At 35.7% G+C, this 72,089-nt stretch overlaps 2 protein-coding genes and 1 pseudogene across 2 annotated transcripts; 1 reads left to right on the top strand and 2 right to left on the bottom strand.

Moving 5' to 3' along the window:
• Window positions 1–11,579: 11,579 nt before the first annotated feature.
• Window positions 11,580–12,891, bottom strand: LOC143604338 (protein STRICTOSIDINE SYNTHASE-LIKE 12-like; annotated as a pseudogene).
• Window positions 12,892–46,202: 33,311 nt separating this feature from the next.
• On the top strand, window positions 46,203–47,516 carry LOC143604243 (protein STRICTOSIDINE SYNTHASE-LIKE 12-like). The gene is made up of 3 exons (XM_077080805.1): window positions 46,203–46,450; window positions 46,708–46,962; window positions 47,061–47,516. Exons 1-3 carry the CDS (start codon window positions 46,203–46,205, stop codon window positions 47,512–47,514), a joined length of 957 nt encoding a protein of 318 aa, XP_076936920.1. The 3' UTR covers window positions 47,515–47,516.
• A 1,073-nt stretch (window positions 47,517–48,589) lies between these two features.
• LOC143615259 (urea-proton symporter DUR3-like) lies at window positions 48,590–55,690 on the bottom strand. Its single transcript, XM_077088454.1, has 9 exons — window positions 55,517–55,690; window positions 55,305–55,412; window positions 52,299–52,394; window positions 52,114–52,196; window positions 51,819–52,039; window positions 50,909–51,171; window positions 50,588–50,826; window positions 49,667–50,316; window positions 48,590–49,015 (listed from the first exon to the last, which is right to left on the bottom strand). The coding sequence occupies exons 1-9, from the start codon at window positions 55,688–55,690 to the stop codon at window positions 48,726–48,728; spliced, it is 2,124 nt and encodes a 707-aa protein (XP_076944569.1). The 3' UTR covers window positions 48,590–48,725.
• Window positions 55,691–72,089: the final 16,399 nt, after the last annotated feature.

Here is a 72,089-nt window from a genome sequence, read left to right as displayed (position 1 = left end):
CACCAAGATCTTCTAAGCCTTTAGCAAGCTCAGATGACATGTTGTCTAGCATAATGCAAGCGACTTTAGTGGAGTCGTCATTATGCTTATCAAGAACCCTTCTGGCAGAAGCTGTATTGTTTTCAGGCTCTAATGGAACGGGTCCATCGAGAACATAGAGCTTCTTTGCTATCTTGAGAACAAGTCTCAAGTTACGGTGCCATTCAAGAAAATTAGTGCCATTCAGCTTTTCTTTCTCAAGAATAGTCTTGAGGGTGAATGAGGAGTTATGATCAGTTGACATCTGTTTAAATAAGCAAAAGAAATTTAATAAGTATTTTTGATGTTATAATCATATTATTAATGATCCAATTAACATTAATAAAATAGGGATTTGAGAATATGGCTTCCAGTTAGTAATGGCAGCTGTAGCACACAACATTAGTAAGTGGTTAGGCAGACTGACAATGATTGCCAATTGTGAATAAAGCACAACTCTCGGTTTTGAGGCCTACTAAGACAACAATTGCCTAAGTAGATACGTTTAGCCTCATCTATGCCCACCTTAGTCTTCAGACAGCTGTAGCACGTAACAGAAGAGTAAAGTAATAGTCGCCCTAGTACAGACACGTGTGAAATGGCTGGATGTGTCAACGAAACTGTCACACCACAACCTACGGCGGAAATGCCGGGGCGCGAACTGATTGCCACAGCTCTTAAGGTACTATCATGCAATATTTATATGACAATATCTATTAATTTTATTCAATTTTCAAATAAATCAAATACAAAATACAACTCATTAAACAAACAGTAAACACAAATTTAATTCTTGATTTTATCTTTTCTAACATAATTCTTCACTAAATCTTCACAAAGTCTTGCAACTAATTCAAGCGATAACCTGCATATGCGTATAAAATAGAATTTTGTCAACAACACATGTTAAGTGAGCAACACACCAGTTTAGTTGTACATATAGTATATATAACAAAAATATGTAGCTGCAACAAGTCATATAAGAATAACAAAATAACCAAATGAGCAAGTATAACTGAGATGTCGAGAAGCAAAAAGGCTAACGACTGGCGTATGATCATACTAGACTGAGATTATGTTGGACCTCTCCGAATGCGAAAGCATACAAAGCAAATAAGCATATAAACAAGTAAGATATAAGTTGTTAACACATAAGACAAAGTTGCAGTTTTGAGTATAATTATGTATAAGAAATATTATTTACGCATATGTCCCAAAACGTGGAAAACAAGTAAAATATGGGAATGTGGTACTCACCTCGATAGACGAACAAAACATGATTAAGATGACGAGAAGACGGGAAAAGTCATACGCGAACGTTAAAGCCTAAGAGAAACGAGAGCAAACGGATACGCTATGTAAGGATTTATCACGTCAACTAGACAAAAATTATTAGGTTAATATTAAAATAATATAATATCATGTATAAGATAAAATAATTAGTTTGTTTAATAAAATATATATTTTGAAAAATATTACTTTTAATTTTTATAAATATATTTATATATACAATTTGCTTATATGTATATACACGAAAACGAGAGTTAAACGAGTATTAAAAAGCCGGGTTTTATTAAAATAGTTTTAATCAATTATTATTAGTATTAATATAACCATTAAATGCTTTTAAAAAGAAAAATAATAATAATAACCAAAAAGTCGGGAGCAGGGGGTCGAACTCACGACCTCCGCCCCATAACTCAGGCATCATAACCAGCTGAGCTACAACGACAATTGTTTATAACATAAGAATCAGTTATTTGAAACAGACACACATTGAACCAGGTTATACTATGAACCCTAGAATCTGATTTGATCAAATCAATCATGGGGTTAATGTAAAACAAGAAATCGCGAATATATCCGAGTGTTTAATTACCTTATACGATGACCGGAGATGGGTTAATCGATGGTAGCAGTGGTCGGCGGTTATAATTGACGAACAGGCTACCAAACAGCAAAACAACTACGATTAATGATAGGGTTAAAGTTTTCGATGGTGTAAGGATGAGATCTGCAAGTTTAATTGAATTTATAACAACGATTACATGTTCAATGAGTAATTAGGGTTGTCGGCTAGAAATAAAAGGAAAGACGGATCAAATTGATTTTATTTGCTTGTACAAAACGTCGATGAGGCCGCGTTTAAGGTAAGTAAACGATTGTCAAATCAAAACTGTGATTACAAACAGATTTGCTAGCTTAATTGGGTGATTAGTTGATTCGGGTACAAGAAATTGATATGGATATGGGTTTGGGTAATTGGATATCCAGTTGGGTTAAATGGGTTATAACAAAGAGATTACAATCTGGTCCCTGGAGTTAAGGAATGGACACAAGAAGTTAGAACTACATACTTTGGGCTAAAAATGTATAAACTTTAAAGATATAAATATAAATTATTAAATATAACTCGATAAACGCAATATTTTAAATAAAATAATCCGAATATCGAAACGAGTTGGGTATTTTAATAAAAGTATTAATTCGGAAAACCCGAGTTATTACAGAAACCCTTTCACCTTGAAGGGATAGGCTAGAAAACAAGTGCGGTGCTGTAGCTCCAAACACTTGAAATTTCGCAGTATGCCTCAAGTGTGGCTTATAGTAGGATGACATAAATTATTGATTTTAAAATTGGGATTAATTTTAGAATTTACCGAATAGAGTAATAGTCTAGTTTTACTGTATTAATCGGAACAACTTGATAAACCCTTTCATCTCTCAGGACACTTAGTTTTAAATAACCTATTAAAACTAAGTTTGTCGCGATATGACTAACCAATTTTAAGTTAATAGTTAAACTATTAAGTTATAAGGTTTTGGAAAATCAAATTTAGTTTATTTTTGCAAAAACTTAACTGGTTAATAATATTTATTTTAATATATTTGATATTAGGTTCGTGGTATTATAACCTATTATAATAAAGCAAGCAACCACAATAGCAAACAAAAATATGTAAATCTTAAATGGCCAAAAAGGTGATTGGTCTTGCTAGAGCCTATTAGCAAGACCAATCGGGTCAAGGGGTCACAACACAAAACAACCACAAGGATGGACTCTTGGTGCATCCCGTTATCTTTGCTAACTCCCACCGACTTCAAGAACTCCGTGAGCCTATCCTCGGTTTTCCTTCGGGTCTTCTTCATTACAATATTACAAAATACATATAATGAAAAACAAACCCTATCTATTACAATTTTGAACCATCAAAGTGGCCGAAAATCATAAAATAACACCTAAAAATAAAGTACAACTTTGAACCATACATATGGCCAAAATCAAAACCAAACAACTAATCACACAAGGTCGGGCCAGATTTACATATTCAATAAAAATAAAAATTTAGCAATATTTTGGTCAAATAAAATAAATAAAAGTTGACCAAACCAAGATTGCTCTAATAACTTATCTAGATAAAAAACTTCAACTAGCTTGAAGTTTATGATGTAGATCCGGTGAATAGACCAGATTCGACTCGTATGTTGTAACCAAGGCTCTGATACCACTGTTGGGTTCTAGTGGTGATCAGTCAACGGTTTAACAGTTAAACCCAGTTTTAACTAAATTGGTTTCATATTTATCAATCACATTAATAATAGAACACGTAGCGGAATATAAAAACGAGTAATCACCATTTAAAGGATCCGTACAGGATCCGGTTACAAACAATACGAGTACGAGTCAAAACATCCAGAGTAAATAATAATATTCACGACATTATTTAATTTTACCTTGGTTAATAAATAACCGGTTGAGACACCGAGGGCTAACAGACGATGCTAGGTGACCAAACGAGATTAATAACCGACGGTGGCGGTGCATGAATGGACCGGCAACGAGGGTGACACGAGCAGCGGACGACGGCGACGGCGGAGGCAGCGGCTGGGCTGCGACTGCGGTTGCGGCTGGCTGCTGTCGGCGGTGGGGTGCCGCTGTCGGCGGTGGCTGGCCGGCGTCAGTAGTGAACCGAGAGAGGGAGAGGGAGAGGGAGAGGGAGAGGGTGGCTAGGGTTTATTCAATCTCTTGATTGATTAACCTAATGACATATTAACTAGTTAGTATATATAGTTAATCATGTCGGGCCACTAAGCCCATATCAAGCCCAATCTCATTAAGTGTCCCCATCTCATTTATTAGTCGTTACCGTTTAACTAACGTAAGCGGTCTATATCCGTTAGCCACGGTGTAACTCTTACGGTTCATAAGCCGACCGGCCGTGTTGACTTACCCGAACCGGTCCATAATTCCAACAAAGTATTATGATTTAGTAACCTAAATTTTCCTCTCCCCCCCCCAAACTCCTAAGCACCACCATTTCGCCCACCCTCACGTCATACTGTCACAACCTTCCCCCACAAAATCTCTCCTCGTACCATGGCCACCTGCAGCATGGTTTGGATTTCCAAACATAAAACTCATTCTCAATCTCAATGCCTGTTTATAAATCAAACCCTTACCCCATAATCCCAAAAATGTTCTAACGGTTCTCTTGAGCAATATAAGGCTCGCTTGGTCTTTGATTTCCAACCTCCATAGGTTGGTATTTATTGTGGTGAAACATTTAGCCCAATAGTCAAACCGCCTACTAGGATAGTACACGAACAATGTTAGCATCATACTAGCTTGTTCTTGGCCAATTCATCAATTGGACTTAAAGAACTCCTCTCTATGAAACTTAACTAGAAACCGTTTACGTGCATCAACCAACAGGTTTCATGCCCCAACTCTTCTGAATCATGTATGCCTACACAAGAAATCTATTCATCGTTTAAAAAAGGTTCTACGGGCATGATATCAACGCCTCACGGATTACGGTCCATGGGCTTCCATCATAGGTGGTGGGACCACTCACTCTTAATCATGGCCGGCTCAACTAATGTGAAGGCCTGAATCGAAACAAGATTTTGTGGCATTTTCATGACAATTGGTAAGAAAAATATATACTTATTACAAGTTTTGAACTCATAACCTATTATTTAGTAACAACCAACTATTAGAGAATGAATATTCACCATTATTGTATTTATTTTGTATCCATATTTACGTTTGCTAAACTCCTCAATTATAGGAGTAAATTATGTAATTATTCTTTATATAACAGATTTCGATAACCTCCAATTCTGTGAGGTTGGTTTTACCAGTATACATGGTATACCACCATCCTAATACATTAATTTGAGTATCTTTGAAAGAAAATGATGCTATAATCTATTCAGAAATAAGGAGATTCTTCTATATCGAAATTTCAGTTTCTAAAATCATAGGAAAATCCCTGGATAGCCCGGTAAGAATGTGGAGAAGAACCAAAACGGAATGGTTCCGCTTACTTGAAACTAAGAGGGGATGCCACCTACTACTGAAAGACTCGTTTTTGCAAAGGTAATGTGTTTTTTTTACTTGGGGGCTTTAATTAAGTGTGAGTCTAAAGCTCTAACTTGTTTTCGCTGTCCCACGAGCCACCCCTGCTCTTAATTTACCAACATGGAGCATAAATGGACTCCTTTATGTTACTCTACTAGGTCGCATACTTACCTGAACAAAAATATGATGCCGATATTCTTGCACACTAGAAAACACACACATAAATAATACATAAGACTTCTATATATAGTAAAATCTAAACATTATGGAAGGCTTATCCCTTTGAAGCCAAACGCGCGAACCGAAACTCTCATATCGTATCCGGAATTCCCGTTCAATTTAATTATTAACTTGACCATAATATATTCAAAAGTCACAACTTTTTGACCTTACAATCACCCCCCTTGACTTATGATATCAAAAACTTTGTTGAATCGTGTATCGCATCTTCACGAATAAACTCGATAAAGCCAAAGCCTCTTCAATCACCCCATAAAGGTATGATCCACCTAATTCGATCATGAAGGAGTTATCGCTTCTTTATCCATCTCGGATCTTCATGCAGTATAGGTTCAGAAGAACCATCAGGGACAACGATCAAATGACAAAGCTTATTATTTCCCTTTTAAGCGCCTTTAAAAATATGGAAATAATAATCTTTGAACACGGTTAACAATGAAGAAAACCGAAGAAAATTTGACTTTCTTCAATTGGTCAACTCCAAACAATAACATACTTGCTCGGCCCAAAAATTGTTCCATATAATCAGCCCAAGTAAACTAGTCTAGCGGCCCACAACAATTGCTTATAATCAGGCCCAAATAATACAATATGCAGCCCAAAACAACCTAAAACAACCCAAAATAAAATATTACCTTGTTGGGCCTAGTGAAGATTTCGTTTGGCTACCACTACCAGGAGGTTTCATCTCCTATTGTTTTCTCATGGAAGCAAACCCTTTGGCATTATCCTAAAACAACCACCAAACATGGAGGTGTCACAACAAACCAACGAATACAGGCTGTCCAACTTCATAGCATCGTCACCGAAGACACAGTCATCATCAGCAGTCATCGGCCGTTATCTTCACCACCGAAACATCGCGGCCGAAAAATCATGACTTGCCGCCGCTGTCTTCCACCATTCCGGCCACCACTAACAATCCAAATTAAAACCACTCCAAATCCAACATCCCCTTACTTCCACACACCACACTTCTTATACTCCTCACCAGTTTCAATGTCTTTGTCAAACATCATCATCCTGGTGGCGGTGGTTTCACAGGTGATGTAAACCACACGAAAATCCTAGTCTGGCGGAGGCCAGTCGTCATGTAACCCACCGGAAACCCGGTTTCCGGCCACCAAAGGCCAACTCAACTTCTCTGTCTACTTCCCATAACTATGCCAGGTCTATCACCGCCGCTACAGTTTTTTTTCCAAAGGAATACCGACCTCCCACAGTTTCCACGATAAAAAATAACCGACACGCACATTGGAGTTTGATTTTTACATCTTCAACCTCTGAAACGTCGCCGGAGAAGAAACGTAGGGTCGCCGAATTTTCAGCGTATGGCAGAACGGTTCCCGAAACGCCCGGTTCTAGCACTTGTAGATCCCGAACATCCAAATCTACAAGGAGAAGCTTCAAACGCTCTTATTCCCACTTTATTTACAAATATCAAACTTTATTTCCAAAGCTTCAACGGATCTTTAACGTCTCGGTTCGGGTAATCACGGAAATAGAACCCGAATATCAAGAGCAAAGTTGAATCAATTGATTTGACACGCTCTGATACCAATTGTAGGTCCTATTTACGGATCAAACAACAAAACTAGTCTACTTGGCTCAATCTCAACACTAGCTAGCGGAAATCACTAGTGAGGAACCGAGATCTCGGATCTTGTTTGGTTTGTTATTGGCTGAAGAGGATAAGAGAGAAATGATAGGGAGAGAGTTGGTAGATGTATAAGGTTTAGACTATTTGCAAAAGGGTTGTGTTGGCATGTGCATGCTTCACCTTTTATAGGTGAAGGGATGCCATGCTATGCTTCATTATAAGCGGCCCAATGGGCTTGATTTACATGGCCTCGAGCCCAAACATACAAACAAACAAACTGACGAGCTAACTATGATCTAACGTTTACAACATAAATAAATACAAACGACTAATAACAAAACAGGACCTTACAATCTCCCTGTAGTCTTTAGTATTCAATCCGTCAGCTCTCGTCTTCAATCGGTCACATAGTTGAACACATAGCCATGATTAAATGGTTGATTTTCAACAAGGAGTACAAACTCGTTGAACATCTTAACAATATCATTTGTACAATCGCGACGATAGTCTTCAATAGTGCACAAGGGTGACTCGTAAAGCTTGAATAAAGTTAGCCTTGCAGAGACCTGCTAACTAGTACTCATCGAAAAAGCGGAGGTGATGCATGCTATCACAATGAATGACCACCTCCCCTTTTTCGTTGTCAAATTCCCACGAGACAAAGTCATAAATAAGATTGTCTTCAAAGGGCATACCGTGCATAATGGGTTCTCCTTGATCCTCTGGCATCTTATATCTCCGCCCCGTCTTCTTCTTCTTTCCAGTTACCGGATTGACTTTTTTGTTTTGAACGATCTACCTGAATTCAAAGGAAAGTTTTGTCGAGCAATGTTTATCATCAAGACGTCGGATAATGATGATGTTCTTGTTCATATTCAAGATCTCGAATACCCAAAACAAGCGTGGGATACGCTGGAGACCTTATTCACGAAGAAGAATAATGCTCGATTCATTGCAACTAGTCGAAGGTGATTTGATGATGGTTTCCCAAGGTGATATTCTAATTTCACAATATTTTCATAAAGATAAGAATCTGTGTCGCGAGATTGGAGAACTTGGTTCACAGTCTCAAGTTAGTGATGCTTGTATGAAGCGCATACTCTTCCATGGTTTAAGGCCGGAGTATCGTAGCTTCATTACCTCTATTCAAGGGTGGGCGACCCAACCGAGTATTACAGAGTTCGAGAATATTCTTGCCGGATAAGAAGCCTTGGAAAAACAGTTAGCCGGTGTATAGGTTAAAACCGAGAGTGAAGCCTTGTTTGTCGAAAGAATTGAGAAACATCGGTTCAACAAAAATAATAACCATTATGGCGAGAAAGGCAAGAGTTAATATTGGGAGAACGAGAAACGTGACCGACCCATGAAGAAAGAATGGAACCGAAAGGGTAAGGGTGTCAACTATGAAGAAGCTTCATCGGACTAAGGAAACGGAGACAAGGAATCAAGATACCAACCAAAGCAGTTTCCTTTTAGGTGCCAAAACTGTGGACAAAAAGGGCGTATGGCAAAATACTGTCGAGAACTTAGGAAGATGGTAATGAAGTTGTGGAAGAACCGTGGAATGTGGAGGCTAATATGACCGAGGTTCAGAAAAATTACGCAGCTGTCACCAAATTCAAACCGAGATGAATGGTTTGAAGAAGGTTCCTGTTGGTTGACAAGTTAGAAGCAGTGCCAGAGTCGAATTAGTTGAAGGTAACCTTGGAATCATCTGTTGTTATTTTGAATCTAGATGATGAGAAAATTGTGGTCGAAGAAGAAAGTATGGTTGATCAAACCGTGACAGTAACCGAACAAGACGAGAAAGAAATCGTATTGGATGAAGTGCATGAGGAGATAGTTACGTCTCATGTTACGGGTTTTCATGGTGGAACAGAAGAAGTTGAAGATCAACAAACCAACAAATTTGATGTTGGAGTTCGCATGAGGTTCATGCAAAGTTCGAGTGATCCGAATGAACAAACAAATGAAGGAGTTGAGTTCGTGAGGGAGCATGCATCAAGTGAAGATGGAAGAATTGATTTGAGTACCATGATAGTTGGTTATGAAGTTGAGAAATCAAAATTCGTTTCCTCTCTGAAATCAGGTGATGCTGTTTTAAACAACGGTAATCTCGAAACTAGTTCAGTTGTTAATAGGAAAAAGAATCTTGTAGGTTGTGAGATGAAGTCGAATCCAAGAATTATGATCAAAGAGGTGAGAGCTTTACAAGGTTTAAAGAATCTTGGAGGAACAGTGGAAGTTGGTATTGAGAGGGAGTGTAAAACTTGGAGCAACACCAACTTGAAGGACCCGAATGACTAATACAAACAGTAGAAGGGTGCTATGAAAGATCTCAATGGGCGGTTTGGTGGAGATCCAAAGTTCAGAGATCAAATTGAATAACTTGGTGTCATAGATATCTTTTATTTATTATTGAATAAATTAGAAGTTTAGTATGATTATGTTTCCTAATTTGAGTAGGAGTATCGTATTGTGTGTTATATAAACTCATCATTAGTTTTCTTTTGTTGTAGGAGAAAGTATTTTGTTCTTATTTATTATTAACAAAAAGAGGTGCATAAACGTTTTATGCAATATCCAGGGCCGGCCTAGACCCAATATTGGCTCGGCGACCGTTTAGGGCATGGTTTCGGCAGAGGCACAAATTTTTTTAATTTTTTTAATTTTTTTTAATATATATCAGTTAGTTTAAACATTAACCGGTGCAATTTGGGCCAATAGCTTATGAAATAATGAGAAAAGGAGAAGGAAAAAAGACACAACAAAGAAAACTAAATGCCGGAAAGTTTTCCGGTGGGTATGGTTGCATAGGTAGCCGGTATGATATGAAGAAGATGATAAAAAAAATCAATATTTTATTACTATGTACTTATGTACTTTCACTTTTTCTCGTCTCTTTTGTTTCCATGTTGACTTTTCTTTTTTTCTTTTTTTTTTCTTTCATTTACATAAATATAATACAAACTTAGAGTATGTAACTGAGCATGGTAATTGAAATAGGCTTATGTTTAGATCCAGAAGCAATTTAGTAATCAACTTATTTATAAATGTGTTTTGTTTGCCATCCATGGATATTCACTTACGGAAGGTGTCTTGATTGGTTTAACTCAATTTTGTTTCACTTAACCTTTTTTATTTGTATACATAATTGCTAAGATAACTTTGTTTTGTTTATCTTTATATGATTATTATCAATCTTTTGAAAACATATATATATAGGGTCTATAATTTATACTCTTCTTGGGCACTTGAAATCTCAGAGACGGCCCTGACAATATCGACTTTGGTGTTCTTGATTCATTTGTATAAGGTTTAACAGTTAGTACCAGATATTTATCAAGGAATCTAGTTCAACGCCAACAGATCAAAAGAATCGAGATGGATATCTACTTTGTTCAAGGTTCTACGAGGCCAAGTTTGAGTTCTTCATGGTTCATCTCGGTATCAAATTGCAAATCTTTTCACAAAGGGACCTACCTAAATCTGTTTGATGATTTTTGGTCCAGTTTTGACATTCGTTCACCTTCTGCTTCGACTGTGAGGACATCATATAGGCTCCATCATTATGATACGTGCCTAACCACAACCCACGTAGCCCATGTTTATGTCTTTTCCTTTGTTTTTAATTAACTATTTACTAAGTCCTAAATTAGTGGTTAGTGGTCTAGTATGTGCATGTGTTTGATAACTTCTTGTTGGTTATTTACCTTTGGATGTAAGCCTATAAAAGGCATGGCAAGTTTAGAATTATATAAAATGAAAAGTTATGAAGTAAAATAACTCGTTCTCTCTATTATTTCTTTGGAGTCTAACTCGTTCAAAGGGTCACTATCTTGGGAGATTAGACATCTCGAATCGGCCTCTATCACATTATCTTGCATATTGTTGTGGAGATATACATAATCTCTTATTTAATTGTTGTAATTGTATCCATCAGTAGTTAGATACACGTTTTCAGAAATTCTTTTTGTTATTTTTCCCCATTTCATACTACTAAAACCGCTTCCATCTATTAACTTTACATACTGAGGCATTAAACACATCTATTTACACTTGATCAAGATGAAAGATCTATTGAATCTCCAACAAAAACAGCATATATATCAAAGAAGGAAACTAATTTATAGGGGAAAATGCAAGAAGATGACAAGTACGCGCGCATCGCCTTTATCTTTTTATTTCAAAATCAAACACACAATTTCATTTATTTAAAGTACTTCATACAATCAAAAGTTACAAATTTCAAATAACTGTGGGAGAACAAATACATATCCATCACATCCTCCTAGATAATAATACAAGCTTAAGTTTTTATCATCATTCATATATTGGGTGGTAGCGTACAAGATTCTAGTTCATGTAAACACCAACAAAGTCAGTGTGGCTCGAACCGACGTAGAGTGCATCGTTAGTCTCCTGAACCACAGCAACAGTCGTATCAAAGAACTGAGTTAGGGGTACAGTTTGGAGCACCATTGCAGTCCCATTGACCCTTAGTCCTTGACTCGGCTTCTCTGCCGCCACCCAAAACTCTCCGTCACTTGATGCCCTCTTAATATTCTTTGGGCTACCAAAGTTGGCCATGAAAACCTCATTGGTCTCATGTTTTGGTCTCTGCAGCCAATATCTATGTATTTTCTTGTTCATGTAATCCGGAACCAAAACGTACTTTCAGTCACTACTAACAGACGGACCACCTCCACCTGAAAGCCCGCTCATCAAAACGGTTACCCGTGTAGTTTGTGGATCATACTTCAATAGCCTTCCAGTCGAGTCGGGTGTAAACCCTGGTTGTGCCATGTTTCTGCACAACATATGTAAACTCTCATCAAATCATTTATCGCAAGATACATTGAATCAAACACTAATAAAGTTCTGATAATAAAAGGTTTCTAAATTTACCTTATGTCGTAAACCAAGCTAGCATCAGTCATATAAACATTTTGGGTATATGACTCCACGTCAATACCCGATAAGTACTTGTAACCACCAGAAAGTTGAGTTGCGAGACCACCGTTGAATCCTACAACGAGAAGACCGAAGAAAGCGTCGGTGATATAGAGATCACCACTTTTATAGTTAAAGCTGAGAGCCACTGGTCTTCCACATATAGGTCCTAATTCAAGATCATTTGTACCATCACACAATTTCTTGGCCCTGATAAAATAAAATGAGAAAACAAATTTTTACCAAGTAGTTAGTAATTAACTATTTATATATATGCATGACAAACAAACAACATTAATCTGCATCAAAATGTTGCAGAGATGTATACAGCTAGCTTAATTATATCATTTTCATGTAATGGTATGTAGCATTGTTTCTAGTCACATACAATGATAAAATGTTAATTAGGTTGTGAACAACACAGTGCATAAAATAATGTGCTAGAGATGAAATTTAAGCAACACAACCTGTTAGGTGAAGTGTATGCGAAATCAACGAACCCCGTGGCCGGATCTTTCCATTTTAGGATCCTACCGTCTGCGACAGCCACGTATGGGCCTTCCCCAGCACGGCCGAAAACAGCAGATTGAGGGCCTGTGACACTTGGAGGCAATGCCAGTTTCTTAAAAGTTGTATAATCATTAGAGAACACATGACTTGCGAGAAGCAAGAACCAAACAATGAGATTGACAACTAAAAGGCTGCTTGTTTTCATGATGAATGTGTAAGTAAACGCTTGTGTTTTATGTGTCAGTTGCGGTTATGCATCTTTCGGTTTAGATATCGTCTTCTTATATACACATTAAAACACACGTACAGCTACTACGTGTTGTAGCAACAACTTGTTAAAGTTAACCTATCACTATGCTATTGCTTCTTTGGGATAAAGATAGTTAGTTGCTTAAACTTGTTGGAGAGAAACCATGCATGCCGACTTCTTGTGTGGGATTGCTTAGTCAATTTCTCCTTATCTTTTCTCTTTTCTTTTGTATATTTAATAATTAACATGTCATAAGGAAAATAAAACCAATTCTTTAAAAGAACTTATCGAGATCTATATATGTCAAACCAATAAGATATTATTGGTTAAGCCATTAAACGAGTTAGAAGCTAGGTCTTACACGTACTAAAAGAAAAGCCGTCTTCAATGTTCAGTTATAGATGTCGGTGCTCGTTGACATATCTACGTTTTCGTGTAAATTAAATTAAAATGAAATATACGATAGAGTAGTGTCACACCTCGAAAATCTTAATTTAAACAACGGAAAACTTTGACCAAGTCTTTCGGGTGTTGACAGACACCGTTTCAGCCAATCACATTTAAGTATACATTTCAAACAAATGTTGAACTTTATTTAACCATCAGAGTTATTACACGTGTCATATTACACGATTTTTATTCAAATTACAAGTTTAACATAAAGTCAACATTTTTCATTCAAACACACGCCACTATTTTCTCGCGCTCTTCGCGAAGCTTCCATACTTCATTTAATTACCTGAAAAACATATTAAAATATCGATCAACACAATGTGTTGGTGAGTTTCCCTTTATATTAAAATAGTCCGTATATATATATATATATATATATATATATATATATATATATATATATATATATATATATATATATATATATATATATATATATATATATATATATATATGAATCGAAAACAACATCCATATAATGATCTTCTGTTATTATATCCGATATCAATTCGTGTGTAATCGTCACTACACCCCGAATTATATCAAAAACATCCCGTGTATAATGGTCTACCGCCATTATAACACCAATCCGTGTGTAATGATCTACCGTCATTACATCACAAAACAATAGGCATTTCATTTCTTAAACAAATTGTGTTGTTGTAGACGAGCAAAGAATACAACATTACGTATGACTATCATAGTTGATAACTCGATACATACCATACTCAAAATATACCCACTTTTAACCCAACGCGATTGGAAGTGGGGGCGTCACCCCGATAGATCTACCCATATTTCTGTGCCCTTACTAATTCGGTTAACAGTTATTTAGCCAACCAGACTCATCCCGCATTAGACATGGTTTGTAAAATAAATGCCTTTGTAATATCAAATGAATTCCATATGAAATGAAGAATATGTTTTTCCCCCCAAAACACAATTTAATATCGATTTCAAACAATTCCAGTTAAAAAGAAGGAGGGTTCATAGAGAAACTCACGGCTTGTAGCTTTTCGTTCCAGAATTTGCATGTCCTATATTAGTACACGTTTCGTTAATAAAAACTTGGTTTTAGTTTTTATAACATCCTTTGAGTTTATTAACCTTAATCTAGTGTCCACACAAGCACATAAGCAATTAAGTTCTTATAATGTTAAAGAGTACACGTAGTTCGGTTTCCCGTTAACTATTTAAATAACTAAGTCAATTAATAAACAACTAAAATATATAATATATTTTAAGTTTCAGTTGCTGGAAAGTTTTAAGAAAATATTAATATTTTATTTTTCATAATTCTTGTCGGTTTCGTCGGTTTTGTCGACTTTATCGGTTTTATGCTTAAAATGAATTGTTTCGGTTTTTCGTTTAAAATGTGACTTATAATTCATATAAAATACTTGTTTCGATCATATATATCAATTAATTTTTACAAGTTAACTTGTGAAATTGTTTTATTTTCATTTTTGTTAATATTTTCATAAAATAACAACTTTTAACGTTTTCGTGTCGGTTTTCGTGACACGAACCATTTAGGACTAAGTTTTATCATCTTGTCCTTTTCTCATGTATTAACTTATGTTATACATGAGTATTTTACCACTTTAGGGGCTGTTCTAAAACAGTCCCTAATAGTTGTGTCGGTTTCGTTCAAAAAGCCGATTTTTTGACCGTTAACGTTACCGACAAGTCAAATAAATTTCACAAGTCTATACTATTCATCTTATATACTAAACACACATATAATGACACATAATTTACCATAAATTGCAGTTTTGACCAAATCATTTCACAAGACACATTTAACCCAATTTTCAAGTTTCTAGTTCATATTCTAAGTTTATTAGTAATGTTACTAATCAAGTTTTGTTATTTTTATATGAACAAATATCATATTAATACCTAAATGTCCAGGTTCAAATCATCATATCATGTATGCATAAGTTCAAGTAGTTCATTAACCAATCAAATTATGAATTTCCTAAGTGTTTAACTAGCAAAGTTTCCTATTGTAGTAAATTTTAATTTTTGATAATTATACCTAATTCAATCTTCCCACTTTGATTAAGTACAATTCTAAGTTTAATTCATTCAATTAGTTTGATAGGGTTTTATGCATCCTAAGTGTTCTATCCAATTTTGTTCTTTCAATTGATTAAGTAACAAAGTTTCCATTTTTAGTAAGTGATAATTTGATCAATATGCTAAACCAATCTATATTTCAAAAATACATCCTATCTTAATTCAAGTATGTAATTCATTATGTATCAAACATTTTAAGCCAAATATGCATATCAAAATCAAAATTTTAACTTTTCATTAAATAAAGTTTCCTTAATTAGCAACTTTATCAATCTTTCAAGTTCCAACTATTGATTATAGCATATATCATATCTTACTTTTAATTAAATCATTCCATAATACTTATTGATTCAACAATCTGTCTAGAATCCATACTTAATCCAAAATCCAAAATTCCCCAATTTTTCACTTATGAACAAACTCTTGTTTTGTTTATCTCTAACAACAATTTCTCAATAATTCAAGTCCTTACTAATAAGCTAATGATCAATAATTAATCCAAATATAATTTTAAAAACAAACCCTAATCAAGTTCATTCAAGTTTATAACAATCAATCAAGAGATTCAACAACACTTACAATCAAACTTAATAATAAAAATATGATATTCAAGATGAAGGTATGTATATGTAAGTGGGTTTAATCCTTCCTCTTATACATACACACATACCCACGGCTCATATACACACATACAAACATCCATAATTTTCAATCTTTAAGATCAATCTTAACCCAAGAACACATAATCTTATCTATTCAATCATAGAAATCAACTTATAATTACAACTTACTTGGGTTTTGGAGATCTTAAGATGATGAAATGGATGATATTTATGTGTGTGATGCTCCTTTCCACTTGGGTCTTCCTTATAATTGTCTAATTCACCTTGGATCTTGATCTTACTTATGTGTAATTAGTGAATTTGAATTTTGAATGGTGAGTGTGTGTGTGATGTGTTTGCCGTGTATATATAAAGAGAAAGAATGAGATTGTGTGGTGAGGTGTTGGACAATTGGGTGATGATGATTGATCCAACACATCAACATCATGATTAGGAGTAATCATTGGGGATGTGAGTTGGTGATTTGTGATTGGGAGAAAGAGAGGTGGAGGGGTGAGGTGTCACGGGGGTGGGAAAAAATGTGGGTTTAAACAATTATTTTAAGTTCCAGTTTAACGTCTAACGAACTTTAGCTAATCAAACGAATCCCGTTTCTAATAATTTTTGTCAGACTTTGAACGAAATTGGATTCTTGATAATACAAGCCTAAGAAACTAATCTTTGGAAATTGTTGACGTTGGGTCCTTACCGGGTCGTTCACCGACACTTGGTTACTTATTTTGCTTTTGCGATTCGAGCCTTCTAAAATTAAGTTTACATATTGTCTCGACTACTTTAATAAGTATTTTAATTTTTCGAGATTATTTAGCCCCTTTAAGGATTTATTTACTTTTTGACTCGTTACCCGAGGTTATTCCACGTCAGGCTCGTTACGTGGCGATTTTTGCACTTTTTGTTGACTTTGAAATGTCTAGATCACTAATAAAGAAGATTTTTCTCATATTAAACGAAATTTTATTGCTAATCGAGATTATATTAACCGCGGTTTAGGCTAATTTTTAGCCGGGTGTCACAGGTAGGGTACTAAAAAGACCCAAATACCCATAAGTAACACCCGCTGGTTAGAGGGGACTCCCTCATAAGCTACCCGCGAGTCATATAAATCACCCGCATAACTCAAGACAATAGGAAGAATATTTATATATCCTAGAGACTATGCGCGGGAGGATTTATACGCCCTCAGAAGACACCCGCGAGATAACATTCACTCCAGCAGTGATGATCAGAAGGCAACGTCTTAGGACAACTGTACTTAACCAACCCTCTTCTAGAAGAGTTACCAAGATCCTTTCTTGGTAAAGACGTAACTCTTCAGCCAATAAAAGAAGGACAGTTGGCCAGGTTGTTATAACCGTGCACATGGCCAGGTTCATCTCGTCTTATCATATACAGACACGTGTCTGATCGATGTCGAAAGGTCAATCAAAAATATTTATAACATACCTTTACTAGTATGGGCAAGTAAGGTGTCGAATCCACAGGGAATCAGTGGAAAGTGCTAATCAAATTCATAATTTATAAAATATTAAACTAAGTGGACAGACGATGTCAAGCGGTTTGAAAGATTTGTTAAGCAAAAACAATGTTACTTTTATTTGTAAACAATTATAAGGAAATAACCAATCTCAAGGTTTCAGATTGTGAAGCAAGTTTGACAAGTTATTAAACCTATTTGGAAATCTCTTTTTTGAATTAATAAGAAAAAGATTAAATAATATTTGGCTCTGCTGATTATCAAAAGTTAATTCAAACAATTGGCACAGCTGAATAATAATTTAAATGATTACCAGTTTTAGGTATTGATGAATGAAATCAATGCTATGGTTAATGATAAACGGGTCAATGACGATAAGAACTCAATTCTAAATGTTGATGACCTCAAACCAATTAACTGATACAATCTTAAGCATTCAATTATGAAAAACTGTTTAAGCACACAAACAAACGTAAAGATTCAACTAACCGAATGATTAACCAAATCCAAATCCAATAATAAGGTTCAAAATACCAAAAAGTCTAACCAAAAACACAACCCTACACCCGGAGATGGTCACAGAAGCTTTAGCCTAGCATAAGCATATTGGAAATCTTGATTCTTGGTTGAGATGATGATAACATGGATGGTTATGATGATTGGAATGTGTTATGATGGTGGAGAATGGCCCCAAAATCGCCCAAGGATGTCAAGGGATGAAGCATAATCGATTTAGGGTTTAATTGGGCTTAAATATGGAAGAAAAACAATAAAAAATGATTTTCCATGGCCACCGTAGCTTACGGCCTGGGCGTAAGCTACGGCCTCTAGTCACTGCCTTACGGCTGCTACAGCACCAAAACACCATTTTCTTCATAAAATCTTCATTTCAACTCCGTTTTCCTCCCCTGCGGCCACGTCTTCGTATTTCAATTCTCTATCATATCATATATCACTACTTTCATTTCCACTCCATCATGAATGCTCCAAATTCACTCCTTTGAGCTTTTCTAAGCTTCGATCACCTGTAAGCATAAATACAATCAAAGTACTTGTGTTCGATACGTATAAACAAGTAAAATACACAATATAAAACACTTAAAGCACGTTATTTCATTCTTACATCACATCCCCAAACTTACCATTTGCTTGCCCTCAAGAAAACTATCATGAAACACATACACCTCGATCTATGGTTTATCAATTATCAATATTAATACTAGTGAGGTATAAGGTCATACCCAATTCCCAAGAACTGACACTGTCAAGGTTGGTAACCCACCAAACAATTTAATGATACGTTTTTTAAAACTATGAAGCCGCCCAAATGAGTGTACTTTGTTTTTGGTTAAGGCACACATGTTCATACCCCTCATAATGTAATATCTCTCCGCTCAGTTTAATATCTAGACCAACAAAAAATTTGCTAGTATCTCTTTGCCCTCAATACCAAGTATGAACACAATGTAATAAGCTCGGGAGCAAGTCATATCTCCACCCATATTAATGCTTTGACACAAATGCAAATCAAGAGGGCTTAAAACGGGTTATAACGGGGATAAGTGTAAGGGTATGGAAGGGAATTTTTAAAGTAGCTCAAACGATCTGATCCGTCTTATTACAAAACAACTAAATAAACAAGTCTTATTACAAAACAACTAAATAAACAATGAACAATTTATTCCAACGACTAAACAACTAAACTAACTCACTGACTTTCATTTACAACCAATATTGACTAGAACATTGACTATTTTTGAGCTTTTCTTGGACTTTTCATTTTTTTCAAACTCTTAATACTTGAACATTGCAACTTTAACACAATTATTTTTTATTTTTTTAAGCATAATAAACATAATGCTTAATACATCCTATTGATACATACTAAAACAATTATAAAGAAACCAATTAAGTCGGATCGTCTCACAATATAGCACCGGGGTTGATTAAATGAAAGAATAGGTCCAACAATGTTTTCTAAGGGAACCAACCCCCCGCCCCTCTCATTATCCACGCTCATATATATAACGTATGAGGCCCAACCCCCAATACCCACGCTCGCACTCATCTAGACAAGGCTTAACCTAATTGCCTCTATCACCTTTGCATTCATGCCAAGCTAAGAACTCGAAATGCATGAGACAACCAAGTTCTAGATATTATAGGCATACTGGTTACTCTTTATAATGGCACTCATATGACATGTGTATATACTATATATTATATGTGTATTATATATAAAGCAAATCTCACACACGTACCGAAGGAATTAGGCTGCCGACATGAAACATGTGTACCTATCCCCATGACTCGTTATCCCATCTAAACGGTTCATTTTAATTTTCTATTTTTGAAATACATTTGCATGGGAAGACTTTCGAGAAGCTTAAAAATTGACCATTACCAAAGATCTCTAATTGGCATTAATACTAACAATTAACAAGTTACAATTTGGGATTTTGCGCACAATCAAGCTACTCTAAGGCCAAAAAATTTTTAATTTCTCCATATTTTTCCATCCCCACACTTGAGATTTACATTTCCCTCAATGTAACTCAGATTTTCAAAAACAGATGCAAACACGGGATATTCATACCAATTGCAATTCAAGAGACAACCAACTACTCATCTCCGAATTCAAGTAAAGTACACACCATAAAATAAAACACATAAAGTTTTAAACAAAAACATAAACATAACATCACCCACACGACCCAAAAGTTCATCACGCCACCCAACCACCCATAAACAAAAATATTAAACAGTCAACAGCAAATAAAAGATAGGGAGAGACACATGGACCTGATTCAAATCTCTTATGTCAAACGGGTCCTGCTGATTAGTACTTTTGCAACGTTGACCCACACTTCTTGAATATGATATGACAATATCTACTTCACCGAATCTTGACAAAACCACCATGAGCTTCCCCACACTTAGGGTTCACTATGACCACAAAACACAAACAAAAGTAACACGCAAAAAGAAAACCAAAAGTAAAGAAAACAAAACAAAATAAAAAGGTCGGGTTGCCTCCCAGTCAGCGCTAAGTTTTTGTTAAGATTTTCAGCCAGACCGTTACCTGATTGGGCGGTTATGGTGGTCTCATGGAACATTTACCTACTGAGTTTCCAATAAAATCTCGGTAGTTGACACGCCTCAGTTCTACTTCCTTCTTCATGATCAGCATGTCCGATAAACCAAAGCGGACCGATGTGAATGCATATTTACCTTCAGAATTTCCAGCATATGCTCGGTAGTGAACACGTCGAGCCCACACACTATTTCTTATCTTTGAAATATCAATAACTGATCGGGGCCGAATCGAGCATTTTCCAATCGAGTTTCCCATGTATGCTCGGTAGTTGAGGTGTTGTGTCTATAATTGTTTTCTTGTGGTGGACACATCAGAAGAACCAGAACCAATATGGGCCCATTTCTTAATACTTTGCCCACTATCCTTCACCTCAACATTCCTCTTCTTAAAAGGTACTTTGTCTTCAACTCGGTCCACACATTCAACTATATACCCCAAAAGGTCTAGACCCTCTCCCTCAACATCCTCATCAGCAACCGCAACTGATGCATTCATTGGCTTTTCAGTAACTAGAGGAATTGGTGTGGTATTATTCTCCACAACCACCTCCTTATATTCATTCTCTGAAAGATCAATAGCCTTATTAATTACTTCACATTCACCACAACATAACTAGCCAACTGCTCCTGATCTCGTTTAATTTGGGCCACATCTTCATATAGTTGACTTATCAATTCATCTTGGGCAACGTTAGAAGCTTCTTGAAGCTCCAGCCTATGAATCAAAGCCTTATTTTGAGCCTATTGATTTCTATTCTGAGTCTCTTGTTCTGTCTTCATTTGCTATAAGAATTCCATCACATCCTTAATCGGCTCCTCTTTGTTACCCGAGGAATCATTTTGATCTTGCTGATAATTACCTTGACACATACCACCATGAGTATAATATTGAGGGAATTCCTCGTATAACGGTTGGGATTGTTCATGGTAGTAATAGTTTTTCCTCTTTTAGTGAGGGAAATCGCTCCACTAAAAGATACTTATCGACAATCTTTAGAATCTTAAATGAGATCTAGGGAGAAAATTGAAGCATTGTCGACAAGTAATCATGATCTCAAAGTTGAGTTATCCTTCAAAATGACAATGAACGATCAAAAGTTTCAAGAAATTTTGAAACATCGTTCGAAGATAACCGAGCTTGAGAATAAGGTTCTTGAGTTGAAAAACAAGTTGGGCAAGTTTAGAAACTCTTCCTTTTTGCTAAATGAAATAATCGAAGTAATCTGGTAAGCAAAAAGATTCGAAAAAGGTTATAGGTTTTGTTGAAATACCACCACCATTTCAAAATAATTATAGAGCAAATCCTTTTTCTAGGAACGAAGAAGAGGTGATTGTGAAAGAATATATTGTTTTTCACAAACCTAAACCTGTAAAATCTGAAAATGTTAAAGCGCAACCACCAACTCAAAACATCATGTCGAAAGCAATAAATTATTTGTAGAAAATGTTGAGAAGGTGATCATTAAGGATGTGTTTGAACCTGAGGTTATACACAAAAACCAGAACATTCCAAGTTCTAATCACATTTTAAGTGAACCTCATGAATTTGAGGAAGTTGTGTATGGTTCACAAATAACTCAAGTGAAAAAGGAAGAACAAGTTAAGGTTAAACCGATGAAGGCTAAGAAATCAGAAAAACCCAAAGTTTCTGATGAGGATTTGATGCGTTTTATCAATCCTACTGTTTCCAAGTCATCAACTGGTCATGTGTTTAAGTTGAAAGGAATAGACACGATGTTCACTGAGAAAGACATTCTGATTAGTATTATCAAACCAGAATTGATCGAAAGTGTCTTTCACAATGAAACTTCCAAGATACAAGATCTTGAACGTCAATATGCTTGTGCCAAAACATTAAACATATCATACCCATTGATTAAAGCTAAGCAACTGTTAAAAACTGCTAAAAAGGTTCATTTTGTGAAATCAACTGGAATTGACACATTGCAAAGTTTTTCCAACTGTTCTAATCTCGATTTCTATATGAAAAAGAAATCTGTGTCGTCTGATGGGTTGGCCAGAGTTTTACTAAGAATGTGAGTCATCAACCTTCTGTGGCATCTGTTTTTGCCAAATCTCAACATGATCGTGTGGACATGAGAAGTTGTTTTCTATGTGGACAACAAGGTCATGTGGTGAGAAACTGTGGACAGAAAAATCTCAGAACCTTCATCCATTTGTCAAGGACCAATCGAAACTGGTTCCTGTGATAAAGGATTCTGAAACGTCCTTTGTTGTGTAATGATGTCACTCACATTATGTTTTCAAACATGAACCCACGTAAGGTAATTCATGTGAATGAAACATATGGTCAAGTAAAACCAAAATTTGTTCCAACCGAGCCAATCTGCAAGAACGTGAACTCAAATTTCGTTCAAGCTGCTTATCTAAGACGAAAGTCTAAGAAGCCTGTAACTTATTCTCAAGTTGCTGAACAACAATTGAATTTGGCTAAATTTGTTTATGCTCATGAAACTCAAAAGGTGCCCAAGACTGAGGCCTAGGCTGCCTTTTTGAACTAATCACTTTTACTCTGTGTGTAGGGTACATCCAAGACCGTGTCTGGTGAAAACTGGATAATGGATAGTGGATGTTCTCATCATATTACTGGAAATCTCGACCTCTTAGCAAATGTGAGAAATATTCAAGGGGGTTATGTGGCTTTTGCTGGGAATTCTGGGGTATGATAACACAAGAAGGTGAAGTTTCAAATGGTCACATTATGTTTGAGAAAGTCAACTACTGTGATAAAGTTGATCATAATTTATTGAGTGTGTCACAAATCTGTGACAAGAAGTACACAACCATATTTACTGATAAAGAATGTCTGATTTTAAAACCGGGATATGTCATTCCCGAAGACATGGTTGTCATGCTATCCCCTCGATCGAATGATATTTATGTCTTGAATATGTCTTCTAAGGCGTCAACTTCCGTAGAAACGTGTTTCGTTTCTAAAGCAACTGAAAATGTCTCTATTCTATGGCATCGTAGGATAGGTCATTTCATGTGAGGAAGATGAATTATTTAATAGCGAATGACTTGGTCGAGGGTGTTTCTTTGAAGATTTTTAAATTATCTGACCACTGTGTTGCGTGTAAGAAAGGCAAACAGAAGAAAAATTCACATCCGTCTAAGTTAATGAATTCCAATGATACTCCTCTTGAAAGACTTCATATGGATCTTTTCGGTCCAGTGAATTGTGCTAGTATCTCTGGAGATTGGTATTTTTCTTGTGGTTACCGATGATTATTCAAGATATTCATGGGTCTTATTTATGAGTTCAAAAGATCAAACACATGTTCTGGTATAAAACTTAATCACTAAGATCGAATCACTATACAAGCAAAAAGTAAGGAGAATTCGAAGTGATAATGGCACTGAATTTAAGAACACTGTATTGGATTTCTTTTGCATTCAAAAAGGAATTCACTAAGAATATAGTTCACCTTATGTACCACAACAGAACGGTGTTGCCGAAAGGAAAAAACAGAACTTTGATTGAAGCTGCTAGAACTATGCTTGCCGATTCTAAGCTTCATGTCCAATTTTGGAATTAGGCGGTGAATACTGCTTGTTATACGCTTAATCGAGTTCTAACTGTTAAGAGACTCAAGAAGACAAGTTATGAGCTTTTGAACAACCGAAAGCCTATAAGTACTTGGAACCATTCGGGTGCCCTTGTACGATGTTGAAAAAGGATGTGGGTAAGTTTGACGAAAAAGCCTCCGAGGGGTATTTCTTGGGATATGCTTCTCCAAAGAAAAGGGTATTTAATTTTACTTCTGGTTGTGTTGAGGAATGGTATCATGTGGACTGTCAAAAGTACACCACACCTCCTTAAGGGAAAGGTCCCGATTGGATGTTTGATTATGATGACTTATTTAATTCATTTACTCCAATCACTGAGCAACCAAATGAAGACCTGGTTCGTGCATATTTTGAAGATCAATTGGTAATTCCAAGATTTTCAAGCTCTAATGATGTTGAAGCTCCATCTGTTGCTCCAACTGAAGATCCTCGTGATGATTCTCCAGCTACCTTTGATAATGCTTCTACTTCTTCTGATGATAATCAAGTTGTTGCTCAAGTTATTGAACTTGACAGTGATGATTTATATCATGAGCTTGGAGAACATTACACTAACTTATTCAAAAATGTTGTTGTTCCTGAGAATCCCACTCTTCGGGTTCATAATTATCATCCAAAGGAAAACATCATTGGAGAACTTGATGTGGGCGTTCAAACACGTCATCAAGTTTCTTCGTCGAGTGAAAGTAATGTATTGTGTGCTTTTGCAGATTTACATTCTTCTGGAGTTGTAAATGTTGCCAAATTCACTTTCTTTCTATCCCAAGTTGAGCCAACGATGCCTCGTATGACACTTCAAGATCCCTCTTGGGTAGAAGCCATGCAAGAGGAATTGTAGCAATTTGCACGTTTGGGTGTTTGGGATCTTATCGATAAACCTGCTAGAGTCAAGAAGGCTATTCCGACTAAGTGGGATCGTGAGAAACAAGGCACGATTAGTGGTGCAAGGTTTCCATCAGCAAGAGGGTATATACTACACTGAAGTATATGCTCCGGTTGCAAGATTGGAGTCTATACGAATCTTTCTGGCGTATGCAGCTTACAAGAATATAAAGGTCTATCAAATGGATGTTAAAAGTGTTTTTCTCAATGGCAAACTACACGAGGAAGTGTTTGTTTTACAGCCTCCTGGCTTTGAAGATCCTGATTATCCGAACCGAGTTTACCGATTAAACAAGGCCCTGTATGGTCTACATCAAGCCCCGAGAGCTTGGTATGGCACGCTTGCCAACCATCTGACTGATAACGGATTCACGAGAGGGACTATCGACTGCACTTTATTTTATAAAAATATTGGTGATGATCTTCTCCTCGTTCAGATTTATGTCGACGACATTATCTTTGGGTCTACAAACGACATATTATGTAAGGATTTCGAGAAGTCAATGCAAACAAAGTTTGAGATGAGCTTGATGGGAGAGATGAACTTTTTCTTAGGGTTGCAAGTTCACCAGTCTGCAAAAGGAATCTTTATTCACCATACTAGGTATTCGAACGATGTCTTGAGCCGATTCAAGATATCTACCAGAAAAATCCCTTCAACTCCTCTCCCCGTGGGTCATAATTTATCACCGGATGAATTAGAAGGCACCGTTGATCCTACCCTCTATCGTGCTATGATTGGATCTTTAATGTATCTAACGGCTTCCCGCCCTGATATAATGTTTGATGTTTGTTTATGTGCTAGGTACCAAGTTAGTCCCCGAGTGACTCGCCTGGCAGCGGTCTAGCGTATTTTTCAATATCTAAAGGGAAATCAAGACATCGGGTTATGGTATCCCAAGGACGTTAATTTTGAACTTACCGCCTTTTCAGACTCAGACTACGAAGGGTGCAAGATTAATTTCAAATCGACTACAGCAGGGTGTCAATTCTTAGGAAGCCGGCTTGTTTCCTGGCAGTGTAAGAAGCAGACGATGGTTTCCACTTCAACCGCTGAGGCAGAATATGTTGCAACCTCGAGTAGTTGTTCCTAGGTTTTGTGGATCCGACAACATCTGCGCGACTACGGTTTGAAGTTTCTTACTACTCCAATTTTAATTGATAACTCTGCTGCCATTAGCATCACTAAAAATCCCGTACAACATTCTAAAACGAAACATATCGAAATTCGATATCATTTCATAAGGGATTTTTTTGAAAAGAAATTGATTGACATTGAGAAAGTAAATACCGATTTTCAAAAAGCCGATCGATTTATCAAAGTCTTTGACAAAACTCGTTTTCAATTTTTGCTTGGTTTAAATGGATTAAAGACCCTTGCTGATATCCTGAAACAAGGATGACTATCTTTATTTTCAGTTTATTTTTATTTTTATTTTCTTTTAAGTTTTTTTTGCTTTGGATTTTAGGGGGTGAAAAATAGAAAATACAAAAATATTGTGCTTTTTGTTTGTATATATAAAATCCAAAAACATTTAAAAAAAATTAAAACCCAAAAACATTGAAAAAATTTAAAACCCAAAAACATTGAACATTTTGAAAAATCAAAAATATTGTGTTTTCTTGTCTTTTATGTTTTTCCTTAAAATATTTTGAAAATCCAAAGAAAATTTAAAATCTTGAAAAAGACAAAAAGATTGTGTTTTCAGTTTGTATAGAAAAATCCGAAAATCCAAAAAGATTGTGAAGTTTTTATGTTTATAATAAAATTAAAAAAGACAAAAAGATTGTGTTTTATGTATGTAAAGAGAAAAGCCAAAAAGATTTTTGCGTACGTCCGCTGAAAAGTATGTCAATTACTCATATTATAAGGACATGTACTTGTATATGTTTGGTCCTGATATTTACTCGTAAATGTTCAGGATAGCCATTTACCTGGCAATGGAAAGTAGTTGGGGCGTTCGTTATGCGTTTTTATTTTATTTTCTCGTTGAAAATTATGTCGGTTATTTAAGTTTGTGGACCATGCTTGCATGTCTTGGTCCTATTATTTACTTGTTGAATTGATAGAATGTCCATTAATCTATAGACTTAATGTAACTGGGGTGATTAAATTCATTTTGTTTTATGCTCCTCAAAAATTTTGAGTTTTTGAAGCAAAAAGAGAAAATGATAGCACATTGACTGTTTTGACCCCATATCCAGCAAGAAATAAGCTTAAAAAAACTGAGTGCTTAATTGCATTGGTGCATTGGTAGGTCTTAAACAAGCCCTTAGAGTTAAGTATGTGATATAAACATAAAGAAATGCCAAATTGAAAGAGGTGTTAGTCTCTTGCAAAAATCTCGGTGATGATGGCAGAAATGTTATAACCTGTCATACTCAAGCCTTATATTTGTTTGATCACCCAAAAGTAAAATAAAGCAAATAACAAGCGTTGAGGTTCTGGAAACTGTGAGTCTTTATGCGGCTTAATCATCTGAGTATTCATATGCTTGAATATTTCATTCGCTTTTAGAGCAAACCCAAAGTCATTAAACTTGATCACTGTTGTACCTCGTAGAATTTAAATTACTGGCTTAATCAAAATCCGCTGTTAGTCATACATTTTTTCCTCCCTTGCGCGCGTCTCAATACCATTAAGAAACGGACCCCAGGGGATATAGTGTATGTAATCCGACAGATGGACTCGTACATATTCACTCATAGTAAAGGAAACTCAATGCATTGCTCAGAAATTTCTACAAAATTCATATTTTGATAAGCAATATAATGGTTTAAGTCAAGTTGGGGTGATATGGCAAAAATCAAATTAAGCTTGAACCGAGATTAGAGGCTGATAGTTTCTGATATTTTGATAGTTTCTGATATTCTGTGCTCTAATTGAACTATTAATCATATCACAAAGACGCTTGAAAGTTTGTTATAAGATTTTAAGTGGACAACAATATCAATGACCGACTTAACGCCAGTCATAATATCGCTAAAATATAAAACTGTGATGGAAGGGCAATCTGGTCAATATGATTCTCTGCTTAAACTCACCGAAAACCCAAAAATATGTACTGCTTTTGAAAAACCATACAAAAACACAAAAACATTTTTCGATTCTACGTTTTATTTTATAATATTTTTCTTGTAAATATCTTTCTTCAAAAATTTAAAATACCAAAAATATTTTAGTTTTCATTTACATATTATTTATTTCTTTTTAAGTTATTCGATCATCGAGATATGGGTTCTCGTTGATTTATTTAATTAAATTGGTATCAATCTTTATTTATTAGTTTATATAATCTTAATTGATTTATTTAATTTAAAATTACATAAAAAAATATTCATTTAATGTAATTCGTTAAAAGATAACGAATTAAGGCCATTTATAATGAATTGAGCTCCATTTCATTGATTTTTAATTCATTTCCGCCACTATGTAATGAATATCTTCTAATTTGTTAAGATTTTAACGAACTACTTGTAATTCGTTATGCCACGTGTTAACTTAAGATAACGAATCACCTAATTCGTTATTACAAAATTCAAACTAATCAGATGATTCGTTACATTGAGAAATGTGCCATGTCAGACTGTATAGAGATTCGTGAAGGCGATTCGTTTCCACTATTCACTTTCTCCTTTCCTTCCCTACTGTTACTCTGGCAAAATTTTCTCTGAAAAATGATCATCGTTATATCGTGTTGTGTTCATATATTCTGAATCATAAGGTATATACGATCAAGGCGTAATGATTTTCGTTACATTTGATGACGATTTGATGGGTTAATTTGTTGATTAAGTTATCGGGTTCTTGAGTTTTTGATAAACCTTAATTTAACCAATTTGTACTATGATTTGTACATAAAATCAATACCATTATACTCGCGATGTGATTCCGAGATCCTTGTGATCATTGATTTGGTCTTATATCGCCGATTATGATTGTATTGAATTCAGTTATGAAGGTTTGACTGTTTATGTTCTTGGTAATTTTGACTTTGACCAGATTAGTCAAAGATTAAGCTTAAGGGTCATTCGTTATTATGTAAAGAATTGGAACTCATTCTTGTCTAATTCGTTATACAAATCACACGAATCTGGATAGCGACTCATAATTTATAATGAATCAGATTTTCATTCGTTATTTATAACGAATTAGACTATACTTCGTTAACTTTTATTAGGGATTCGTTAGACCCAATTCGTTAATTATTTACTTGATAGCTAATTAGCTAATTCGCTATAACGAATCAGCAATTAGTTATAACGAATCAGAATATTTAACGAATGACGTAATTAACTATTTTAAAATTAAAAGGTTAATATTTTAGTTTAATTTTAAACTTTTAATTATATGTAAATTACATGATTATTATTGTTCTTTATCACTGATTCTCGGTTTGTTTATACAGTGCAATGGCTGATAATGTGGATCAGGATCCCCCCGTTGCTGCACCTCAACAACAACAACAAGCACAAGATATTCCCTTACTGCCGTATGACAAAAGACACAATGTTTGTGCCTTTGTCGGAACAAATTTTGCTGACGAGGATGTATTTGGAGAAATGTTAGCATTCATATGTCGCTCACGCATTCATTAAGTTGTCACTGCGAATCCAGATATTCGTTTCAGCATTGTTCACCAATCCTGGAATACTGCTCATTATGTGGAAACAGAGAACCACATTGCTGCAGAAGTTAATGCGAGATCGGTTGTAGTATCCATTGAGACTGTTCGAAGGGTGCTGAGGTTCAATGACACTGTTGATGATCCGAGCGAGTACCACAAAGAGCTGATCAAAGGGTTGTTTAGACAGGTATTTTACTCTGGTGATCTTGATGAGTCCATGTATAACAAGGCATATGTGTGTCCTGCATACAAGTATTTACTACATGTTCTTATACACTGCCTTGGTGGACGGAAGGGAGGGTTTGACGAATGACGTATAATGCTTCAATCGGTGTTCGTTGCTTTAGTGTTGAATAAGCCTTTCAACTTCTCTGAGATGGTCTTCGATCATCTCAAAGAGAATTGTCTTACTGTGAAACGATGCACTAAGTTCCTAATGTATCCTCGATTCATCCAACTGTTTGTTCAAGATGCTAATCGGGATTTGGTGATCGATCCAACACAAGTTGAGGATAAATTTACTTTGGATCACATGAAAGCGGATACTATGAGAAGGATGAAGCAGTACCGTCAAGATCCTCCTCCACATTTCAAAAGATTGATTGGGCATCTGGTGAATCCAGATTATGTACGTCCTCCCGATAATCGTTGGATCCTCGATGACTCGAATTCTGAGCATGAGGAAGGAGCAGGTGGGAACGAGGGTGATTATAATGCTGATGATGGTGGTGATGGTGGTAATGGTGGTAATGGTGGTGATGGTGAAGCTCTAGCTCAACAACAAGCTTCGGTTGAGGCTGCTTTAGCTGCTACTATAGCTGCTCAACGTAAACGGAAAGGGAAAGAGTTGGTTGGTGAGGGGTCATCCAAACGACGTGTGTCAGCTGGTGCTGGCATTTCATTTGGAGTTCAACCTCCAAGGTCGTCACTATTCAACGCCCGGCGGTGCCGCTTACTACTAACACCCTGGAACTTACATTGACGACTACTCTCACATCATATCCTATGCTTGGTGTGATTCCTCAATCTGTTCTATCTACTTTACCAAGACCTACGACTGCTACTTCAGTGGTCTCTCCTACACCGATGATGATGCCTCCACCACCAATGGATTTTTCATATCTGAGGCTTAACTGACCTCAAGGTCATGTTCAACCAATCCCTTCTTCATTTCTTGCAATGTCTCATAATCAACAAATGAATATGGTTTTGATTTTACTCTATTTGTATGAAAATCAAAGGTCTGCTGATCGAATGACTCAAGAACGTATGTTGGAGAACCAAAAGAAGCTGGTGAGTTATTTATCCTTTTGTCAAAAAGAGACTAAAGCCCTCTGTGAGATTGTTGAGTCTCAGGGGGTGAAAATAAAAGAACAAGAGGATCTTATCTTGCAGCTAACATGCAAGGACGATGAACTGAAGAAGCTTAAAATGATGATGAAGATCCAGATGTTTCGGGTTCTGGAGGAAGTGAGCCTAAACAAACTCACGGCTCGTCTTCTGGTGCTGGTACAAGTGCAGTTGGTGATTATGAAAAGCAGATAATTGTTCATCATGATCATACAGCTGCTACACCCATTAAGATGATCAAGGCTAATACCGTTATCTTTGTTGATGGTACGGGGTTGGTTAGAAGTATTATTAATGCAGATGAGATTAAAGTGATACAGTTTGTTGAGAGGTCCCTAAAACTAGAGCAGATTTCTATTTTGCTTGGTCTGAATGATGATGAGTTAACCGTGTTAGAGGCTGAGGATGATGTAGAGGACGTGAATGATGAAAAGGTATTTGATGATCCGACTGTTCAGATGAATACCGAGCTTATTTATGAGAACGAGGAGGTGGAGATTATGTAATGGCTGAGGAGTATCCTGACTTATTTCAACACTCTAACGTTGATCAGGGTGCTCCGGTATTTACAGAAGAAAACATTAAAGCAGCCGAAGACCATCTAGATAAGGTATCAAAGAGCAAGAACGTTGTTAATACAAGATTCTATTCTAAGCCCGATCCGTCTATTGCTGACATTCAGAGATGGTTTGCTTATCGGGATAAGAAAGCTCGTAAGATTATTGATGCATTCCGATATGTGGATCAAGAGCAGAAAGTTGAAGCTGTCGCTCGTGCTCAAGCTAATCAGATGACATCCTTTAAGGCCGTATCTAAAGTGCGAGGTGACATTATTTCATGGTTTTATGATTCTGATTTAAAGGTCTGTATTATCAAATGGGATAATGGCATTCAGTATTATGAGAAGATTACTGACTTTCTTCATTACAACGTTGGGACGTTCGGACCCTCGTGTGTCGACCGTTTATTAACCGTGGCGGGAATCACCAAGCAAGTTGGTTTCACCAACATTTGCTGTTTGAGGTGAACCATGATTTCAAATTCTTTAAGCCGCAGGTTCCAACTCGCAAGCGTATTGATGAGATTGATCCAAGAACGGGTTGGAGAAAGCTGGTGCTTAAGGTAAAGCCGCCAAGAACTATGAAGTGTGTATCGGTGAAGACGCTGAACCAACATATGTATTTATCTTTCAACAGCTGGTATTACGACAACCGAACTGGCGAGGCCGTTATTGTGTTGGGTAAAGGCTTAAAGACCGAGCTAATAAAAATCATTGATCCGATATGGCTCATGAATTTGACAGAGACCGAAAATGACGTGCTATTCAAGAATAATATATTGTTTAAGCGTCGTGAAGACTATGACCGAGCAATGCAATTTCAACGCGTTGTTCGTGTGTGTCATGAACATGGTATTCAGAGCTGCAAAGATTGGCAGACAAGACACTTCAAGTAAATTAAAGACAAAGAGCTCAAGACGAGGGGGTGTCTGTTAGTACACGGTTTTGCGTTTCGAGTCTTTGTAATTATCGTTTTGTATTTATCGTTTATCTATGTAAAAGTTATTTATTATTAAACTAAGTTAGTTCGTTAGAGGAACTGTCTAGTTCGTTAAGGATGTTTAACGAACTAGACCATAAGTTAAGTTCCTCCTGATTCGTTAAGGATGTTTAACGAATCAGGGGGTGTATAGAGGTAGGGTACCAAAAAGACCCAAATACCCTTATACCACCCGCGGGTCGTGGAAGAACCCCTCATATAACACCCGCGGGACATATGGATCACCTGCATAACACGGTAGAGGAAGAACGCCCTCGCACTGCGCGTGGAAGCATCCAGGCACCCTCAGAAGTCATCCGCGAGACAGGACAATTGTCCGCCAAAATGACCGGAAGGCAATGCCAACTGGACAGTTGTCATTAACTATTTACCCTCTAGAAGAATATCCACGATTGATTACTTGAGGAATACGTGACTCGCTATCCAATGAGCAAAGGACACCTGGCCAGGTTGTTATAACGTGCACATGGCCAAGGTATTGTCCATCCTATCATAGGGCGACGCGTGTCAAGGTTGTTATAACCATGCACATGGGACGTATAGCTCAACCTATCACAAAGGGACAGGCGTCCAAGCTGTTATCAAAGATCTTCTAGAAGAGGACAGCTGGCCCAATCACCTTCCCACATCCTTCGGCTATAAATACCTTGTCAACCTGCATGAGGTATTCATTCACATTCACTCTGACTACACTTAGTCTATATACTTCAGTACTTTCTCCTTTACGAACGATACTGATTCTCACGCCGGAGGGTGGTTACAGGAAGACCCCCCCCCCCTCTTGTTCTTCCTGTAACGAGGCTCACGATGTCTGTTTTGAAGGTTCCGGTCATTGGACTTCGGGAAGTTGTGCTCATACTATGGTAGTAGTTATCGTATTTTACTTTGTAGACTCATTGGATCCGGGACCCATGCCCGGGTATCGGATCCGTGTTTCTTCAGGGTGTTTCGTTAAGTTTGATTATTTAATGTATTGTAACGAAGCAGGAGGCTAGTTCATTACAGAATGTGTAACGAACTAGACCTGTCTTCTATATATAGTGGGTTTGTCCACTGTTTAATTTAAGTTTGGAGATTAACGTATTGAACCTCTGCCCAAGTTTCCTCTCAATAAAACTTCATCTATTTAATCTATTCTATATAATATATACACCTATATACAACTAATACTAATATATATATATATATATATACATATATATATAACGTATAATCTAGAAGAGTAATAATGAACTAGATCTGTTTATGTTAATTAAACCTTAGATCTGAGATTGGAGGGTTTCACACTTCTTTCTTCTGCTGAGCCTCATCCCGAGCAGCTTGAAGGACGGTGTTCTGCCTTTTGCAAGCTTCTTCCCACTGGCGGGCCGTGGCGCGTGTTTGTCCTTCTCGGCCCTAAGAGCAATATTAGCATCTGTCAGCTCCCACTTGGCAGTGTTCGCATTCAGACGCTGCTCTTCAGCTTCCTTCTTGGCCTCTTCCACGGCCCGAGACATGTCGCCCCACCTCTCTCCCATTAACCGCCATTCCCGCAAAATTTCTTGTCCATTAGCCATAGTGTTGGCCAGGGCAGATGAAAAATCCATTTGGAGATCATGGCGGGAACGGCCACGCTGAAAAGTCCGTTCTGCAGGAAGAACACATTGACTAACAAATGCAGCACAAGTTTCCGGATCTGTAAAACAGGACCCTTTCGCGATAGTCCAATGAAGAATGAACAGGTGATCATCCTCACCTGGATTGGGCACCCCATAATAATCAAAACTTGATGTTTGGGGGCGTGGCGGGGAGAAAAGGAAATGTGAGGTGGATGAGGTGGAGGTGATGATTGATATGGCGCATCATGTGTCACCAGTCCTTCAGTATCCAGAACCGGCTCCTGTCTCCTAGACCCAGAAGCGTCACCATATATGGCAGGTTTTGGTGACGAATATGATGTTTTTTCTACTTCTGGCGGAGGAATCCTCGGTCTCTGGCGGTGGAGATGGTGGTTTTTCTGTTTCTGGTGGCGGAGATGATGTTTTCTTCGTCTCTAGTGGCGGAGATGGTGTCTTCTCTTATGACACGCCGTCGCCAGTAGGTCCACTTGGTTCTATAATTAACGAGAACAGACATTGAAATATAAGAAAAGAAAAACAAAGGAAAAACAAGGCTTCCGTGTGAACTTACTGGATAATTCCTTGATACGTTCGGCAAGGCTGGCTTTTTGTTTCTTCGGATGATGAGTCCGATGCTTTTTCTTAGCGGGTCCCTCCTCGACATCCGCGTGACTCATACCCGCGTCATTAGATTTGGAGGACCGTCGTTTCCTCTGTTGCTCTAATTCTACCAATGCATGCGCTACAGATGCATCACCAAATATTTTATCAATAGATCCTCCCTCGGAAGGTGATGATTCATCACTTGATGACAGAATTACAATCACCCCGTCGGAAGTAAGGACGTTTAATGGATGAGGGTTAAGAATGTATGCACCAATCTGAAAGATAGCTTCCGAGACTATATGACTTGGCGCATACCTTGGTTGGAAAAAGGAAGCGGTCTCTGTCTTATCCAAAATGGGTAAGACTTTCGTGTCCTTGATACACTTATGCAGACAACACATATCGTCTTTAAGGACATTCAACATGGACCCTTCACCTGAAATACATACAACAGAGATTAAAAAAATCTCACAAAGTAAAAACCGTTGAAAGTCATAAAAGGGTAAGAGACTTACTTTCGTCCACATTCATGAAAAAAGTTTCTAAATCTGGATAGGGCCATAAACGGCTCATAACCGCCCACACCAGTGCTTCCTCAGGGATGACATGCATAGGCGTCGGCGCACCCATTAACACACGGAACCATTCCTGGTTCTCGTGTGGTGCTGTAACAACATCCGGCATCTTTTCGTTGGCCGGATGATGAACCATCCTAGCGGGAACAACGTCCTCAGATATCCAAAAGAACTTGTTCCTCCACTTGTGAGCACTGCGAGGTGGCTCAGTCCCAATGATCATCTTGGGAATCGGGCGCAATTGAACCACCGGCCACGATTGATTACCCGGTAGAAGACCGGAAACCGATCAATACGGGGAACCATGTCGTTCGCTCTGCATACAAATTCAAAATGACGAATCCGCATGAGTCCGAACGGGTTCACTTGGGAAAGATGAATTCCGTAAGCGCTAATTATGTTCACGAGAAACTTGGTTAATGAGAAAATAATTCAGCATAGACTACCATCTTGCCGGCAAGAGGCCTACAAGCAACAGATCCTGCAACATGGAACTCCGGACCCCACTCCGACGGAATCCCATAATTATGAATTAACTTTTCATACTCAGATCTGTCCCAGCTAATCTCCACAGTGTCAATATCTGGCGATGATAACAATCTCTTATCACCAGCCATCGGTTCGGCGACGAAAGGAGAACAACGAGCAATTTTGAACAGAATCTAAGGCTTAATCTGGAGTTCGAGAGAAAAGATGAAGAAAAAATAAGAAATCAAACACGATAGAACTTCATAAGAGAAATAATCGTCACTATTTATACACATCGCAATAAATGCGATGAGATACGAACAGTGGAGAGAGAGAGGCACGATCCACTGAGACGACGCCACGTCACACGGCAAATTCGAAAAAGTGAAAAAAGGGTGTACAGTCGGGTACAGTGACAGCCGGCATAAACGTCACGTCAACTGCTCACACGCCTGCAAGCTGTCAAATCTCCCTTTTTCATGGTTATCCACACCATACAAAAAAGATCTTCATCACACTTCAAAAATTCAAAAATCCCCAAAATAATATCTTAAGTCCAAAATTTCACCCGCATAAAAGTTTCATGTAGAAGAAACAATGACTGTGGGGACTTATAGAGGTAGGGTACTAAAAAGACCCAAATACCCTTAAGTAACACCCGCCAGAGGGGACTCCCTCATAAGCTACATGCGAGTCATAGAAATCACCTGCATAACTCAAGACAAAAGGAAGAATATTTATATATCCTAGAGACTATGTGTGGGAGGATTTAGACGCCCTCAGAAGACATCCGCGGGATAACATTCACTCCCGCAACGATGATCAGAAGGCAACGTCTTAGGACAGCTGTACTTAACCAACCCTCTTCTACAAGAGTTACCAAGATCCTTTCTTGGTAAAGACGTAACTCTTCAGCCAATAAAAGAAGGACAGCTAGCAAGGTTGTTATAACTATGCGCATGGCCAGGTTCATCTCGTCTTATCATATACAGACACGTGTCCAGGTTGTTACAACCATGGACATGGGCCGTATAGCCCAACCAATTACAAGAGGACACGTGTCTAGGCAGTTACAAGGGCATATTCTAGAAAGGGACAGCTGGACCAATAATATTCCCACACTCTTCAGCTATAAATACTTCACAATCTCCATGAGGTAACACATTCACTCTCCACTGTCTACTATGAATACTTAAGTACTTTCTCTCCATCGGAACTGTACTTATTCTCACGCCGGAGGCTGGTTACGGGAAGACCTCCACCCCCTCTTGTCCTTCCCGTAACGAGCTCACAGTGCTTGTTTTGCAGGTTCCTGTCACTGGACTTCAGGAGATTGTGCTCATATCGAGTCACTTTACTTGACCCGTTTACGGTGGACTCATTGGATCTAGGACCCGTAAGGGAAATAGATCCGTGTTTCATCATATTGAAAGAGTTATGTATATATATTTTTTACACCAATTTTCTATTTGTGTAGTGATATTGTATTCCCACTCACAAAAAGGAGGAGGGTTTAAATCCTTGTATTTTATGTGAAAAAAAAAAGCGTTGTTAAAAACAACTTTATATTTTTAAACTAATTGAATATTTTTATATAAATATAGATAAATTAAATGAGTATATTAATCAAATAAAAGGTTAAAAGTAAATATAGTTTATAAATCTATCAAGAAGAGAGGATTTTACGAATGGTCTTTGTGGTTTGAGAAAAATTTTATGCATGGTCCCTAATGTTTAAAACTTGCATGTATGGTTCCTAAACACCAATTTTGGTTTCATTATAGGTCCAAAAATATAATCCATTTAACTTTTAGTGTTAAATGCTATACGTGAGGGATAGTTTGGTCCATTTAATTTTTCATCTTTTTATTTTTCCTTTTATATAACAACTCTTTTTCACACTCGTCCGTAACCTAAAACCTCAAGACTAGATTTTCTAATCCCAAAATCAAAGATGGTTTACTAATAATCTTTACCATATATTGATTAGTATATAATATTTGGCATTAATTGATTATGTCTACATTGTCCTAACCATCATGGAATTAACTCAACCATATTTTCAAACGATAGATCTGTTCTCCAATCACAACGCTTAAGAAACCAAGAGTTATATCTAATTATAACCAAGAGTTAATTGCCATTAAATTAATAGTTGTATTTCTTTTTAATACAAGCTACATGAAAACAAATCTGGTATGAACTCTAATATACTCGAAAAGTTGAGTATCAATTCTCACATATGGCCATTTAATTGATATTTGGTCACAATAATCAACAACATTCTAAATGCATCTATTTTATACTTTACAAAGAGACACCCACTGGCCCCTGTCACACGCGGCTAGAAATAATTTATCTGAATAAAATATTTTATTTACCTTACCATAAACAGTTGAATTTATAGCTAAAATAATATAATTATAAGGTATGAATTTCATCTCAAGCTGGTTCAATTTTTGGAACAAAAAAGAATGATATAAAATAACGGGAGATTGAGAAATATGAGAGAATTAAATGGATAAAACTATTTATTTTCCTTTTGGTTTTCTAACATCCATTAATTTATTAGCATTGTTGCATTCAACAGAATGACAGATTGTTACTGTATCTGTTTTTTTTTGTTTTATAATGTGTCCTAGAAAATTTTAATGCATCATACTTGTCCTTTGATAGTTAGCTTTAAGCTTTCTGTATTGACATGTACATAAATTTTATGTGAAACACAGTACATGCATCTTTATTATCTTCGTGAACAAACCTTTGATATTTTACTATATCATATTGCAGGGGTGTTGGGTTGCATTCTATAAAGCACAACAGTCACGCATTTGTAATTGTTTTTTGGTGTTTGTTTGGTGAACAAAAGTTGTACAAAAATGGCATGTACATCATTGTTAGACCATCCTCTATGGTGAGGGGCTTCAAAGCACCTTCAACGTGACACTTCAGCGCCACGTAAGCACCGGGGACATCGAAGCCCCAACCAAAGGCGCCCCGCTATGGTTTAATGCCCCAAAGGCGCCCCTATATATATATATATATATATATATATATATATATATATATATGCATATGTATGTGTGTGTGAGAGGGGGGGCTTCAACTGCGCCGGCCGTTCAAACGACCAGATCCTCGCCGCCCACCACTCGTTGGCGCCCCTCTATGGTGTTTGCCGCCCACCGCGCCCCAAAAACCCCTCATCCGCGCCCCACAGCGGATGGTCTTATAGGTTTAGTTCTAACCATTGCAATTTGCTAACTTTAAACTGTTTGTTTTATAACCGCATCAACCCTTCTTTAACAAAATAGGTTTTCTATCTTAAGTTTTCAAATGGTAACACCAGCAACACCCAACACAAACTTGGCAATGCCCAACACAAATTGACGTATGCGGTAATAAAACGTGCTCTCGCCGCAACGCGTGATGGGCAAATATCTAGTTAGATTTAATTAAAATTATATGGGTTAGGTATTTGGGCTTGTTTAAACATGGACTCATAGGTAATGGGCTGATGGGCTTTGACACTTGAGCTAAGTTGTTTATGAACCAACGAATTATGGGGGCGATTGAAAATTTTTATTGGGGGGGGGGGGGGGGCGTTCGGGATTTTAGCATATATATCACACTAAAAAAATTAATGTGGGGGGGCGCCCCCTTGGCTTCCTAATAGGTCCGCCCCTGAGAACGTTGTTCATACTCTACTTATTTTTAATATATTTGAAAGTGGTTGCGAGTGGAGAAGAGAGAAAATATAATGATAAAGATGTAAAAAAAATTGTTTAATTGTATATGAGAGAGAAAATATAATGTTTTTTAGTATAATGATAAAGATAGAGAAGTTGTTGTGAATGCTCTAACCGTGGAATTTTCTCTTCTCTACAAAGTTTAAATAATTTGGAAAGTCTTAATTTTATTTTTATTAAAAAGCATTTAAAAACAAAAATGTTACATACTGTGGATACAAATTTATATATGAGATATATTTATAAAATCGGTACCAGAATTATGTACACGTATTTTTTTATCGAATACCAGTATTGTATTCATACCGAATTAATGATACCGACCTAACATAATCATTATCTGTACCGGCATTATTTTTTCATTTTTTTTAATTTTGATTCCTTATATATTACATTTGTGACACCTTATTGAAAACTACAGTCAATTAAGACAAAATGGCAAAACTGGTCCTTTATGTTTGCACGTTTTTTCAATTGTCGTCCTTTAGCAAACTTAATGACAAAGAACATCCTTTAAGTTTCAAATCTCTAGCACGTTACGTCCTTTGTCATTAACAGAGTTAATTTTTTTGTTAAATCTGGTCATGTGTCTTACACATGAGGGTAATTTGGTCATTTTCTATTTATTAAAAATCATTTTAACATCTTCACTCATCATCTTCATCCTCTCTCTCTCTCTCTAACATTTAGAACCACCATCACCCACGAACCACTGCCATCACCACCCAAAATTCAAACTAGCAACACCACCTAGGCAAACCAAAATTCTAACTAAGTTTTTAACAATTTCTGTATCAAACCTTTGATTAATCCCAATATCACCAATCTGGTTCTGATTCTAGTGAGCTGCATTTTCCAATCAAAGTTAAGCCATTAAAATCAGAGATAAACAAACCATGGTTGTTGGGCTTACCGGCGCCGGAGTGGATGACTCGCCGCCGGCCGAACTTGGAAGTTCCGATGATCTTTTTTAAGGCATAAGAGGTGCTCAGGTGACCCTCGGTTTCCTAGTGACACCCCTTGCAGCAGCACTGGGTTTTCGAAACCACCACCGCCGCCGTACCACTCCTCACCGTCACCTCCCTCCTCCACCACCACAAACCCTCCACGTCATCCTTCCCAATAACCCACAACAAACCCTTAATCACCATCCGCCACCCAACCCCTAATTCATGAACGGCTCAGATTCAATACACGCACATCCACCAACAGCTCCATAGATTGATATATAAAAATTAGGGCTTGCAACTACAATGCAGATAATTGAGAATCAATAAGGGATTTGGGTTTGCAAACAATGAAATGATTTAGGGTCTGGGTTTGGATCTTTAGTGGCCTCCCAAATCTCTATTCAATTTCAACCTTCTGCTGCCGGTGGAAATTAGTGGTCGCAACAGCAGGTGATGGGTGGTGATGGCGGTGGTGGCATGTGGTGGCTGGTTGGTGATGGTGGTAGAGGTGGTAGTTCTGAATCTTATGAATGTTATGGAGAGAGAGAGAGAGTGAAGAAGATGAATGTTAAAGAAAGAGAGAATGAATAAGATGAACGACCAAATTACCCTCATGTGTGAGGCACATGACCAGATTTAATAAAAAAAATTAACTCCGTTAGTGACAAAGTACGTAACGTGATAGAGATTTGAAACTTAAAGGATGTTCTTTGTCATTAAGTTTGCTAAATTACGACAATTGAAAAAACGTGCAAACATAAAGGACCAGTTTTGCCATTTTGTCGTCGATTAAAAAAGGATGATTGATTGTGCGTTACATAAAGTGTGAATAAGCAAGTACCAGGCAAACACTAGATAACAACTTTCTATATAATATTAATTAATCAAGGAATGTCGATCCATGCATGGCGTATGGTATGATTCAATTAGAATGTTTGTTCTCTATCATCATTCTTGTACACTTGATAATGTAACCACGTAGCATGCATACTTATCTTTATTGGTTACGTTATATATTTTAACATACCCCTACTGCCCTACGACGAACATATATATAAAATACTCACAATATTACAAAAGAAAAATCAAGTTAATAAGTAAGAAGCTAAATAAACAAAATAAAGTAAAATTACAAGTTTTATGCAAGATTAGTTAATAAATAATTAACTACGGATCAAATCTTTTATCAGAGTCACCATGGACCAGACCCCGGCCAGCTAGAACATATATTTCGTTTACTATCGACAAGACACAAGAATGCTAAATTAAAGATGATTATTAATCAGATATAGATAATAAAGAGTATACATTTATAGCCTTAGTGGACATCTATCACACAACTGAAATTCTCGTGTAGCAAGAATTAGAGACAAGACTAATAAATGATAACACTCTTTGATTTTTCTAGATGATTGTGTGGGTAAATAATTTTATTCAATAATATGCAGGACCGTCTTCTCGTTAAAATTTTTGGGTCCACAACGATTAAAAAATTAGCCCTCAAGTAAAATGATTTTTCTTTTAATTTAAACAATTAAACAATGGCGGGTTCAGCAGGTGGTCAGCAGTAACTCCGCTCATGCTAATGGGAACGTTGTGTTTAGTAGGGTAGGGTTTGCTATTCAGAAGGGGGTAGCGGCGCAGCTTGTTGCCCGTCTATCTGCCATTAGTCTGTAATTACCTTAATTCAGAAAATCAAAATAATAACTTTTACTCAAAAATTAAATTTTTAAATGAACTTATTTGATTTTAATTTGGGTTATGAAAAAATCCTTTTTATAAAAATAGATTAATGAGTTGAGTAATTGGGTTTAAACATTACACATACACACACACGCACATATATATATAGCATAAAATATATAATACACCAAACAATGGCAAATTAAGACATTTGTTTTAAGGGATTTACAATTTTCAATGCATAAGGTACATATGTATAAAGGGACAAAGTGGTCTTTTAAACATAATCCACCGATGTTCATTTGATTTCAACAAATATAATTACAAATATGGTACCTCTACTTTACTCAAACTTTATTAATTTAAGAAATAGTTACAACTTTGACCCCTCATGTTTAATCACTTTTAACTCAACTTTATCCTTTTTTTCTTTTAATCTTATATGTTTTACGAATATATGATTAAAAAAATCCGAGCTTACCCATTTAAACGGGCTTATTTTTGTCGACGTTTCGATATAAATTTTTTTCAAATCAGATGGACGGTTTGAAATGTACAAGTTATTACTACATGAATGTACAAGTTTTTTAAATGTTAAATGTTTACAATTTGATGTTCCTATTAGTTACACATATAACCCTTTATCTATGTGATAAAAAACATAATAAACTTGTCACAATTAAAAAAGTTTCTCACCATTTATTAATATATTCTACTACTAATTTTAATCCCCTTGTATTACGGGTTGTTTTACATTATTCATATATAATGTTTATATATTTTTTTGGATTTTAATTTATGTATTGTAAAGAAGTTAATAATATACTTAAAATTTGATGATGAAAATGTTTACAAATAAATGACATGTTATAACCTGGTTTAAAAGTTATCCAGGTTTAGTGAGACCAATGACAAGTTTATTTTTTTACTATGAAATTGTTTTTTAATTATAAATAATATTTACTTAAAAAAATCGGATATTAATTTTTAGTATATCTTTATTTTATAAGATTTTCATATGATATATCTTGATGAGATTAATATTTAATTTAATTAGATGTTATAACCCGTTTAAGGGCTATCAGGGTTTGGTGAGACCCATACCCATGAATTCGGGTCAAATGCATGAGAAATCTCAATTTACAAATAAAGCAATCTGGTAGCATGATAGAATGTAGGGAGCAACCAGAGAGTTTTCAAAGGTTTCGTTTACATGTATTTAAGATTTAACGATTAAAAAAATTGTTTCGTAAAATGAAAGCTTATTAGAATTTTTTTTATTTATTTACAATCGTCAACAATATACATAGTATAATATGTTGATGATAACATTTAAAGTTATATTATTTTCAATCTTTAACAAATACGATTTGTTGTTGATTTTGAATTTCACCACGTATGTTGTGAAATATATTCTAACAACATATATTAGTATAATATGTAAATATTTATTTTTATTTTTATAAAAATGTATACATATAATTAATATAAATAGAGTTTAAAGGAAAATAAATAATTTAATCATGTTATATATAATATACATGAAGTGTAAAGGGAAAGTAAATAATTGTTGATCTATTACAAATATTAGTTTTTGAGTGAAAAAATTATGAAGATTAACCATAAAGCGACACGTGTCCATAATTATTTTACTTTATTAGAATAGAGAGATTTAATGTAAAACTTTGAGCCATCGTGTATATTCAAATACTACTCAACTTTATTATTTTATTATTTTATTTTTTTTGTTTTCATTGTTAATGTTTTACAAAAATATGATTAATAGTATTCAAATTATATAAGTATCAAAATAATCAAGAAGAACTCGACTTTAAGATTTCAATTTTAATTTGGAGCTAAGCTGAGTCGGCTTGGTGTAAAGTTCGAGCAGAGTTAGCCTTGCTCGATAACAACCTTAAAATGTTATTCCCCGCAACATCGTGCGGGTACTCGACTAGTAGCATAAAAATACATATAAATTTTTACAAAAAATTGGGTCTACCAGGTGATCGGCCCGGCGGCCGTCAACCACCCTGCCATCCTTCAAAGCCCTGTCTATATATATGGCTAAAATAGACTAGAAGGTTTCGCTATATTATATATGACCTTTAGCCACACTTTTAATCCAAAGCGTGACAGCGCGGTGTAGCTAAAGCCCATTTGACGTAATGACAATTTGACTGGATTGTATGAAAATTTCAACATGTTTGTGATATATTTAAAAAAGTTTATTGAGAAATCAAAGAATCTTCATTCATCTTGACACGACGACCCATGATTTTTGATAGATTTTAATTCATTGAACTCGTCATGCATTTATTTCATGTGCACTCATGTAACGGTAATTACGTTATATTCTATTGTGATTATAAGTTGGACAAACAAGGGACGTTGGGGCTACATTTTTCACTTTCAGCCCATTACCCAACTCTAATTAGGGCTGTTCACGAACCGAACCGAACCGAACGCGGGCATGCTCATACTTGGTTTGGTTTGAAAGTGAGCCGAACCGAGCGGATTGAATTTAAAGAAACGAACGATATCTTTATGCTTGAACTTGGTTTGGTTTTGAAACCGAGCGGCTTGGTTCAGTTTGGTTTTGCTTGATTTCGTACAAAGTTTCCAATTTTAAATTTCTAAAACTTCAAAATATCATTAATTCAAGACTTTGAACTCTAAATTGTCTAAACTTTCACCTTTAAAATGTAAAAAACTCATAGTTAACAACAAAACATATATAAAACGAGTGGCTATGGTTTAAATTTGAAATTTAAATTCAACACAAATGAGGAAAATTTTAAAAAAGATTATATATAAAACTAATAAATAAAAAATAATTCGAGCAAAACGAACCGAACCAAACCGAGCGAGGCTTTGCTCATGCTTGGATTGCTTTTAAACCGAACCGAGCTGAACGGCTCACTTCCAAACCGAGCCGAAATCGAACGAGCATTTTTCGAGCAAAATTCGAGCGAATGACGAACGAGCGGCGAGCAGTTTGAACAGCCCTAACTCCAATGGTGCCTATCACCATGGTCAAACCATAGACTGATGACACTCGACCAAACGAATCACCCGCTTCATTTCGCATGCGGGTGTCATGCATTAAACGATACAATAAACATATATTAACTTGTTTACTAAAATTTGGCATGATAAGTACATAACTATTGTAAAATTGATAACCAAACTGTACAACAAATAATAAACTAAAAATATTTCCCAAATTACAATGAACCTACTATAATTGCAACAATGCTGACAATACTTTTAGTGAATTCTAGTCAAAATGACTCGGACACACGTAAAAATACTTAACTGTTATCTTAAGTGGTCGGGTCAAAATGAACCCAAACTCACTTTAATTGGCTCAACATATATACTCAACTTTCACTTAAGATATGGATCAAAATGAGCCGAACTCACTTTAATTGGTAGTCTATTAAAGCAAGTTCGAGTCATTCAGATTCACTTAAGCTCTAATGTATAAGACGGCTTTTCTTTTAGTACGTGTAAGACGTAGCTTCTAACTCGTTTAATGGCTTAACCAATAATATCTTATTGGTTTGACATATATAGATCTCGATAAGTTCTTTTAAAGAATTGGTTTTATTTTCCTTATGACATGTTAATTATTAAATATACAAAAGATAAGGAGAAATTGACTAAGCAATCCCACACAAGAAGTCGGCATGCATGGTTTCTCTCCAACAAGTTTAAGCAACTATCTTTATCCCAAAGAAGCAATAGCATAGTGATAGGTTAACTTTAACAAGTTGTTGCTACAACACGTAGTAGCTGTACGTGTGTTTTAATGTGTATATAAGAAGACGATATCTAAACCGAAAGATGCATAACCGCAACTGACACATAAAACACAAGCGTTTACTTACACATTCATCATGAAAACAAGCAGCCTTTTAGTTGTCAATCTCATTGTTTGGTTCTTGCTTCTCGCAAGTCATGTGTTCTCTAATGATTATACAACTTTTAAGAAACTGGCATTGCCTCCAAGTGTCACAGGCCCTCAATCTGCTGTTTTCGGCCGTGCTGGGGAAGGCCCATACGTGGCTGTCGCAGACGGTAGGATCCTAAAATGGAAAGATCCGGCCACGGGGTTCGTTGATTTCGCATACACTTCACCTAACAGGTTGTGTTGCTTAAATTTCATCTCTAGCACATTATTTTATGCACTGTGTTGTTCACAACCTAATTAACATTTTATCATTGTATGTGACTAGAAACAATGCTACATACCATTACATGAAAATGATATAATTAAGCTAGCTGTATACATCTCTGCAACATTTTGATGCAGATTAATGTTGTTTGTTTGTCATGCATATATATAAATAGTTAATTACTAACTATTTGGTAAAAATTTGTTTTCTCATTTTATTTTATCAGGGCCAAGAAATTGTGTGATGGTACAAATGATCTTGAATTAGGACCTATATGTGGAAGACCAGTGGCTCTCAGCTTTAACTATAAAAGTGGTGATCTCTATATCACCGACGCTTTCTTCGGTCTTCTCGTTGTAGGATTCAACGGTGGTCTCGCAACTCAACTTTCTGGTGGTTACAAGTACTTATCGGGTATTGACGTGGAGTCATATACCCAAAATGTTTATATGACTGATGCTAGCTTGGTTTACGACATAAGGTAAATTTAGAAACCTTTTATTATCAGAACTTTATTAGTGTTTGATTCAATGTATCTTGCGATAAATGATTTGATGAGAGTTTACATATGTTGTGCAGAAACATGGCACAACCAGGGTTTACACCCGACTCGACTGGAAGGCTATTGAAGTATGATCCACAAACTACACGGGTAACCGTTTTGATGAGCGGGCTTTCAGGTGGAGGTGGTCCGTCTGTTAGTAGTGACCGAAAGTACGTTTTGGTTCCGGATTACATGAACAAGAAAATACATAGATATTGGCTGCAGAGACCAAAACATGAGAGCAATGAGGTTTTCATGGCCAACTTTGGTAGCCCAAAGAATATTAAGAGGGCATCAAGTGACGGAGAGTTTTGGGTGGCGGCAGAGAAGCCGAGTCAAGGACTAAGGGTCAATGGGACTGCAATGGTGCTCCAAACTGTACCCCTAACTCAGTTCTTTGATACGACTGTTGCTGTGGTTCAGGAGACTAACGATGCACTCTACGTCGGTTCGAGCCACACTGACTTTGTTGGTGTTTACATGAACTAGAATCTTGTACGCTACCACCCAATATATGAATGATGATAAAAACTTAAGCTTGTATTAACTAGAATCTAGGAGGATACCACCCAATACATGAACTATAATCTAGGAGGATGTGATGGATATGTATTTGTTCTCCCTCAGTTATTTGAAATCAGTAACCTTTTATTGTATGAAGTACTTTAAATAAATTAAAATGTGTGTTTGATTCTGCATCAGAAATTAAAGATAACACTGATGTTTGCAAGAAGGATGATAGATTGATGATTACACAAAGTCTGAAGTCAAACTAAAGCATGTGATCACTAGTTAATATATGCCAACAACTTTTATAAATTAAAAAGCCAAAGTTATTTTACTTAAATTAGGGAAGTGTCAACATGTCCTAGCTAGCGTGTTATCCAAATTAGAATGTTTGTTCTCTGTCCTCATCAGTCTTAAATAGTTGATCTTAATGTCGGCCAGTTGACAACAAGTATGCAATCACTTGTTCATTACGGATGCTATCTTTTATACATTTCTAGTATTAAATATTACATGGAGTTTTAACAACATGACACCGCTTCCCGACAAACTTAATTTTGCTCATTAAAAAATATTGTATACATCGATATATATGGCAATTTCTTGATGGACTTAAGCATGTATTCAGGTGAAAAAGTTTTCTCGTAATCAACCTCTTGAGTTTTAATATAACTTTCACCAAAAACCGTGCTTTATAAATATGCATCTTCCCACCCATGTCGCTTTTATTCTTGAAAATACATTTACTTTTGGCAGTGTTGTCGTTAAGAGGAAGTTCAACCAAATCTTAGACTTGGTTGTAAGACATGGATTGCATCTCGACGTCCATGACTTCAAGCAATTTATCAGTTCTATGTAGGGAGCCAATCCAGCTTTAACTCGGGCTTGAAGTTAAATGAGATAGTCGGTTCGACTCGTTTATGCAGTTATGCTTAACGAATTGAAATATGAATTCCACTTCAGCTCGTAAAAAGCTTGAGCCAACTCGTGGCTTGACGAGTTAACTAGTTTAAATTAAAAATAATACTTAAGAGGAAATTTGATCTGTTTGGTGGTCTTTGGTGTTGATCTAATTAGTTACTTCTTATTCACTTTATGTGAAGATAAATACAAGAAGACAGAAGTAAAATCAAACGTGCTTCAAATTGAGACATGATAATAATAGTAACAATAAACAGCCATCTTCGTTCTCGTTAAGAAATGTGACCGATCTGCAGAGATGATTCATCCTTCTTCATCTTCCCTTTTTCGAGCTGATATATCCTCTCAGCGTCAGGCACAGCTTTGATTATGGTTTCTAGTTTCAAATTCAGTTCATCAATCTTCTCAATAAGTTTATCATTTGTAAACATTCCGATCATCACACTTTGAAGTGTCTGCCAGCTTTCAGCCAAAGGTAACACGATGATCACAGCTGACCCGATTGTACCCCATGCTATTGCTACAACTGCCCAGAAGGTGAAGTATCCTTTGCTGAATTCCTCTGCATTCACAAGATAACACAACTGTCAGATGAGTAAACTAAACGGGTTGAACGGGTTAAGGATCGGGTTTATTAGGTTAAAAAATCGAAAACCTTTGATCGCAAACGTGAGGTGCGTGCATCACACGTGACTCTTTCATTATAAAAAAAAAATAGTATTTGTAGATAGTATTTCATTGGGTGCAAATATGCGTACACCATTTGACGTCATCATACTGTACGACAATCATCGGTAAACGGTCTTATGGGTCAACTTTTTTAGTGGTGTGCGTCATCTCATCGGTCACTTTCATGGCAATCTAGCTAACACATCACAACTCGTGTGATGTGTTAGTATTACACGTCATACGACCAGGTTTTACCGCCATATGACATGTTAGTGGTGTGTGGTTAGTATGACAGTGGTGTTTCTATATTCTATCTTAGTTTAACTTGTTAACTTTTAAACACTAAAATGTAAGATATTTTTATTTTCTTTAGTCAGATTTGTTCCATCGATGGTCTAATTTGTTCAAATACTAAATCCCATAATGTGCATCACGTTTTATGCTCTCCTTGTGGATGCATTTTAGGACCAAGATCTCAACAAAGTAAGGATCTTGAAGTAAAACAATCACATCATTGAAAAGTGTAACCAGATCATGAACTTACTTGCTGGAAGTGAAAAAATAGGCCATATTACAACGATCACAATCGTAAAAACGAGTCCCCATTTAACGATCCATCTCTTCGCACTAATCAACTTCTCCTCCTTAAACTCATCAACCGCGAGTTCACTCTTTTCCTTCTCAACAATCGTAATCTGCCTCGTGGTTTCCCAATCATAGTTTTGAGGCCTCAACAAACTGCATATAGCATGAACCGCACCACCTGTTAGGATCGAGACCAGATTCCCTGCAAGCATGGGTGCATTTCTCCCAGTCGTGTCTAAGTTGACCCGGCCATATTCAACACTAGTAACCGATAACCATGTTATGATCCCGAGAACACACCCAACTATGGTGCCTAAAATGGCTCCAAATGCATTGGCTTTTCGCCATAGGAGCATGAAGGCGATTGGGATCACTGCTGACCCGATGAACACGCCCATGGCTAAGTACATCCAACCTAGGGACACCCCGGCTTTGTTTAGTATGACAGCTAGGATTCCCATGAAACATCCGAACATGAATACGACTGTTCTAGATACTTTTAAGATTTGTTTCCCTGTGGCGTCCGGGTTGATGTATGTCCGGTAGATGTCGTATGTGCATAGTGATGAGACCGCAATTAACTCAGAAGAACCTGCAGATGTTACAGCCCTGATACATAAACATTTAAAACAAGTCAGAACAAGTGGGCGGGCCGGGCATTTTGGGTTTACTTTAATAGGTCTACCAGCAAACCAATTTAGCACACTTTTTTCAACATGGTTAACACATTTACAACTTGATTACTAACCAACCAGTCAACACATTTGACATGTTTAGATAAATGGGTTAAACAGATTGTGTTTGAGTTAATTTTTTTTACACAAACACGAAGTAACTCAACCATCAACCAATATGACTGACACCCCTAATTGTAACTCACATGAAAAGCATGGTGAGAAGGAGAACCGAACCCCCTTTGCCCATCAAAGCCATAGCTGTAGCCGGAGGAACTAGCCCATGGCTCGCTTCACTTGCTGTTATTGGAAGGTCAAGAGCTAGAGCTCCTAAACCAAGTGACGTAGCCAATGAGAATGGCACAGCGAACCACACGAGCCCGCCTAACAAGTATCCTTTATGAGTCGACGATGGTCTAGCTGCGATGGCACTCACCCAATATCCCTATGGACAGAAAAATAAACATTATATAGTCAAAACCTATTTAGACGTGATCTAGATTTTATGATGAAAAGTAAAAACTTACATTGTCGACGAAAACAGTGCCAAAGTTACCAACAATGTTGATTATACCAAAAACTAGCCCACCCGAGCTCAACATTGTTAGGTAAGATCCTTGGTAGTTTCCAGAAACCGGGCCACAAGATTGCCCATTGTGAGATATGGGTTCTTGACACATTCTAGTCCGGCTTGAGACTTCTGCTAGACGTCTATAGACAACACTCGGGCTGCCAAGCTCGCTACTTGCTGTGTAGACTAAGAACACGAAGATGACTAGCACCACGTGCACTGACAACAAGACCAAAACGATGTGCAAAGTCAAGACTTATGTTGAGATAGAACTGGCAAAATGTGTCGTGATTGATATGACATTTTAACACGACTACTTGACCCAAACATTATATGTTTTAACACTTTAACTAAACGATTCATTTTCTTAAAACGCAAACATGGACATGTTTAACAAGGTACACGACACGTTTAACACAATTAAATGTAACCAGTTCAATAGCATGAATGACAGGCATGCTTATCACAATTAAATATGATCAACTCAATAACATCAAAAAGACGACGCGTTTAACAAAATTATTGCCCAACTCACTAATTAAAGTTAAGAAATAAGAAGACACAATTAATACAATAATATAAAAGATACAATTGATTACGATCTATATTTAATTTGTGAAGCTATTAAACATTGTTCTATGAACGAGTTATAAAAGTGGTGTGTCAACCTATTACGAGCTAGGTTGAACTCGTTCAAACACGTTTTTTTATCATGTTGACCCGTTTATGATCCGTGCCCGTCTAATCTGGAACACTAATCCTTTTAACTCCATTTTATGTCAAGGGGTTGTGTCATAAATTGCCAGGTCCATTAAGATATAGGTTTGACTTAAAAGTCAACCAATGGAAAAAAACATGCAAGATACCTATGACAGAATGTATATAACTAGCCAAGAAAGTGGCCTTCAATCCTCCGGCCAGTGTATACACAATCACTCCAAGAGGTATTAAAAAACTAGCGGCATAAATATTGACTCCAGTGAGTGCATTGACCACCGCAGAGCCACCAAGAAGCAGCATTGCTGTTACTATAATATTTGTCATGAAACAGAACACCAAAAACACGAGATGTGCAGCCGTCCCCCAGCTGACAAAGACACGTTTAAATATTACGATTCGAATTCACAACCTCCAATATTAAGCGGTTAAACTTAAACGTACCGAGCTTTTACGATTTCACAAACGGTATGAGCATGAGGTGCCTTTCTTTTGATCTCTATAGCCATTACACCAAACAGAAGTACCTGTTTATGTGCAAGGTAAAAGTGTTTATGGCTGGACTCTATAGTACAGGATCGATACAAAGCATGAGAAATGGAGGTTAAAAGATGTGGTGAGTTTAGAACCTGGATGGTGGCACCACTGGCATACCAGAATGGACCGCTGACTCCATACTGCCAGGCGACATTTGAACTTTGCAATATAGTTGCAGCCCAAGTCCACTATCAAGACATGTTTAGTGTTAGTTCATACAAGATTTATGTGGTCGTGTTTGTGAGTTGAGCGGTCAAGACCAACAGATCCAGAAGACCATGTCAAACTCATGTGCCCGAACATGGCATGGGTCGACATGAACACGACTCGCTGAACTGATAAATTATTTAGTATTGCATATTAATATTGTAAAAGTACAAATTTGGGAACAAAATACTCAAGTTAAGTCATGACTCATGACATAAAGCGCATATTCAAAAACTATGTAAAAACTAAACTGGCAATCCGCAAACACGCCAGGTTGACCGGAACACGACCTGTTTAGATAAACTTGTCCATAGTTTGGCCCGTAACTGAACCGAGACCATTTAGACTAAACCCAAAACCACGAATTTTGATGTTAGGTTCACTTTGTTCTTTTTATCATATCAATTGGGCCCATTAGGACCAGGCCTACATGGCCCAGCCTAGTAATGACCAAACATGTTATCTAGAGGCGTGCACTATAACCGGTTTCTAACCGTTTCTTTAACCGATTAGTAACCAGTGTTTCTCTAACTGGTTTATAACTAGAAAAAACCGATGGTTTATAGCCAGTTGTACATTTGAATCAAAAACCGTCTTACCATAACTTGTTTTAGGTTTTTTGTTTTTTAAACCGTTTATTTTTCCAGTTATTTACAGGTTAACTAGTTTGATTATACCAAAAACCTGTTATATCGGTCTGGATTTTTGTGCTTGAAAACCGGGTAGTACCCGACACGATTAACTAGTCTAACTGGTTAGTTGGCCGTTGACCACTACCCTGTTTTAGAATAAAGTTATGTGTAGTGGAGGGGCTACAAAATTGGGCGTTTTGCGCCATGTGGCGCCCAGTCAGCAAAGGGTGGGTTTTTGTTTTAGGGGTGTAATGGTGTTGTACCTAATATATATATATATATAGGGGTGGGATCTAGAGAGAACTAGAGAACTAGTAAAGAATTATTTTTAACTATTTTAAAAAAATTTATTTTGTGATTTTTTTTCTTTCCTCATTCTAATAAGATGATATTCATATTAAAAAAAAAAAAAACTTGTCGGTGTAGTACTGTAGTGCATATGTGCACTAATGCCTATTGCATATATACAATAGTGTTTTATTGCATATAATACAACACAATTGCATTATCCAATACACACTATTGAATATATGCAAATACGACACTAATAATTGTATGCAAAACACATTATCTCATATATGTAACACAACACTAATGCACATATGCACTATATCGATTTTTTTTATTTTTGTATATAATATAACACTATTGCAAATAAACAATACAAACAACTATATATATGTTATTCAACATTATTTCAAATATCAAAATGCACACTATTGCACATATGCATTATAAAAAAAGTCAGTGTATTGCATATATGTATTACTCGTTAATTTTTTTTTCTATTTTTATTTTATTTTTTTTTTATTTTTATTTTTTTTATGGTGAAGAATAACAATATATTAGAAGGATGAAAGAAAAAAAAATTTAAAAATATTTTTTTTAATTAAATTAAAAATACTTCATTATTAGTTCTTAGTTCTCTCCATAAAATGGAGTTCTCTCATGATCCTCTCCCTATATATATATATATATATCACCCACACACATACTAATACTAGCAGGGTGCCCGCACTATGCAGCGGGGCACAGACGCAACTCAACATTGAACACATAGTCCATGTTGGTACATACATCACCTGATGACATTGCACACGTAGCCTAAAATTGGACACATAACTCGTGAAAAGCCAGTTGCGTGTAATCGAAGATTGAACACGTGTAACCGGACGGGAATGAACGTTACCGACATTAAAACATGCTTAACCAATATACATTAATTTGAAATATACAGTAATTTGAAATAAATTATTTTTTTAAACCAACACGTTTTGGCCTCAAACCCGTTCCGACTAGACATCGTTTTGAGTCTTCTGACCTAGCCCCTTTCTACTTGAACCCGAACCACAACCATATTTTCGTATCGACTCATTTCGACCCTATTGAACTTTTACAAATGACCCGAACTCGTCCGACTCGACCTATTACCCGGTTCTAAATGGTAAGCGCATAACATGCTAATTTTTTAAAACTAAAAACTATAGCAATATTATTTCCAAATTAAAGAGAATAAAATGCTCGTTTTTATGATCTATTTTTTTTTGAAAAAGTATTAACGTGTGAAAAGGTTATGACCGTTAAAAAATCGTGGGGTAGTTAGTTTTGAATTAAGGTTATATGTGTAACTATTATTAAACTTTATAAAAAAGATAGTGAAGTTGAGGGACCAAAGTTGTAAGTATAATATTTGTGAGTAATGACTTAATTACCCCTAATTTTTAAATTTTTGATGCATTATGTGTTGCATATAAAGCAATGAGTTTGGACCTCTTAAATTTTAAGAGGTCCCTAACTCATGCTTTATATATAATATAGATATAGATAATAATATTAATAACAAAACATAACCAGGCGATAATATCCTCCCGCCTCCCCCTTGTTGCCAACGGGGGCGGTGTTGTCGCCCCTTTTCGCCCTTCTTTGCCGCCCAGTAGAGTGCGTATGGCCTAACCGGTTAACCAATTTTTGCATGTATAATGTTATCAACAAACTCTATATATTAAGTGGGCCCTCATGTTTTTGTTCGGTTTGGGTTAAAACCAAAACAATTTACCTTATGGTAAAAATATTACATACTGGAATGCAGATTTTGTAATAAAATTTATTAAACTTAGTGAAATAAAAACATTTTGTAAACACGTGGAACTTAGACAACCAATAATCTCTAATCACCCTGTGTGGGTTTAGTCCCAGTTAAGACTTTTTCGTAAAGTCAACTGATCAAGTTTCCAATCAGAAGAAACCCAAAAACAATACCTGAGATACAATCACACTTGCTATGAGTCCAGTTTTAACGTTCCTTCCGGCGGTATTAAACCACTCCGACGTATGCCGGGCTCCAACGTAACGTTTCTCCAACCAAACCTGCAGTACTTAATAATAATAAAGTTAAGTACGTTACCCAGATGCAGAAAAAGTTGTATCAAGAAAGAAGAGAGGCAAATTTATTTTCTTAAAACTTTACGTACCAGGAAAGAGGTGAAGAAGGCAAAGAAAGCACCGAATCCGAGAATAACGGAGTACCCGACACCTTGATTCAGGACAGCTTTACCCGCAAAGAAGCTGCTTTGCCTCACACAAGTACTGTCGCCAGAGGTTTCGTAATACTTGCCGGAAAAATCAAACGGAGGACAGGTAGCCATATCATGTGTGTGTGAATCAATTGAATGATGATAGTCAAGTGTAGTAGTGACAAATAATAAGTTAAATAACGGACGTAAACAACAAGTGGAAGTCAACAATAGAGGTTGGTGATAGGATCAAGCTGTAGGATCTAATCATTAATTTATATATAGCGCCTTGGTTGATTCCAAAGTGGGCCCCAATGGAATCAGAACCAGAATATCTTTAAATATTATGATGACGATGATATTGAATACTATATTAAAAATCATAACAATGTTACCATCTTTGTTACAATTCCTGAGCGACAGCTTCACTCAAGTAAATTGAGATTTTTGTTTTTTCTTAAATGGCAGAGAATCTTACGGGCAAACCTATTGTATTGGGTTATGTTCAAGGTAAGGTCCTTTATGTGCGAGAACTTGATGGAATTCGTAACCCGTCGCCCCCTGTTGAGTTTGAATCCGGGAGTAAAGCCCTTATTCATCCTGTTCACCCAGATGGTCGTCAAACTGCATGACCCGAGTGAGAAACAAACATGCATCCTCATTAAGAAAGACAAACCTCAAACCATTGAACTAAATGGAGATAAAAGTATTTTTTAAAAAAATCACGAGTCATAAAGAACTAAATATAAAGAAATCTCAAATACTAGTGTAGTTGATGGATTTTCTTATTAAAAAAATGATAAAATAATAATAATAATAATAATAATAATAATAATAATAATAATAATAATAAAGATTGGTGAATTAACCTCTCATCTTGTCATTGGTCACATGTATTGACTATTGATAAAAGTCTTCTATATCATTTTTTAATTGATAATCATCTATAGTATGGTTTCAAGGTGTCAATTGGACACCCACTAAATAGTCTGTAGTATGTCATTCGTGATTTTAATGTCATTGAATAATTTATGTAGTTGATATTTATGATGATTTCATATCGACTTTAGGTTAAACTTGAATACAAGTTAGAAGTTGCAAAGTAAACATTCTATGAGTTAATCTTCTCAATCCCTAACCGTCATGTCATAACTCGATTTAGCTAGGTATTCACCAAGTTGCTTATGGAGTAGGTGTAAATATTAGCTAACTGTTCGCTTTTGTAAAACCTTGGCTTTCTAATCACCTTTAAAATTTAATAGACTGCTTAGTGATTACGGATATAATCAACAAAGAAAAGCTGATAAAATGCTAATAGACAAAAGCTAAACAGACACATGCGCTTATTAATGAAACTTATGCCTAACCAATTAAATATTTTGCACGGCAAAAGACGCTATGTATTGACTTGCCTGATTTTCATAAAATGAAAATGATAATATTTTGTTAAAATACATGAATACGACGATAACTTACTTTTTATAGAAACATGTTAACTATTATCGAAACACCAAAAGAATTGGTAAAATTGTCATGAACGAATGTTTATTATGAGTGATGATTACAAACATAGACGAATACAAGAACTTTTTTTACGGTGGACACAATATGCCGGGACACCCAACTATTTTAGGGGCCTAATTCCAGATAAAATGTCAGGCCCTATTCTAAAACATATTGGATTTAAATATTATATGTTTGTGCATATATATTATTTGTTTTATTTTACACAACATGTCCCGGTTTGCATGTGCCAAATTAAGAATAAACTATCAATATTTATAAATGATGAATTATGTCTAAGGTTCTAATTTAATAAAAAGTTGCTCCAAAAGTGTTTCACTTGAACAACCTTATTTGGATTTCAATAGGTAACAAATTAGTAGTACAAATCACAAAATGATAAAAGAGGCTAAAAATAAACACATTGATTTTGTTTACTTGTGAAAGGTATTATCAATTCACTAAACGAGTAGAAGATCAAATCACTAATTCACCAAATAAGTTAAAAATGATCTACAAAAACTTATGCAATCAAAAAAGTTAGGCATGTCCGATACAACTTAAAAATACAACTTATAAGCTATAAAAAATTATTGGTTAACAAGATTAAAAAAAATTACATAGCATAACTTTACAATAACATTAACAAAAACACCTTGCTTTATTTAACATAGTTAAACATTCTGATATAAACTAAAATAAAAACTAAATTAACTATAATATGCATCATTTAATTATCTAGATTGATTACATAAACGGTGCAATCTCTTTTACTTCTTAGAGTTACTCTATTTGCGTCAACTGTCAGGTAGATATATCCATTTAACTGTACGTTTATTAGAGGATTTGTTACAGATTTTATAAAATTTATATGATTAGCAAAATGTTGTTTATTCATTCATTTAGGATACAAATTTGATAAAATGTTAAAAGTTTCTTATATATTACACATGGATTATTTGGAGAAAGATCACTATCGTTCAATGTATGAAGTTGAGCGTTTTCATCTAGCCTTTATAAGTGTCATAAATAGTTTTATTAAGGTTGCTGAAAAGCATCGAGTAAAAAAATCAAAGGAAAAAATTGCGTGTCCTTGTATGAAATGCAAAAATGTCAATGAATTAAATGTAAAAGAGGCTCGATATCATTTGTTGTCAAGGGGTTTATGTTTAATTACACTTTTTGGTCAAGACATGGTGAATCATTTCCAAAACAAAGACAAACATCGACAAATATTAGAGATGATGATGATGATGATGATGATATCATCATCATCATTGTGGCGATGACAACAATTTTACATTTTCGGATAATTTAAATGAGATGTTCAATGATATCGAAAATGTAATCATAACCTTGTTCAAATGTAAATGGGTAATAATGGTACTGGCGTTAAAGTTGACGCATATGATTTTACGCTTGTTGACATTAAAGCAGACGAGTATAAATCGGAACCATTCGTTATACCAGCTCAAGCCACACAAGTGTTTTATGTCAAAGACCCAAGCTCAAAAAAATATCACATAGTATTACAAGGCAAACACCGTATTCTTGGAGTTGATCATGTTGTAGACAAGAAAGAATACGACCAATTTAACGAGATCCCGCCATTTTCTGTTGATGTTCAACCTAGAAAAAAAGTCTGGAACAGAGGGAACATATTTACAATCCGACCACAACGAGGGTGAAGTGGTGGGAAAAATTGGAAAAAAGTAGCATCAATCAAGTGTTTAGTTTATTTATAAGGAGTTTAATGTCACACCCCGACTTACGGCCTAGGCTTGTGACCAACAGTTGGTATCGGTTTTGCAAATATCAGAGTTTGTTTTAGCGGAAAACTTTTTATTATTTAAAATAAAATTTTTATATACTTTTGAAACCTATTAAAATATATTTTCTTTTGTTTTGAAAAGCTTCTCGAGTAATAATTACCTAAGCATTTGTATTTATAAGTCTTAGTTTAATCTTGTTATTTTAATAATTTTAACAATGAGCCATCTCTACCTTACGAACATCCACTTCATGAATGGCTCCAATTCTTGATACTTTAATTTCCTGAAATGTAAAAAAAAATACGTCAGCGATATGCTGGTGAATACGCTGACGCGAAAAATATTCCTTCTACTTGATCACCCCTCGAGACTACGTAGGTCTTGGCCCAACGTGGCTTAGGAATAATCAAGTTAAAACAGCACAATTCATAAACTCAAGTTTCTACACTTGGTTCCCCCATCAAACACCGCAGCGTTCGACTAGTTGAGTGCCTATACGTATACACAAGGTCATACTCCCCGCAGGCGAGCGTAATTGTGACTAGGTGTGATGTGCCCATCACATATGTAAGGATCCAGACAAACGTACACGATATCTTGAGGCCAGTGTTTATACCCTTGGTTATAAATGTTTTAGAGACACTTAGTCCCATGTAAACCTTTTCCATTTAACACGTTGACTCGTTTTGAAAACAAGTTTGTAAAGTTGGGGCGTATTCACCTTTTTATTTGGATCGACTTCAATACATCGTCCGAGGGTCTGTCCCGTTGTTATCTCGCACCTTTAGTACGAGTATAACATTTTCTTTTGGATCAGCTTCAATACACTGTCTGAGGGTCTTTCCCTCTTCTTTGCTATCTCGCACTATAGTACGAGTATAACTTTTTGTTAGCCGGATATACAATCCGGCTTAAGACCTCTAGTCTCTTTTGTAAAATCTTTACATCGATTTTATATTTATTATGAACCTTTAGTTCAAAACATCTTTTCTTTATTTTAAACCTTTAGTTTAAAATATCATTTCTTTCTTTTCTTTTTCAAGTTAAAACTCTTTCTTTTAACTTATTTCTTTTACAAGATAAACCTCTAGTTTAACTTGTTTTCCTTTTCTTAAACTCTACGTTTCTTCTTCATTAAGAAACGTATCATTTTCTTCTCTTATTACTTAAGAATAATAACTTAAATAATATTATCAAGTATAACTATTTTCTACTTTATCTTTTCCTTTTCTTTTATAGTATGTTTGAACCTATAGTCCAAATCATATATCTCTTACTCTCATATTCGGACCTTTAATCCGTCATGTTTTCTTTTCTAAAATCTACGTTTTCCAAAACGTGTTTATATATATATATATATATTAACTAGTAGATACCCGCGCGATGCGACGGAGCCAACAAGTTACAACATGATACTCGTTTATGTTTTAAAAAAATGCGTGTTACGGTAGGGTTTCTCATGTACAATCCATTCAAGTTTAATGTGCTACAAAGCAACAAAAATAAACATCAAGATGTGTGCAAAACAACCATATTCATTGTTAATGTTGATTTGTTTATTATTTTAATCATGTGACAAGTTGCTATCAAAAAGTTTGGAATTTATATACAGCCAACCCAGCATATAGTCAACACTCAACCCAAATACATCACTAAGGCTTCACAATTTTTAATTATGACTTGTTTAGGGTCTCATTCGACTCTGGTTACTATCGAAAAGAAGAAAAAAAACATCAAAGTTAGACGCCAAGATTCAACTCTTAATTGTTTACTAATTCCATATTTACTAAACAAAATGTCCCATTGTCTCCTCAAGCCGCTCCTTCCCATTAACCACATTAAGCTCCATGTCAAATATAAGTGTGGCCCACCTATGTAGCAAACAAAATGATCGATGTCATTTCATAATTCATATATAGAGGTTTTCACATGCAACTAAAAGCGGAGACGTTACCTCCAGTTTGTTACTCGTTTGAATGGAGTCTTGCTCCTCTTTAACGAACTTAAACTTGAGGTTTGCAACTCTCTTAGTTCCTTTTACCACTTCTTTGTAGCTTGTCAGTACATTAACACTGCCAAACATTGTACCAAAATTGAGGTTTGCAGCCCTCTTATTCTTCCCTCCCATGCTCACTTTAGTAAAACTTGCAACACACTGGAACCCATCAACCCAATGCCACACTTATAAAAACATTTTGTTTAAAATAGTTAGTTTTGAGATTTGGATACAGTTGCTGGTGTCTAGATTATGGTTAGTTTTTTTGTGAACCATTTTGTTATTAGTTCTTGTGATGGTCATCTATGGACAAACAAGAGTGGACTCAACTTTAGACGTGCACAAAAATACCGGTTCCGGAATCGAACCGGTGGAACCGACCCGGAACCGGTTCCAGTTCCTACCCGATGGACCTCATACCCGGTTTGGGTATTTTTGTACCCGAAATTCCTACCCGGTTCCACTAATAGTATATGTTAATCGGTTCCTACCCGGTTCCAAATTGTACCCGGTCTGGTTCCTACCCGAACCGTTGGAACCGGTTCCTACCCGAAAAAAGTTCCGACGGGTTTTTTATGAAATGGTCAACTGCAGGTCAAACTATCCGTCGGAACCGGTTCCAACGGTAATATAGTCGTTGGAACCGGTTTTTGAGAGAAATATAGCCGTTGTAACCGGTTCCAACGGCTATATTACCATTGGAGCCGGTTTTTGAGAAAAATATTACCGTTGTAACCGGTTCCAACGGTAATATAGCCGTTGGAACCGGTTCTTGATGCCCAAAACCTATATATAAGTTGTTTTCCACCATTTGTGTCACCACCAAACTCAAAAACAAACTAAAATACTTCTTCTTTAGCAAACCCGACCATCCAACTCAATATTATTATGGCACCCATCAAAAAAACTAACAAGAAGGCTAAGAGGAGTGTTTTTATTGACCCGTTCGTGCTATAGATGACCCAAATGTTCTTGCGGTCGTCACCCATACCCGAAACCAAGACGTATGGAAGAATTGGGATTTGGTTGTCAATAAAGAAGGTGATCAAAAGGCTCATTGCAAACTATGTGGAAAACAATTAAAACACGATTCCAACTCGACTTTGAGAAAGCACATCGAGAAGCCATATTGCACGGCCTTGAAAGGTATTGATGCAACCGATCAAGTTGACTTGGATAAAGATGGTACACTATTTCGTTATTTGAATTTCAAAAACAATTCCAACTATAGTAAAAAAAACGATTAAAACACGATTCCAACTCGACTTTGCTATTTATAGTATATTTTTTAGCTTAATATAGTAAAAAACCGGTTCCAACGGTCAAAAACGGCTATATAGCCGTAGGAACCGGTTTCTAACGGCTAGTTTATTTGAATTTCAAAAAAAACCGGTGGAACCAGTTTTTACGTAACAACCAGTCCCGGTTTATACCCTACCCGGTTCCTGAAAGTTGGCATTTCGGGGCATCGGTTCGGGTCGGGAACCGACCCGGTTCCTGACTGGAACCGGTCCTATTTTCTACCCGGTGTCAAAAAAACCGGTTCCAAACCGGTTCGGGTTTTTACCAGTACCCGATTCTGTGCACCTCTACTCAACTTGACTCGTATACACCCTATACCAATAACCCCTCTGGCAAAATCCCTCTTCAACGTGTATGGCACCGGGCACAATGCATCATCTTCAAACAATAACTTTGTGTCTATAATTCAGAATCTAACAAATGAAGCTTGGAATAATATAAGAATAATAAACTAACATAATCTTAATTTCAAAAAACACAAAGTGCTCCATTGGATTTAACCCATTTTCCCCCAAACATTCTTCCATAAACCAATTATTCATCAAGTACCTGCATCACATCAATTTCACATATATTAATAACTACCAAAAAAAGGAGGGAATCATAAGTTCCAAGCATGATATAAAAGAATTGTAGAAGTTGAATGACAAATCTACACAAGTATCTCAATTCAGAAACATCTAAATCTTAATTTCAAGGTGGGACATGCAAATTAAACACCAAAACACAGACACTTTACATCTATTTTAATAACACCTATGTAGCAAACATACTAATATTTGTTTAGAAAACTATCATATACAATTAGGCTGCAAAACATATAATAATGCTAGGGTGTCAAAACGGCCAGCATCAGCACGATGAAATGACTAATAAGTAAATAATAAATAAACTCATATACACAAGTTTGAGTACCATTAGTGCATTTGTGCGGTGTTGAGCTGGCAAAAAAAACAAGTGAACAAAATAGGCTTTTGTGCATACCCCATTTCATGTGAACTTGAAACTGTAACTTGTTGCAGCCGCCATTCTTATGCAGTGCTGCCTGAATCCATGAAATTTATGACAACAGCTTGCTGCAATAATATTGCATTAGTTTCAAGTTCATGGGCTGGTATTTGATGTAGATGGCTTTAATATTGCTAATTTGCTATGAAAGGAACCAAAACAAGGTTCGGTTTAATTTTAGTTTCGGTTCTGTTTTGGTTGTTTCGTTTCAGTTTGGTTTCAATATATTCGGTTTTTGAATCCGGTTCGGTGTCAGGTTTTAGTTTCGTTTCAGTTCAGCTTCGTTTTCTTTTCAGGTTTTAGTATGGTTTTGGTTCAATTTCGATTTTTTCGGTTTTTTGTTTCGCTTCTACTAAATTTTTTCAGTTTTTAATTTCTATTCTTTTGGGTCTTTGGCTGGATATTTTCTGTCCAGAACTCAACAAATGCAAACCGGAGACACAAATGCGAACTGCCACAAACTTGACAGTCCAGAACCTTAATAATAACCATGTTTCAATATCTCTTTAACATATGATTAAAAATTATTATATAAAACCAATTAATTGACCATCAAGATTGTGACTTACATGTCCAAAGCTAGTAAGCAAAGCAACAAGCTGCTCTTCATTGACCTATTAAAGAAAATAACATTTGGTTTATGAAAAGAATATTACATAGCAAAAAATAAGTAAATGAACTAATCAGATCAAATGAACATTCTTTTTCATATCAGAAATACAAATATGAATTAAATAAAAAAAATGTAAGAAAAGCACAAAAAAATGAACCAGAAACCTGTATTACTTTATAAAAAAGTTTTATTGAACGAACACAATGAGTGCATGTTCATTATTGTTCATTTAACTTTAATCGAACATGAACGTATAATTAAACAAATTTTTGTGTTCATGACCGTTCATTAATAAAACAGGCATGTTCATGTTCATTCGTTTAAACTCTAAATGAACAGTTAACGAACGTAAAAGAACACATGCGAACAAAAACAAACAGACTTAACAAACATAATAGAACAAACATAAACGAACACAAATAAACATAATAGCCCAAACATAACCAGGTATATATTAATATCTATACATATGCATATAATTTAAACAAGTTGAACATTGAGAAGAAAACTTACTTTTACTACTACCAAAAGTAATTTATTATCCATAGAAACTATCCCGTCTTCCTTTGTTACTATTGCCTGCAAACGCAAAAATATGGGTATTTGGTCATTCAATTTCACCAATGGTTCACATGGCATTAAACCGAAGCTCATGCATATCTGAATATACTTTTCATGTATCTTTTTTTGACATCTAGTTTAATAAATACTGATTCAAATGCATTTAGAATGTAAAAACATGTTTCATGAGTGAAAAACTTAAACCTTTGACTTGTATGTATACTACAGTCACTCTCACCAAAGTAAAGCATTTCCATATATGTAAGCAAGAACCTGAACACGCACCGCTATAAATCAACAACATCATTATAAGTTTCGTGTATTTGATTTAACAAAAGAAAAATAGTTATTATAAAGTTATTAATAAACCCTCAGTAAATTATTTTATACGGAAATTTAATTCACTATATAGCTGCGGGAATATTTTTGGAATCGAGTTTGGATTATCTAAATAATATGCAGCTCACATGTTTTTATTTCACATTTTAAAAGGTCGACATTTGAAAAGGAAAGTTTATAACATTGTAAAGTATTTGTCTTTTCTTCCAATGAACTTATTTTAGTTTTGAACACAACAAAGGATGTTTATATAAATAAAAAACCCATAAGAGTTATGCTTTAACTATTACAATTTTTTTCCTACTGATGGGACTTATTGATTTAGTAAGAGAAAAACATGAGAAACCAAAGAAAACTGAATTTGGCTTTCTGTTGGGCTTGATCCAGGTTGATCAGATTCAAAAAATATATATTTTCGGATGCCCCTGTCATAAAAATACAAACTTCGGGTCAAAGGGCAGGGCAGGTCGGTCACGTTGGTTACCGGACCATGTCGGGTTCAGATCAGAGCAACTCGTTTTATGCACAAACTTTAACTCAAATCAAAACTAACCAAAATGGGTTTGAGTCAGTTGAATACACGTTCAATCAAATTTTGGCCCCTTTGACCCATTATAATGTTTGCTATGTTTTTAACCCATTTAACTCAAAAAATGTACCACTTCAATATCACTTCATTAATATTCTAATCATAAAATTTATATATAAAATAATATATATTATTTTATTTTATCATAGTTTTCTACGTATAAATAAATTATTATAAATACGAATTCAATGTATTAAACAAAAATAATAATAAGGAGCAGACTCGTTTAGGCTCGCGACACAACTTGAGCTCGATAAGTGAAGCTCGAGCACTTGCTTATTTATTAAACAAGTTCATATAAGCTCGAGCTCGTTTAAGCTTTGTTCGTTCGAGCTTTTAGCAAGCCGATCTTGAGCAAAAGCTAAAAAACGAAAAAACTAAAAATTAGTCATCATGCAAAAAGAAACTCTGTTCTTTTAAATACATTGAAATTTCAAAATCAATATTATTACTTACCTTTGAGTGCCCACTTATGACTGGCAGCATGTGAATGCAACAACCTGGGATAAACCCATAGGTAATCCATGCCATCTAAATTACAAAAAGAATATATCAACTACTCATTCAAAATAATTTAAGCAGTAATTTTTACCTAACCTGTAAAGTATAACTAAAGTATGACATGCTTGTTTTATTATCCTAAACCAATCTCCTCTTCAAACACAGTTGCAGACCTCATATCAGAATGCTGCAAAGTTGTAAAATGTTAAAATCATTATTTGAATCATATGCGAGCATTTTAAGTAATGGGTTATAATCAATGAAGCCCGATACTCACATCTTTTAATTTGAGCAAATTAATACAAAACATATCCAAAGTGGGAACAAAAATATATTTAATTGAACTTTTGAAAGCTATAGGCATATTAAAACATCAGTAGAAGTATTATGCCCATATCAAAAAACTTTCTTTTAAACTAAGCTGTAGGTATATAAAAAAACAATCCCAAATTGAGCAAAATCATTCAGAATGAGCTTGATTAAAGTTACTTTTGCTAACACCTCAATTGCAAAAAACATATGAAATGAGCAAAATATTAGAAAAAAATTCATAAAAACAAAAGTGTAAAAAGAAACCGATGAATGAGCTACTTGTGGCATAAATTTGTATTTGAAATGCAGTCAAATGTAACGGAAACCCTAACATACCACATTACTAAGTTTTTAAAAGTGAACAGATCCACACACTGTGAAGATCAAGCTCCAACACTTTGTTAAGCGGCATCAACAGAAATAAGTTCGGTTGTTACACTATTCGCCTCAAGTTTCACGAAACCTAATAAACTGTTACCTCTTTGGATTGTTTTCCAAATACAAACTTCATAGCGTCACTTTCAACTTTCAAATCACATCTTACTCCTCCTTTTCCATCCACATGAATAAGGATCCTCTTCACCATAAAATCTAAAGAAAAAGAAATGCAACAACAGAATGGTCACGAACAGGTGGTATATATAAGGAACATCATAAACGCGAACGAATCCCACATCGTCTCTTAAGAGCATCTGCCACGTCATCCTTCACCACCGTAAAGTCCTTTGTACAACATACAAGTAGTGCTGCTGCCGCTGTCGGCACCATCTGAGATCAACGCCATCACTCCGGAAGGGTGGCTGGAGGCTCCATTCCCTTATCTCTCCTCTTTACACACACAATGTTTTGAATGAAATGAGCGGGATTTTGACAGGTTGAAGAGAAAATAAGATTCAAAATTTCAAAGATGCATTAGTAGTTGCACATCTCTTAAAATTAAGAGATTTGATCAAAAGACATCATATAGTATAGATAATATAAACAATATATATATTTTCATTTACTTATTATTATTTAAAGTATCTTTAGTTAATACTTTTATCTTTATTAATTAATAAAGATTATTTTATTGTTTCTTTATTTTTTTTCTTTATATTATTATTTAAAATTTATTTAAATAAAAATAGTTATATTTTATATTTTTCTCTTTATATAATTCCTTTCTTTTGTATATTTTCGGGATATTGACTATACCCTTAACTAGGGTCTAAGTCTTTATTATTTTAGTAATATTTTATTCGGGCATTATGCCTACCTTGTTTGGCCTATTATTTTCTAAACTCACGGGCAACACTTCGAAGTTGGCACGTATATCGAGAATCTTGATCAACACCTCCTTGGCACGTAAATCGAGGCACGCCGGTCTTCAAATCTCGTCGGCACGCACTTCGGGACGGGTCGTCTCGGGTCGACACGGAATGTTGGTATGTCGGAGTATCGTTGGTTTATTGGTACGGATTACGAGGTAAGATGTCGAGGTTTTATGGTCACGAAAAACGAAGTGGTCAGTACACGTTTATCGAGGTATTTTTAGAGAGATGTTAGAGAGAGAAAGTGTGTGTGAAAATGGTGTGAAAAAATGAAATGCTCATGCCCACTATTTATAGGCAAGACAGGGGACCATCGCGATACGCGATAGTCCTTGATCATGCCATCGCGTATCGCGATGTAGACATGGTGAGTCAAAAGTAGGTTTGCCCACGTGGCAGACGCGGTGCCACGTGGTGACACGTGGCGAGCTTTATGCCACATTGTGACACGTGGCATGACACGTGTCACATTGTCATGGCTTTATGCCACGTGGTGACACGTGGCAGGACACGTGTCCTGTGTCAGACCTCGCCATCGCGATACGCGATGACGTTTGGTCTATGGTCGTCGCGTATCGCGATTAGGCCTTGAGACAGAATTTTCATTTTTGATTTTTAAGTTTAAAACTTGTCATTTTTGCTCTTTTATCTTTTTGAACTTGGTAATCTTGACCCGATATTTTCGTGATGTTACATTTAAAGTTATAGTTTGTTAATCAAGATAACTTTGGTAATTTTCTTTTTGCACAAATGATGTGAATACTTAAAAAGTATATACTTAAAAGTTATGAAATGCATAATATTGATTCGTAGTGTTATGTAGTGTCGTAGTGTTATGAAATACATAATACAAAAAAAAGTAGCATCGATCAAGTTATGTAGTGTTATGTTGTAGATGAATGTAAATACTATTATTATTGTAGATGTTGTAGAAAGTTATAAAATGCATAATATTATTGATTCGTTACAAGAAATACTATAAGACAAAATTAAAAAAAAAGTTAAAATAAAATAAACCATTATAATACTATACGACAAAATAAAAAAATAACAAAATAAACTAATAAAGTTGTTGAAAATGTTGTAATATCTTTAATTATATCGGTTTTTGAAATAAACCGTTTAAGTTTCATAAAAAATAAAATTGTTTCTACTAAGTCATTGTATATTATAACTTATCTATATGTTACATCGGTTTTTAGTGTTAAATATAGCGGTTTTAGTTTCAATGGTTTAAAAATATTTAATAAGACATACATACATACATACATACATACAAGCATACATACAGGCATACATACATACATATATACATACCGTAACATTTTGAATTTTTCGTATTTGTATTCGTATTCGTATTCGTTTACCCGATTCGGGAATGTAATTCGGATCTTTCATATTAATTAAATCGTGCATTTATTAGTAGTTAATTGTGTTTAACTTAGTTTATGATTTCATAACTTTCAATCATGCCAAAATAGTCCTTAGAAACTCTTAAAATCGTTTAAAATGGCTAAAAATGCATTTTTGGAACTTTCGGTACTAAAACCGTCAAAAATCAAAATCTGGAAGAAACTCATCCCTTCACATAGCTCGAAGTATCACTTCATGTATCTCGAAGGACCACTTTGAAGGATCCCTTCGCATAGCGTGAAGGAGGGATGGGATTTGTTTCCTAAATACCTGTACCCGCACCTGTTCAGTACCCGTACATGTGCCTGTACGTGTCTATTGGGTACGGGTATTGGTACGCAAATTTACTAATTATAGGTACGGGTACTTTCGGGTATAGGTACGGGTACAAGTATGGGTATTACGGGTAGCGGTGCGCGTTTAGAATATGTAGGGACTTTTATTAGGTTTCCAACACTTATGACTTAACTTTCAAACGAGATTTTCAAAACATAATATATATTAGTTGAATAAGTTCATTCTCGATTTATATGTGTATATTCATATATTGTGTATTCGTATATTTTTATTTCATGTATGTTTAATTGGTTATATAATTAAATAATATGTATTAACCTTCTTTCTTGTTTTTCTATAGAAATTGAGGAAACAATAAACTAAGAAAAGAAAAAGGAAATTAATTTTATATTATGGTTGCTTTGTTTCATTTTTAGTCTCGGTATTATGTTTTGGTTGCGGTATTACGGTTTTTGTATTATATATAATTTATTGTTTTGGAGATTTTTTTTTTAAAAAAAAAGAACAAAGAGGTACCAAAACGAGCATCGTACCCAAAGTACCTGTACCCGTACCCGTACCATATAATCTGGGTATGGGTATGGGTACCAAGATTTACTGATTTTAGGTACAGGTATTTTCGGGTACATGTACGGGTATAGGTATGGGTACGGTCTCGATCTCATCCCCAGCGTGAAGGAAACCCCCTTTATCCCTTCGCGTAGCTCAAACCAACGTTGTTTCAGCGAATTTCGTTTTCAATTATCGTTTAATGCTAAATCCTTCCCTAAATGACCCAAAATCACGAAAATTGTGTCCAAGATAACTAAACTGATATTGTAAAGTGTCTAGGTTCATTTCTTCTTTATCACACCGAGATACTGAGGGTATTGAACCCGATTTAGTCATCAATATATTATTCATTTTCCTAATCGAGTGGATTTCTTATTCGGCATGCCTTATCTATGCATGTTTAACTAAAACATATCTTAAACACCTAGAAATTTACTACAACATTTATCTCCATCATTTTCCTAGCCTCCTCCCTCGGTGTTTCGGGATTTCTTCATCAATTTCATCATCCGGTTTGACTTTCAAGTTCCAAGACCCGTTGACTTCCAATTTCTCCTAGTTCTAATACTCGTTTGAGTAAGTTGTCTTTTGTGCTATTTTGTATTTTCATCCACTTAACAATTTCCCTCAATCAATTTTTGATTGAGGGAGTCTCGGTGGTCAATTTGATCCCGACCCGTTGATGGTATTTTAGTCAAACTAATTTGACTTATCAGTTTCTCTATCTTCTGGTCGTAACCAGCTTTTAGTCCAAAAGACTTTTTTGTTCACCATTAAATTTTGAGTGTACTGTTCAGTATCCAACTCCCGACTCAAAGTTCGGATTCTGAACAGTACCAGCTCGCTTATTTACTAAAAATCTCATAACTGGAGTTCTATACATTCGTTTGGATTGATTCTAGAGGCTATGTTCTCGGTTTTGACTCTATTTTATTGTATAAGTCTTAGATAATTTTGGGTAAAACCACTCATCGCATTTACTTTGCTCGTTTATTCTTTCCCTTGGTTTACTTGCTTAATCGTCAAGGTTAGAAATCATTCCCAACATTTATACTGACTTTTAACAAATATTTTGGGGACTTATGCGTACCTACTCATATTTACATATTATATATTAAAACACAACTAGTAAACAAAATATTGTGTGTTGATCGATTGAATGACTAATTGATATTTTTCTAGTTTCTTTACTTTATCGCATTCGGAGAGGTCCATCATAATCACATTAAAGTGTGATCATACGCCGTCTTAGTATCCAAAGCCTGATTTGCTAGGAAATGGTCATACGACACCCTTATTTGCATTTATTTTTTCAGAGTAGCTAAAGCCCGATTCGCTAGGCAATGGTCAACTGACACAAACTATTTGCTCATGGTTTGATTGATTTATGCTCACAATATTAGTTTTGCTCATTTATTCACTTATTAATATTATTATATCAAAACTGGTGATTTTCTCACTCAACCTCGTGTTGAAAACCTATGTTATTTTGTACCCATATGCAGGTTATCAGTTGGTTTGAAGCTAAGGTGAAGAATCATTAGAGATACCCTAAGTTAATTTAATAAAAAAACTATTGTGTTTGATTTTATGATTTTAAGATATTTGGTTTATTTGGATTTTGTTTTGAAATTTGTTTGAATATGGTGTACTTGATTGAAAAATAAATAAATAAATAATTAGATATTGTCATATTCAATTGCATGATAGTGTCTTGTGAGCTGTGAACCAACGGTTCGCACCCCGACATTTCCGCGTAGGTTGTGGTGTGACACATACATACATACATACATACATTACAAGCATACAAAAATACATAAATACATACCTCAGAGGCGTACAAAAATACGTGCATACATACATACATACATACATACATACATACATACATACATACATGTACATGGGTTAAATTATAAGAAAACGTTGTTAAAACATCTTAAACTATTATTTTATTTTATTCATTTAAAACGGTTATTTGTTATGGAGTTTAGCACCGTTGATATTTTGTTTATACAACATTTAAAATTGTTGCAAACATTTACACCGGTTCTTTTTTTAATATTTTCATTGGAAACTATTATTTATAACTTAATAGACATATTTAATACTCATTTTACACAGGTTAATGTTAATGCCCTTGGTATTAACTTTTGGCTCCGCCGCCAATTACTAATTCCCCGCCATATTTTTTACCATTTCATCAAAAGATTTGATTTCAGACAATCACTATCACTATCTCTTCTGCCTGCTGAATTAACTCATTACACAATCCCTTACTCGCTTACTACTACCGTTGCTGTAAAACTTAAGCGATACGTATGCGATCGAATTTGTTAGGATTTTAGGAATTAAACAATATGGTCCCAATCTTAGATTCTCTTGTTAATAATTGGGGATTCAATATTTTGTACGCACGTGTAGATAAGAATTTATTAAACATGAAACATATATAAAGTTAAT

The sequence above is a fragment of the Bidens hawaiensis genome, unplaced genomic scaffold, assembly GCF_021521415.1.
Source record: "Bidens hawaiensis isolate Kalapana, Puna unplaced genomic scaffold, B.hawaiensis_p1.1 tig00000237_1, whole genome shotgun sequence".
Lineage (NCBI taxonomy): Eukaryota > Viridiplantae > Streptophyta > Magnoliopsida > Asterales > Asteraceae > Bidens > Bidens hawaiensis.
The sequence above is the reverse complement of the archived record's forward strand: the minus strand, read 5'-3'. Positions and strand labels throughout refer to the sequence as shown.

What these genes read in the sequence shown, in the direction of transcription:
- LOC143615259 (XM_077088454.1), bottom strand. Translation starts at nt 55,690, where the DNA reads ATGGCTACCTGTCCTCCGTTTGATTTTTCCGGCAAGTATTACGAAACC. An exon ending in CCAGTGGTGCCACCATCCAG is followed by an intron (nt 52,197 to 52,298) that starts GTTCTAAACTCA and finishes GCACATAAACAG; the next exon opens with GTACTTCTGTTTGGTGTAAT. An exon ending in TTATATACATTCTGTCATAG is followed by an intron (nt 51,172 to 51,818) that starts GTATCTTGCATG and finishes TCTTGTTGTCAG; the next exon opens with TGCACGTGGTGCTAGTCATC.
- LOC143604243 (XM_077080805.1), top strand. Translation starts at nt 46,203, where the DNA reads ATGAAAACAAGCAGCCTTTTAGTTGTCAATCTCATTGTTTGGTTCTTG. An exon ending in GCATACACTTCACCTAACAG is followed by an intron (nt 46,451 to 46,707) that starts GTTGTGTTGCTT and finishes TTATTTTATCAG; the next exon opens with GGCCAAGAAATTGTGTGATG. An exon ending in AGCTTGGTTTACGACATAAG is followed by an intron (nt 46,963 to 47,060) that starts GTAAATTTAGAA and finishes TATGTTGTGCAG; the next exon opens with AAACATGGCACAACCAGGGT.